Source organism: Sceloporus occidentalis, unplaced genomic scaffold (genome assembly GCF_023333645.1).
Source record: "Sceloporus occidentalis isolate IW3139 unplaced genomic scaffold, rSceOcc1.0.p SCAF_72, whole genome shotgun sequence".
NCBI lineage: Eukaryota > Metazoa > Chordata > Lepidosauria > Squamata > Phrynosomatidae > Sceloporus > Sceloporus occidentalis.
In genome coordinates, this window is record NW_028317052.1 from 398,175 (window position 1) to 467,075 (window position 68,901).

A 68,901-nucleotide genomic window follows, 5' to 3' on the forward strand; every position below is an offset into this window, starting at 1 on the left:
CGTTAGCTCTCAAGGTCACGTGTCTAGGCTCTCCGACATTAGAACGAGTCGATATCGTTTAATTACAATAAAGAGTGTAAAGCAGCTGGTGGCTCTAATATATACATATATTAATTAATATATACATTTAAAGATTCAATGTATATATTAAGGTATATGTGTCTACCACCTTATACCATTCCACGTCCTTTATGGCCAAAGAGCAAATGCGATTTAGGCGTGGCTAGGGGCGGGGTTTACATGACATTTAACTGATGGTTTAAACGTAAATGAGCCAGAGGTGTACACAATTTGCACTATAATAATACTAGTAATAATAATAGTGCGGGGGACACGACAGAGGGGATTTGTTTCCTAAAGTGGGCGTTGGAAGTGCCCCCTCATTCATGTCCCTAACATGCCCGGGAACTCCCCGGGTGAAGCTCCGCTTCTCTGGGCTACTAAGGGGAAGCTCCAGTTCGCGGGGGTGGCTTGCTGCGGCGCCCCACTGCCTGCCGAGTTCCCTATTTGAAATAGTGTGTGTCTCGTGACGTCGGTGGGGCACCTACCCGCTAGGGGGCTCTGGTAGCCAGAATGATCACTAAGCATTATCAAGGGCAAACTAGCTTCTGCAATAAAGGCTAAGTTGGCCTAAAAAAAATGATGCTGTTCAGAAAGTAAAGGGAGGTCACACCAAATATTAGTTCAGATTTGTCTTCTGTTCACTCTCTCTGCGTTTTGGTAAATGATAAAAATAAACTATTAATATGTCTATTTGTTAAAGCATTTTTACTTTACAGCATTTTTTCACGCCAAAACCTTTGCACAGTACTGTATATATATATATATATAGCGCTTGACTACATCAAAGTACATGTGGATTCTGCTGCTGTTCTGTAAATTAAATGTAAATATCATGTAGCTATGTCCCCAGTCTATAAGCACAATCCTAACAGGCATATGATACCTGGGAACTCTCCAGGTTTAACCCGGAGATTGCCGAGTGAAGCACCGCTTCTCCGGGTCAAGATCCGAATCTGGACACGTCCCGCTCCCCGTGGCTGTTTCAGTGGGAACTCACACCGACGACACGGGACGGCCCCCTGACAGAAGTTCCCAGGTATGCTGACAGGTATTTCAGTAGTTACCTGGCAGCCTAGTATTTGGCTTGTCTCACCAGTTAAACATGTTGGCTTACGCATTGACTTGCATTACCCCAAGCTATATCCCCTATGCATCCCTCTTTATGACCCATATTTTACTTACTTTCCCACCTAGACGTCAGAACTTCTAAGTTCCGGCTACCCAAAATTTTCGAGAGGACTGGTGATATTGGTGGGCAGATCCTGATCCGTTGATGGGGTGAAGATAGCCCAAAACTCTTTGTACCTAGACGCTGCTCCCGAGACCCATAGATTTTGCGCTGTGACCTGGAGAAGCGGAGAAAAGGCCCTTCATTAGGAGTCCCAGAAACTTTAGTGTCCTACAGGCCCCTTAATGTTATATAAGCAGCAGGCAATGGATGTTACTTAAAAAAGCATTCTGGTACAAAGTTTGAAAAGTGGTTTTAATATTATAGCAACATATCGAATAGTCCATTGGTTGCTATGGCGATCAGACCACTTTTCAAACTTTGATCTAGAATCCCTTTTTATACATAATACATAATCACCCCACTAACACTGTTTTTCATGAATTACATGATAGAAATAAAATATATTTCCCCCTAAATTTGTTCAAATTATATTTGCCCCAAATTGTCCAAAATGGCAACTGTACGCAGTTTTTCTATACAGTTGTAAACTCGTACAAGTAAGGACCGGTTCTTTTTCAGTGCAGAATGTCTAAAGGTGTGTTAATGCTGCACCAGGATTTTAAAAGTCTGTACGAGCGACTCTATTGGTCGCCAGCAGGGGGCTCGTCTGCCATCAACCAATGACAATACAAAACAATATATAACTTGCGTGTGTAATTTAACCCCTTAATGACAATTGCCGTTCCTGGCACGGCACGGAAAAGCATGTGCTTTACGACAATTGACGTGCCAGGACCGGCACGTCTTTAAACGGGTGCAGAAAGCGATCTACTATCGCTTTCTGCACCCAAAAAGCGTTGCTGAATGCCTCGACCTCGAGGCATTCAGCAACGCCGCGATCGGCACGAAGGGGTCATCTCTGGCCCCTCCACGGGGCGTCAACATCCGCCATACTTTGTATGGCGGCGGACGCCCGTTTTAAAAGCGTTTAGGAGGCGATCGACGATCGCCTCCTAAACTTAAATGGTGTCGCTGGAATGCCTCGATCAGGAGGCATCCAGCGACACCAAACACTAACCTTTTGATGGGCTGTGACCGCTCCGGAGAGCGGTCACAGCCGCAGCTGCCGGCAATCTTCGCCATCAAGGAAGATGGCCGCCGTCCTGTAACAGGAACCACAAATTTTAAAAGTTCGCTAGATGGTCCAGACCATCTAGAGAACTTTGGCTCCACTTGCAGGTTGAATACAGGTACTGCATTCACCATGCAAGTCAATGGAGCCCAGCTTTCTAATCACAGTGTGATTAGTAAAAATAAATTAAAAAATAAAATAAAATTAATAATAATTAGAAAAAAATAGTAAAAAAACAGTAAAATGTAAAAATCATTTCCCACTGATGTCACTATCAGGGGAACCTCCAAGTTGAAAAAAAATGTTAAATTTTTTTTAAAAAAAAATAATAAAAAAAAAATATATATATATATATAAAAAATATATTTTTGTGAGCAAGTCCTAAAATTAGCATATTAGCTTAAAACAATTCTCGCATGGAAAGAGTTAAAATACTGGCATATTAAATGCCCGTGGGGTGTCTACTTTTAAAAAATGTATGATTTGATGGGGTAAATTGAATGGGCCAGGTTCAACAACGTCCCAATTAACACGGGGGGAAGGATGGCCACACATCTAATTTCCAATTAGAAAAATGCACACGTACCAAATGTGGCCTTTTAGTTCCCCCAAAAAATGACACACCCATGCATGTGGGGTATCACTGCACTCAGGAGATGTTGCTGAACACATTATGGGGTGTCGTGTGACAGCGGCATATACCAGGAGCTGTAAATTCATACATAAAGTAGGTGTGTGTGGGAAAAATACACACACAAAAATATTACTGCAATGGATAGATATGGTGCATGGAAAGAGTTAAAATACTAGCATTTGAAATACCCTGGGGTATCTAGTTTTCAAAAATATATGGGTTTATTGGGCACACTGAAATGGCCCGGCTCAAAGATGTACCAAATAGGGCATGTGCAGTGGATCCCCAAATGCCAAAGTTCAACATTGAAAAATGCGCATGCCCCAAATGTGGCCCTTTTGCCCCCAAACAGCCAGGCAAAATCATTCATGTGGGGTATCGCTGCGCTCAGGAGATGTTGCTGAACACATATTGGGGTGTTTTGTGATAGTGACATAAACTAGAACATTTTAATTCATACCTGAAGTAAAATGTGTATGACAAAACAAATGCAAAAAAATGACTACCATAAAGTTTGACAAAGACTGGTGGTAGATATGGTGCATGGAAAGAGTTAAAATACTAGCATTTGGAATACCCTGGGCTGTCTAGTTTTCAAAAATATATGACTTGATGGGGTAAATTGCATTGGCCGGGTTCAAAGATACCCGAAATGGCACATGGGGGGAAGAATTACCAGATTTGGAAAAAATGGCTTTGAAATAGCAAAACGCTACCTGTACTTATTGCCCCATAATGGGTAGAAAAAAGCAAAAAAACATAAAAACATTGGGTATTTCTAAACTCAGGACAAATAGTAGAATCTATTTAGCAGGTTTTTTCATTACCTTTTATAGATGAGTAAAAGATTTTTCAACTAAAAGTTAGAAACAGTCATTTTTTTCTAAATTTTTCACCATATTTTATAATTTTTTTAATAGTAAATAATATGATACAATCAAAACAATGTCATCTAAAGAAAGCCCTTCTTGTCCTGAAAAAAACAATATCTAATGTGTGTGGGTTCAGTAAACGGGAAAGAAGAAAATTACAGCTAAACACAAGCAGCGCAGAAATGTTAAAAAGGCCATTGTCACAAAGGGTACAAAAAGTAAAATCAGCCTTTGTCTCGAAGGGGTTAAAAAAAACCCAGTGATCTTTTGTATTTTTTTTCATAGTTTCTTTATTGGAAGGAGACATAGCCACATGGTTAAATAGTATTCATACAATGCTACATCAGTGATCCACATCCAAGATGGATGTACAGATATAAGGATAAGAGTTTACATAGGTGGTAGTACAATTGGATATAAAAAAAATATTTGATATTGATATAAACCTCAGGGTCCAAGGAATTACAAACCAACATTAGCATAGTTAAGACAAGTCAACAAGAGTCTCCATTGTCAGGACCCCCAGGCCGCTCCAGAACCCCCAGCCCAGAAGTTCTACTGATTAAAAACTGCTTATTGGCTGTATACCTGTATACAGAACCAGTATGTGGTTCTGAAGGTATTAAATAAAGATAACCGGATAGTTCTATCTAGAGTTGCTATATATGGGTCCAACAAGTGAAAAAATGTTTACCTTCTTTATGGACCCTTTTGTTGTTTTTATTATGCACTCACATTTTAGTTGGCGTCCTATAGTCACTTCAAATCAATCCCTTCCAACTCCTCTCCACACTTCCAGATGTATAAAAGCTCATTCTTTTTTTTTTTTTTTAAAGTACTACACAATTTATTTTTATTTTTTTTCTCATTTACTATATTTTTGGAACATCTTACAACAAAGGGATAAAGTCTAAAGATTGTATTTCTATCCATATCAGATATATAAGTAAAGGGCACAACATGAAAAAAAAATCTTTAATTTTATAATTATTATTTTGTGTGATTGAGGGAAACATACAGATATCTGGTGCTGCTGGTATATGGTATAGGCACTGGATAATTTCACATTTTCTTGTATCAATTGACCAAGCCTTTTTTTATTCTTTATGCCAGTGTTTGTGAAGTCCTGCTTGTGTCTTATAGATTGGGTCAAGGTAACAGAGCCAGAACACATACAAATGGCTAATTATGCAGCTGCCTGAAACATTATATTTTGCAAAACCTAGAACTGTATTAAAAAAAGAAACTGCACAATATGTTTTAAAATGTATTTTTAATCTGATACTATGAATAAAAAAAACAGTGAAGCGCTCTCCTTGGCTGTATATACAAATCAGATTAACAAGTATACTACGTTGAATGTTAATAGTACGTGTTTAGACAGCATTAGCTATTTGTTGATGTATTTTATTACATTTCACGAGAAACAGTCCTTGACAATGTGTTACTCTCAGGATTTCATGAAATGTGGTACAGGCACCTTTTGGAGAATCCTGACACAATAAAACCACAAGCAGCACAAAGAAAAAAAGTTTTAATGAATTATATCGGGGATTGTTAAAGTGCGGTCTGCGGCAGCTTGTCTTCCTCCTCATATGCGTCATTTTTTTCTCCATCAGAACTATACGTAGATGATAATATTGCATTATCTGCTAGGTTAATTGCTCCCGCTTCATTGTCTCGAGTGGCTTTCCGTAATCTAAAATGAATAAAAATGCTTTGTGTTAGATTTAAGTACACTATGTGCGAATGTGATCGAGTGAGTACCTGTGAAAGAGGGAAAGTTTGGTTTTCTGGCCTAAGGCCGAGATAGCATGGACCCTCGAGGTCTGCTAAGAGCCCCCTGTGCTATGGCCCAGCCAGGGCGCACGTTCATTGGGATTATGTGGTTAGCTCATCACCTTTTATTTTGAGCACTGCTGGTAAGGCCACTGAGCAGCTTTGGACGCATCCACATCTTTTAATTCTTATGCACACTAGCCCCAACTTTTTAGGCTCTGTGTGCGGTGTACATAACATTTTTATCACACCAGCCAAAATGGCTTGGGATGTCTAAATGAACTACCTTTTTAAAAATAGTTCAACACGATTTGCACAGGTTGTTTTGTGCTGTGCACTTATTTTTTTATTCTTGAGTGTGAAATATGATTATGTACTGAGACACAGAAAGCAGAGAGGCACAGAAACTCGGTACAAAGCACCGGATTTGACCGACACCAAAGATGCCATGGTGGAGCCACCTGATCTAACGTGATTTCAGTGGCCTTTCCCCTTATGAGGAAAAACTATTTTTCACTTTTTTCAGCCTTTTCTTTTTTTGTACTGTTCAAGACTAGACATACCCAGGATCTCTACCCTGGAGGTCTTTCTTGTAACTATAGAACATCCCTTATGATGTCTTGGCTTTTTCCTTTTCTTACTTTTTATGTGTTTTTATTTTAAGAGAGAAAAAACATCTTCCTGTAATCTGCCGTGGGGTCTCATTTTAACCCATGACATACAAGGTATATCATTTGTCATCTAAGGACATTTTGTGATGCACCTGGCATGTCATTGGTCCTCAAGGGATTAAAAAATGCAAACTATATGTATGAGAAAGAAACCAACGTATAGCTAAACCATATGACATCTACCATAACCCCCTGTTCTCATACGCTTACTTACAGTCTTTTTAAATAATTAATAAATACAACGAATACGTTAATTTTTAGATGCTAGACTCTGTGATAGTGACAACCCCCTTATTTTTAATGTCATTTGGCAAATTTAAAAGCCAAACTCTCATGTATCTTCATATTCAGCCAAAGTCTAGAGTAAATCAATGCCAAGTAACCTGCACTTGGGTAGCACTTTCAGCAGTTACAGAGAGAGACACTAAATGTCCTGGCAACAAAACATTAACATTCTGTAACTTACTTTTTCTTATCTCTTTCCCCAATCACAATCAGGACAACCAAAGCAGTAACAATAACTGCTGCCACTACACCAAAGACCACCAGCCACACTTCGAATGATTGTTGGGACGGAGATGCTAACGTGGGAGGAATGTCCAAAAATTCTAAACTGTAATCGTCCAACATGAAGGCACTGTTGATTCTTCCTTTTGACATTCTGTATGAAAAGTACATGGAGAAATGTCTCACAATAATGTAATAAGTATTATCAAACCTTTAAATGTAAGTAGAGAAGATAATCTCCATGTAAAATTACAAATATTAACCATTTTTCGCTTATGAAATATATTGTATATGAATATATTCTCCCAAGCAATTAGTTCTGTATTTTGTTTTTAGACTAAATGCAACCTTACTAAATAAAATCAAGTATAATTTGAGTTTAGCAATGAACATATACAACATTTTGCCATTGAAATATACAAAACAGAACCAAATATGAAAAATTACAAGATATAGTACTTATACAAAAAATGTGAATAATTAAATTAAGTTTCAATTAATAATATAATATACGAATATAGTAATATATTATATGAATAAATAATTGAGGACTTTGGCTAGTTGACACAACCTCTATAGCACTCAGTACCCAGCACCACATGTTCCTAGTAAATGGAGAACTAGGATCATATCCCAGCGCATAGCCTGGGTCAGGCCTAGGCCAGAGCAGAACATACATTTGTTACTCAGTTTTCTGCATTATAAAGAAAAAAGACAACAGACACTATAACATAATAGTAATATAACGCAGTAAAAATGCAATCAGAGTGCTAGGTTGCAGGTGGTTCTTTCACGTTACGGATCACTGGTCCGACTTCTGCTAGAGTACTGGGAGTACTGGAGTCTCCAGAAGGATTTAGATGTTCTTGAGAAAGCTCAAGGAAAAATAGAAAATGGTCTCGTGTGCTGGAGTGCTTTGTCTTATGAGCGTGCAGCTTCTTTAATGAAGTCTATAGAGACTGTGCACAACCTCCATAGCATAAATATTACGGTTTGGGGAGATCATGGATCTGCCTTGTAACCGGCCCATTGTGAAGCAGGATACAGGAGGACATGATCACCCAAGAGGACAATCCCCCCACCCCGTTTTGCCTAGGTCAGGATACATGAAGGTACATTTCATATACTATAATTTACTGAAATTGTCTAAAAATGAAAAAAAAAGCTAAAGCTTTACCGAATGGCATCTACAACTTTCATTTTGGGCACTATTTCAATTCCACTCGTCCCTGGCATTGAAACGTAGAACTTGAATGAGATTCTTGGGGTCTCGTTGCTGATATGTACATTGCTGGTTCTGAGCAGTTGAGAAAGACAATATGTTGTTAATTATAGCTTAACAATATGATGTACACACACACACACACAAAATCTACTGTATATATATATATATATTCCAAAAAAGATTTTTTTTTGCCTCATAAAACAAGACATCATGATGAAATAATAAGTAGGAGAGGGAGAGCTACAGGTGTCTAGCTTTAGCAAGTTCCCAGATATGTGAGTAGCCAGGGGTTCTACTGTTTAAAATCATGAATTTAGCAAAGTCTGATTGGTGTTTGGCCCTACATATTAAACACACTAACTTTGGATATAAACTTTGGATATAAATGCACATTTATGGTGAAGACAATCAACACTAATGTACTGATAAGCAACAAGGAGTGATGAGCGAAGTGGTTTCAAAAATAGGTCGGGTGCCCTTCTAATTTAGCTTCAGTGGCTTTTGGAGTAAAAAAAAAAAGCTAATTGCTGGTGTCTGTGCCTTCTTCTGTATTAACAGATATGAGCATCTGGAGGGGTTGAACTGGATGGACTTTGTGTCTTTTTTTAAACTCAAGTAATTTTATAACTATGTAATAGTATTCCTCCAAGCAAAAGCAAGTCTATACATGACAGACTTGGCACGTTAGCCTCTGTGATCAGGAGGGTTGGTTGGTATTGGCCTTATTGAGCAGGCTAGGGTTGGGCTGGAGGGAGTCCATATGGCTCTAAAAAACTGGGTTTAGCATTGTGTACATTTCTGTATACTCATACATCAAGTATAGTACAAGCTATACTTGATGTATGTATGTTTAGTCACTTGTATTGCCTATTATAAAGAAGACCTTGAAGTCAACCTGAAACGAGTTGCTTTAGCTAATCCTCAAAACAAAAAAACACAAAGCGGCACAGAATTGCATAATATCCTATTAAGTTCATACTCAATGTTTATATTAATATTATTTATATTAATCAATTATTTCAGGTACAAAAGAATGCAAATATATTAAGCTTCCCATTATAGAAATAATACACAGAAATTTGCTATATCAACTCAACCAAAGCAGCAAAACATAAAGGTGATTTTGTTTAGGAAATTTAAGTCTTTTTAAACAAATGTATTTTAGGTACCGATCAGGTACCGAAATTACTTGCCTAAAATCAAGATCCATGTTTTCTTCTACAGCAAAATATTTGGACATGGCATATGCAACAGATGCCTGGAACAAGTATTTTTCACTTTTATCCCATGTGTACTGCAAAAATAAAATGTATAATTAAAATATGGTAGTGAGTATTTTCTGTACACAGAATGCAGGTTGGCCAGATAACTGCACTAAAGGCCACGACTTTGTCTGGAATCCACGTGGCATGTATTATTTGGGTTCTTTATTACTTTACGCCATTGTTGTGGATTATTACTTATTCAAGAGATCTTGGGTTTACTTAAGCCATTAGGCATCTAGTGGCCAAACTGGTTCATTACAATATGTAAACAGTAAGAATAACCAACTGGTAGACTTCTTGGTGTTAAGATAAAACCTATGTCATGGCATTTCTCGTGCTACCCCAAGCCTCAAGTATGTAGCCAGTATCACGACCTCATGCTGACGAGTCCCATTAAGGACGAAACAGCTGTCCATGAGTGCTGATCTGGCTATTGCACCTCTTACCCGAGTTTTGTCAAAGGCTGTCTTGTACAGCGGGCAATTACTTTCAAGGGATCCATGTATAAAGTGGATATAGAGGCAAAAGGTGATCATTGTTGACCTTATTTGCATGCGCCTACCCAGAATCCCTTGTGGTTGTGGCAGCACCATGAGATTTCTGAGTGAAAAACAAACCTTCTGGCTTGTCTGGTGTCTGTAGACGAGTGTTTAATAATGCTTCTACTACCCCCTTAATTTTAAGTGGAAGGTTTTTCCATCACCTTTACCCACCATAACTTATGTAAAGATAACCTCATAATTCTTGGTAACCCTGTGGGTATTCAAGTGCTAGTTACGAACATTCAGAGGTGTAAATTGGCAGCAGCTTTAGGACCTGCCTATTCACTCCTGCTGTCGTTACATTTTCCCTACCACTATATACATAAGCCAAATTGCACATATTAAAAATAACTTCAGGCCAATTTTCTCCATTCTGTTCTAATTGTTTCTTACCGCATCATCTCCAAGGCCAGCTATTAGACTTATTCTCACTTTGATTAAATTATCAGTGTCTAAAAAAAAAAGTTACACATAATATGTAATAAAAATAATAATCATAATAATAATAACAACAATAATATGTCACCAAATCAAATTGTTGAACTAATCACTCTATACACAAACAAAAAAAACATGCAAAAAAATAATTAATAACACATGCAGGCAAAGGTTTGCACTTCGCCTTTAATCTGCTTGCTTTCTAGATTAGCAGTAGACAATATATGTTTGGTGAATTTATTGCATATGGCTTAATCTCCCCTTCACACATGACCTGTAATTAAACATTTGGGTAAGCAAACATATGATTAAAGTTGGTGTGATAGTGCTACCATGGAACTCAAATTAAATTATAAGGTTGTGCAGTTAGAGAAGAGCATAGATTAGATATATAAAGAGAAAAGAAATTGATGAGAGAATTTGAAAGTATATAGAAAGAGCAAGAAAAGAGGTGAATACAGAACCTCACAGCCGATAGGAAACATTTAGTTCATCTAGTCTGCCAGTGTTTTCTGCGATAAAACATCAGTAAAACATATTTGGTCCTTGGTCTTGTCTTATGCCTGTCCCATGGGAAGATATTCCACTTCTCTCCCACCTTCTCAGTAAAGTAAAACTTCCTTACATTACAAATAAACCTCGGACCATCTAGTTTTGAGCTATTTTCCTAACATTCCTCTTTTTCTTTTTTTTTTCTTTTTTTTGATGTTAACTTCCCTGTTACAGTTTGTTGGATCTTTTAGGTATTTAAACGTAGCTTTGTTGCTCTTTAAATTGCATTTGCGCATGTTGTACTTGAGCCACCTCCATGCACTGCTGTATAAAGCACAATTCTAAGGTACAACATAACATAGTACACATTTTTTAGTGCATTGATAAAATGTTGTATATGAAACAATATTAATGATTATCACTTAATTACGTAGTTATAAAACTTTTTTTGCATACATGGATCCCAATCTGTATCCCAGCCAACTATTCTTCTATTTTTGCTGTTTTCTTCCACCAACCAGTCATATAATGTAGCAAAGTAGTTAAGCAGAGGCTGGGCATCCATCTTTATTCCCCCAGTAATGCTCTCCAGTGCTTCAGGCCAGGGTTTAGAGTTTCCAAGTTCAAGCATAGCACTGTAACATAATTATAGAAAGAATGCTGTGACGTTGTTCACACAAAAAAGCATTGTGAATAGTTACAAAGAAACATGATTATAGAAAAACTTTTAGCGTGATTCAATGAATTTATTAAAAGAACCAAGCATGTCCTGTCTTTGTTCTCTAATCAGTATAATGTTTTTGGAGATATTGGGTTAAAAAGAAAGGAATTCACTTTTTCTTAGGGAAGTTCTAACACATGGTGTCAAAACAAGCAAAACGATTGTTTTACTGTCATGATCTCCTTTCTTCTACCCTTACCTTCCGTGTCCAAACCCAGCACTAACTGAAGAATCTAGGAGTGACCTTCTATCCCCTTTAAGTTCTTCAAATGTATTTTATCTTTATTGCAGCAGCTTGTAAACTTTAGCTGAATATACAACTTGGATTAAAATAAATTGATTAAAAAAAGAGTAAGGTTTCACCACAATGCCACTTAAAATGTTTTTTTTGTTTACCATATTTAAACAAAATATCAAAATGATTGAGTTCCCTTATTACCTTCACTTATCTTAGTAGCAACAGTCAGAACACTCCATGTAAGTTTCAATTTTATGGGTAGCTTTTGGTAAATATGAAGGGTCCTGATTCTAGAATGCAGTATAAGCCTTATTATCCAAGCACCATAAGATGAGCCTGAATACTACATTATACGACGTCTGTAGAAATAATGTTACATGAGGCTGGTTCTGGAACATTGTATAAAATACTTGCACTCATTATAGTAACCAGTAAAGTGTTCCTGCTTATCTCTCAAATTTGAAAACTTTGTACCAGACTTACACTCAATATATTGCCTAACAATCTAATTTAAAATAAATAAAGGAATTAGATGCTTCAATATTTATCTTGTGAGCATTTGGGATTAATTTCAGATTAACAGTTTAGCAAATAGCCCCATTAAAAGCCACCCAATAATACCCAAACTATTTAAGCATCATTTTTCTATTTGAGTAATGGTATAGACCAGGGGTAGGCTATCTACATTTCCCTTGATGCTTTGCCAGCATTATGACTATAAGAGCATTATGGGAGATGTAGTCCACAACATCAGGAGAGCCGAAGATTGCCTACCCCTGGTATATAGCAAAGGAGTTCCGGCTCCGTTTTCATTTATCAGGTTGTTTTGGGAAGTTCTCTCTGAGTCCCTTCTTCGAGCGTTTTAGACATCCATACAGCAAGAACACGAATCAAGCAGGAGAAGATAGAAAGGCAGGGAGGTGAGATATAAATGCGTATTTAATATTTAAAAAAGATGCAGCATGCTTACATTTAAAAAAAACAATCTGTAGCGCGTCTGAGTCTCTCTGTTCTTTTTCGGAGACGGCGGCTTGCAGGTGTAGCGCGATGACGATCCAACACGCAAACGCGTTTCGCCCAATCAGGCTTCTTCAGTGACGTCACTGAAGAAGCCTGATTGGGCGAAACGTGTTTGCAAATCAGTGACGTCACTGAAGAAGCCTGATTGGGCGAAACGCGTTTGCGTGTTGGATCGTCATCGCGCTACACCTGCAAGCCGCCGTCTCGGAAAAGAACGGAGAGACTCAGACGCGGTACAGATTGTTTTTTTTTTAAATGTAAGCATGCTGCATCTTTTTTAAATATTAACCCCTTCGAGACAAAGGCTGATTTTACTTTTTGTACCCTTTGTGACAATGGCCTTTTTAACATTTCTGCGCTGCTTGTGTTTAGCTGTAATTTTCTTCTTTCCCGTTTACTGAACCCACACACATTAGATATTGTTTTTTTCAGGACAAGAAGGGCTTTCTTTAGATGACATTGTTTTGATTGTATCATATTATTTACTATTAAAAAAATTATAAAATATGGTGAAAAATTTAGAAAAAAATGACTGTTTCTAACTTTTAGTTGAAAAATCTTTTACTCATCTATAAAAGGTAATGAAAAAACCTGCTAAATAGATTCTACTATTTGTCCTGAGTTTAGAAATACCCAATGTTTTTATGTTTTTTTGCTTTTTTCTACCCATTATGGGGCAATAAGTACAGGTAGCGTTTTGCTATTTCAAAGCCATTTTTTCCAAATCTGGTAATTCTTCCCCCCATGTGCCATTTCGGGTATCTTTGAACCCGGCCAATGCAATTTACCCCATCAAGTCATATATTTTTGAAAACTAGACAGCCCAGGGTATTCCAAATGCTAGTATTTTAACTCTTTCCATGCACCATATCTACCACCAGTCTTTGTCAAACTTTATGGTAGTCATTTTTTTGCATTTGTTTTGTCATACACATTTTACTTCAGGTATGAATTAAAATGTTCTAGTTTATGTCACTATCACAAAACACCCCAATATGTGTTCAGCAACATCTCCTGAGCGCAGCGATACCCCACATGAATGATTTTGCCTGGCTGTTTGGGGGCAAAAGGGCCACATTTGGGGCATGCGCATTTTTCAATGTTGAACTTTGGCATTTGGGGATCCACTGCCCATGCCCTATTTGGTACATCTTTGAGCCGGGCCATTTCAGTGTGCCCAATAAACCCATATATTTTTGAAAACTAGACACCCCAGGGTATTTCAAATGCTAGTATTTTAACTCTTTCCATGCACCATATCTACCACCAGTCTTTGTCAAACTTTGTGGTAGTCATTTTTTTGCATTTGGTTTTCCACACACATTTTAATTCAGGTATGAATTAAAATGTTCTCGTATATGTCACTATCACAAAACACCCCAATATGTGTTCAGCAACATCTCCTGAGTACAGCGATACCTCACATGAATGATTTTGCCTGGCTGTTTTGGGGCAAAAGGGCCACATTTGGGGCATGCGCTTTTTTCAATGTTGAACTTTGGCATTTGGGGATCCACTGCCCATGCCCTATTTGGTACATCTTTGAGCCAGGCCATTTCAGTGTGCCCAACAAAACCATATATTTTTCAAAACTAGACACCACAGGGTATTTTAAATGCTGGTATTTTCACTCTTTGCATGCACATATTTTACCACCAGCATTTTTTCAAAGTTTGCAGTAATATTTTTGTGTGTGTATTTTTCCCACACACACCTACTTTATGTATGAATTTACAGCTCCTGGTATATGCCGCTGTCACACGACACCCCATAATGTGTTCAGCAACATCTCCTGAGTGCAGTGATACCCCACATGCATGGGTGTGTCATTTTTTGGGGGAACTAAAAGGCCACATTTGGTACGTGTGCATTTTTCTAATTGGAAATTAGATGTGTGGCCATCCTTCCCCCCGTGTTAATTGGGACGTTGTTGAACCTGGCCCATTCAATTTACCCCATCAAATCATACATTTTTTAAAAGTAGACACCCCACGGGCATTTAATATGCCAGTATTTTAACTCTTTCCATGCGAGAATTGTTTTAAGCTAATATGCTAATTTTAGGACTTGCTCACAAAAATATATTTTTTATATATATATATATATATTTTTTTTATTATTTTTTTTAAAAAAAAATTTAACATTTTTTTTCAACTTGGAGGTTCCCCTGATAGTGACATCAGTGGGAAATGATTTTTACATTTTACTGTTTTTTTACTATTTTTTTCTAATTATTATTAATTTTATTTTATTTTTTAATTTATTTTTACTAATCACACTGTGATTAGAAAGCTGGGCTCCATTGACTTGCATGGTGAATGCAGTACCTGTATTCAACCTGCAAGTGGAGCCAAAGTTCTCTAGATGGTCTGGACCATCTAGCGAACTTTTAAAATTTGTGGTTCCTGTTACAGGACGGCGGCCATCTTCCTTGATGGCGAAGATTGCCGGCAGCTGCGGCTCTCCGGAGCGGTCACAGCCCATCAAAAGGTTAGTGTTTGGTGTCGCTGGATGCCTCCTGATCGAGGCATTCCAGCGACACCATTTAAGTTTAGGAGGCGATCGTCGATCGCCTCCTAAACGCTTTTAAAACGGGCGTCCGCCGCCATACAAAGTATGGCGGATGTTGACGCCCCGTGGAGGGGCCAGAGATGACCCCTTCGTGCCGATCGCGGCGTTGCTGAATGCCTCGAGGTCGAGGCATTCAGCAACGCTTTTTGGGTGCAGAAAGCGATAGTAGATCGCTTTCTGCACCCGTTTAAAGACGTGCCGGTCCTGGCACGTCAATTGTCGTAAAGCACATGCTTTTCCGTGCCGTGCCAGGACCGGCAATTGTCATTAAGGGGTTAAATACGCATTTATATCTCACCTCCCTGCCTTTCTATCTTCTCCTGCTTGATTCGTGTTCTTGCTGTATGGACGGCTAAAACGCTCGAAGAAGGGACTCAGAGAGAACTTCCCAAAACAACCTGATAAATGAAAACGGAGCCGGAACTCCTTTGCTATATATTTGAATAGGTCAGAGCAAACTCATTGCTCATCTCCGTGTGAGTGAAACACCATATAGAGGATACACCTGATTCACATATATTTGTTGAAAGCACTATGATCTTTTGTTTCTTTTTTGTTTCTACATATTGATTGATTCTGATACAACGAATGGAGATTGGAAAATCAATATAAGCATTATTATTTTTTATTTTTATCTTCACTGCACATTATTTTGGTGTAATTATCAATTGATTGTCACTTTTATAATTATAGGCGCAACACTTTATTATATTTTTTATTATTACTATAGGTATTTTGGGGTCATACTATTAGTGTTTGCAGCATTATTTACAATCACATATATATTACAATTATATATATTTTTCATATTAAAATTTTTTATATTAATTTTTTATATAATTATTTACTAAATAGTACAATATTTAGCGCCTGATCACTATTACTATTACTACCCCTGGTATAGACTTTCAACTGTCAGAGAATAAATGAAGGGACACAGAAAGCTATCTAAGAGAGTGCCCCAGTACATGTAATGTGGTCTCATTGTTTAAACCAAGTTGGGTGTGTGTTGGGGGCTTCTTCTCACCGGAGCTTTCTACCAGCGTCACTAGAATTAGTGATGTCACATGAATGAAGAGGTCCAACGTGATTGGCAGCTTTACAGAGTGCATCTTGGAACTGGAACTGATATATTGTCCTTGTGTAATATCTGTTCAACAACATAAAACCACAAATTAGAACTTTAGTCTTTTCCCCTTTATTCTTGCAAATTGAAATTGGTTTATCTCGAGGACATAATATCATATGGGCTGGGTATAATGCTACAATCATTAGATAAATGAACTGCCTTTCTGTTTGTTTATCTATTTCTATCTATTTCACTCTATTTAATATAAAAGTGGAAAGCAAAGTGGCACCAGTGAAAAATCCTATCTAACATCCCTAGTGTTAATTGTTTTTGACCTTTCCTTTTGGCTTCTTCTGAGTTCAAATTAAGTTCACAATAATTTATTTAATGTAAAAACTGAATCCCCCTAAGCCTCCCTCTTCCATATATCTGAGAGGAAAATACAACAAAGCAGCTAAGAAAAAATAGAACAATGGACAATATTGCTGGATATTAGGGCTGCCACAACTAATCGATAATAATTGTTAATAATTGCTAATAATTGTTAATAATCGATAATGAAAATCGTTTCCAACCGGTGAGACAACCTCCGCTACTGCCGGCACTTCTACTGGGTCTTCTATTATGGAGCACCGGTGTCACATGACCTTCCAGTGCTCAGTCATAGAAGCTCCAGCGAAAGTGCTGGCCAGAAGCAGAGGTTGTCTCACTGGCTGCCTCTACTAGACACCAAGGAATCTGGAGCACGGGGGGCATATCAAGGGCACAGTGGTATATAGGGGTTATAAGGCATATTTGGGGGGCACAGTGGCATTTTTGGGGTATAAGGAATAACAGGGGGGGCACAGTGGCATATCAAGGGGTATCTGGCGGTATAAGGAAAATCTGGAGGGGGCATATCAAGGGCATACTATTATATAGGGGGTTATAAGGCATATTTGGGGGGCAGAGTGGCAGATCAGGTGGGTGGAGTGGCACATCAGGGGGTTATAAGGCATAGGGGGCACAGTGGCATATTTGGGGGACAGATAGGGCATATGTGGGGTATAAGGCATATCTGGGGGGCACAGTAGCATATAGGGGGTTATAAGGCATATCAGAGGGCACTAAGGCATATGGGGGGTATACGGCATATCTTGGGGGGCAGAGTGGCATATCAGGGGGTATAAGGCATATCAGGGGTATAAGGCATATCAGGGGTATAAGGCATTTAGGGTATATAAGGCATATCTGGAGAGGACAGAGTGGCATATCTAGGGTATAAGGCATACAGGGTATAAGGCATATCAGGGGGCACAGTGGCATATCAGGGGCTATAAGGCATATAGGGTATATAAGGCATATGTGGGGAGGGCGGAGTGGCATATCTGGGGGTATAAAGCATATGTGGGGAGGGCAGAGTGGCATGTCTGGGGGTATGTGGCATATCTAGGAGGCGATGTGGCAAGAAATGCATTTTTCTCAAAGTTTATTTATTCTGCTGTTTGTTTTGAACATCCTGTTTTTAAATACATGAAAAATTTACTTTTATTTTTTTATCCGATTAATTGAAAAAACAATCAGCCAAGTACTAATCGATTATGATGCAGCCCTATTAGATATACTTAAAAGTCATACTGATCAGCAAATAACTAATACATCTATCATGCAAAATAATTATTTTAATGTAATGTATGTATGGAGGCCTCAAACACTGATGGCATCTCAGTATATCTTGTTTTTATTCTAGGTATATGATAAAATACACCCCATTTCACTTTGCTAAAACACCAATATATGCCTACTTTTTAAAGAAGTCAAATACTTTATTATGAAAACAGTGAAAAGTCATTACTGATCTATGACAGTTAATACAATGTTCAGCAACCCCACACACTGTACCCTGTACATACCTTATAAAGGAATAATCGTTGGCCACATGAAACAGAGCTGCAGGGTCACAATATGTCTCATCATGAGGAACAGGTTCCACCACACCTACCAACTCCCGTCTACAAAAAAACGATTGAAATTCACTCATACAGAACTTTAATTTCATATTCATCTGTGGGATTCTACTTTTAGGATACTTTCAGAAAAATCAGAAAATCACAATATGGTCAGCCCTTCATAATGCCTATTTGGGGAGCTGAAATATTCAATTCTCCTATAAACAGTATAGCAAATATACCTTCAGACCTGGTTTTTAGGCTTAACTCATTCTACGCTATTACGAAGATTATTGTAGCTGTCAGGGCAATTGGGTCTTAACCTTTGGGTCAGCGATTTTCAATCTGCTTAAACACTTACTTCATTCTCCACCATTCCTTCATCCACTCCTCTCTTGGTATTTCGCCTCTGAAGACCTTCCATCTCCACTGCTCCAGCATGTACGTGAAGGGGATAGTGCCAACTATTGTGAGAGCTTGCCTTAGCAAAAAGTTGATTTCTGTTTCTGTAAGAACAATTTGTAAATATGGTCATTTTCTGGGACTCGTTTACTGAACCAATATAGTATACTGTCCTGATTTTTGTTTTTTCAACTGGATTGGTAGCAGTGGATGTAGCTTGTACACAGCATTATGAAAGTCTGCAGGAGATGATGGATGTGCAGACAATAATTATTTATTTTATGAAAAACCAAGAGATTTCACTGTTCTTTAAGATGTATATAGAAATTGAATGAAAGACTTGCTGTCTCAAGACTCAACAGCATATGGAAAAGGAGTAATATCCAACTACATCAGGGGTAATGCAAAAGTGAACAAAGACTGAATACTGATCTTGCTTTAAAATGACTTTCCCTCCCTAACCTATTGTCCAATCCCCTGCATTCCAAAATATAATACAAATCTGCGGCATCAATCAGGTGTGGGCCACTACAAAGTTCCATGAAGCCATCAAAAACCTCCCTAACCCTTCCTTACACACACATCTGCTTAAACAACGTATGTACATGCTTACCTGTGTCATCCACATATGAGTCAGGTAACAGATTTAGAGCCTTTAAATGCTTTGGTGTAGCAGCTGAAAGCGACATGATTTCACCCACTGCTTCATGAAACCCTTCATTTGCACCATCTCGTAACAGCATAGACAAATTTGAATACGCCATATCATACTGAATGTGTCCCAATTCATGGTGCACGGTTAGAAAGTCTTCCATATTTACCCTTGTGCACATCTTGATCCTATAAGTGAATGGTAAAAACGAAATAAATAATAGAAATAATAAATCCTTGAATCCACATGATGTGGAAAGCAAGACTTTACTTACAATTCAGTTCATCTAAGAGTTATGTGAATTACTTGTATAGTTTATAAATGTAAGAGGGTATTTTTGCTTTCCAGTTATTGTCGATTGTCAGGGGGCCAGGATTCAGCTAATTATGTAAATTAAACTCAGACCCAAGAAACCTCAAAGGTGTCAATGGATCTAGCCAAATCCTCCTGGATTCCAATGGAGTTCCTAGGGACTTCATTTTTATGAGTACTTAAGTTGATATGTTTTGATAAGTTGATTCTTTGTCTTATCCACATTTCATAGAAGATACCTGAAATCATCATTCCCCAAATCCCAGGCTGTAGGGTGGCACACCACTTTTCTTCCATCATTGGGCTCTTCGAGCATTGAGTTTGTCCAGAAGTTTTCATACAGAGTGAAGAGTCCAACTGACTCGAAAAACTTTTCAGCTTCCCTAAACATTCTGTTCACTGTCCATCCCTGAAAGCCATAAACTATTTCATTAAATTCTTACATATATTTTAGAATACTACTGCACAAAATACATGTCATGGCCTAATGTCCTCTTCACTGCATACAAACTGTTCATACATTTAAATATAATTGGAATGGAATGGAATACTTAAATAAAATTATCCTTTACATAAGCAAATGGCCATTTTTAAATTAGCTTGATTTGAATTGAGCTGATATCAAAAGTTCTTCAAAAGGTATGTTTTTTTAGATGAAGGACTTGTGACCCACCTGAGACACCATAGTAGGAGTAACATCAATACTTTCTTTGTCTGGGTAAGGAACTGCTAGAGGGTATAAATTAGTCCAAAATCTACCCCACATATCACCTAAAAATAGGACAATAATATATACAAAAAAATGTAAAGTTCATTGAAAACAATAATGCAGAGCCAAAGTATTATTTAATATTCTGTATTTTTCATGAAATATTCCCACATTAGTTATACATTATAAAGGGCCAGCTAACCCATCTTTCAGGAGAAGCTCAGTGGGTTTGGGCTTTCATAATGTATGATTAAATCAGTAAAATCTCCTAGCTTAGTGAATAGACCCCTACATCTCCTGGCAGTGTAATATATATATATATATATATATATATATATATATATATATATTTATTTATTTATTTTACCCAAGATATTTAATACACAGCACCCTATTATACAAGACCTCCCTTGTACCAAATAACTTTGTATACATAACCCATTGGGATTCAATATTAAACTTTTTTGTTTTTGCCTTCTACTTGTTCCAAATATCTGCGGGAGCTATATGTATTTTCACCATTCTGTATATTGTTTCGCTTAGACAAGACAAAATACTTACCTAATAAATGAGCAGGAAGGCCCCCAGAGGGGCTTATATATTCAGCACCGTATGTTTTTTGTAAATGTGCTCTCACATATGCATGTAGTTCTTTATAAAGTGGGAGTATCTGAAATACACAGAAATATTGAGCGACGGTGATCACATGATCATAACGTCAAGATACAACAAAAATGTTCCTTTGAATTTAGAATCCCAACTGATTCTTGTATTTGGTCCTAATCTTTTCTTATTTACTCTTTGATATCTGTTATTTTTTAATATCTAATAAAATCCCTTATTTTAAGGTATCTAGATGAGGACATGGTAGGTGTTGCTATATAAGAATCCATGGGAAGGGGTTGGACTAGATGTCTCCAGGTAAGTCCCTGCTTCCCCAGGTCTCTGGGCCACATTCCTTGTTCTTCTATATATATATATATATATATATATATATATATATATATATATATATATATATATATATCCCCAGGTTGAAACGTTGAACCTGTTTGTTATTGTTAATATTTGTGTTAAAGATGGGTGCCTCATAAATCTTTTTAATTAAGCCCCCAAATCATGGGAACCACTCATCATTTCATGGATTTCAAATACAATATATTGCCTATTTTCATTTGTAAACTCTATTGCATGGATCAATTTAGCAGTAAATGTATATTTTTTCCTAAATATAGATTTGTAAAATAGTTATTAAATCACTGGAATAGTAAAAAATACCTCTTGAAATGTTCTTTCCACGTCTACTATTAGGTCATCCCGACTGTAGGCATATTTCCCAGTATCCAGAGTTTCGTAGTTTCCTCTCCAGTAATCTCCATAGTCCTTATATCCTTGCAAGGAAAATCAGACATTTTAAAAGGCAGATTTTAACTAATTTACAAGTTCAGGATATGTACTATTGTAAAGGAATACGCTATTAAAAGTCTAATTTAATGATAACATTTTCACTGGCGCTCACCATTAAGACGTGCAGCTTCATTTTCCAGTTCTACATATTCTTCATAAAGGGGTCTCATTTTCCTGCCGGCTTCTGCTCTCCAGCCTTCCCAGGCCCACAACCTTTCATGATAATTAGTACTTTCGAGCATTATCCGATCCAGCCCTGTGTGTACAAAATACAAATACATTATATCGCAGATGGTTTTTCTAAAATAATATTACCATTACGTTTTACATTTTAAGGGAGATACATTACACATCTGTAGCTTTGTTGTCAACACCCTAAGTTTATTTACACTGATCTACAAGCTATGAATTGCATGTACTAGTGTTATGGAACACGGTGTGTACACTTTGCGCTAGAAAAGCTCTTTGGCTGCTATTCAAATCCCTATGGGCTGCACAGATCTCTACGGTGGATACAATAATCCGATGTTTACAGTGACCTTTAAATAAAACCAGCCATTAACTTTCTCCTAAATATTATACATTATTGAATATGTCATTGATGTTTTTCTTAACAGTTCTAGGCATAGCTACTGTATCTTAAGCAAATGACCCCTTCATGTTCATGTTCCACAGCTGCAGAATATTATATTTTATTGATTTATATAGCACCATCATATTCTGCAGTGCTGTATAAGGGGTACACAGGACACAATAAGTGATGTATCACATATCAATTTGGACTTACAGAAACAAATGTCGAGGAAGACTCTGCTCAAAGAGTATACACTACAGGAGGTGGGAGATCACAGTTTCTACCAGAGAAAAACTATAATTATTGTACTACAGAAGCACGATGCGACCAAGAGGCGTAAATATTAAATGCATCGCATATGAGGAATAGAGGAAACCATCTGGTATTATGTCTGCATACCTGGCTCAAATGGCAAACACTCGTTCGATCCATCCGGTTTACATATGGTTTCTGTACTGTAGATTGAACTCATTTCATTTAAAATTTGATTCAGCTGTGAAAAAATAAAAATAACTTATCTATAACGCATACAAAGTTTTTTTTTTTGTTTTATTTTAATAAATGTGGATTATTTTTTGGTGAAACATTACTTATTTAGCTCGCAAAAGGGCATCTATATTTCTCTACAATGTGTGCTTTATTGACATACCCGAGAACTTCCCATGATGGGCCACCTGGAGCTCTCCTTATCTTTGTGGAGTGGCTTCATGTGGGGGTAGAGGAAAATGTCTGGCGGAAAGTGACAGAGCTTCAACTGGAGTCTACAATTCCAAAATAATGCCCCAGCGGGAGTCTCTGGGCAAACCCAGAGAGTTCTCATTCATGATCACCAAAGAAAAAAAAATGGGCATGAATGCTAACTTATTGACATCATAGTTTGGGGATCTTGGTACTTAGTTTTCTTATTAGACTTGGGCACCAGGGGGCTCTTCGTCTTCGTCTTCGTGCTCGTCTTCGTCAAAAAAAAAATCTTCGTATTCCGCGAATATTCGCCCGTTCCTGTCTTCTCTTCGGGCGAATATTCGTTTTTTCTTCGTTTTTTCCGGTTAAGGGGTTAATACGGGGTTAACGCGTACCGCAGCAGCTCTGCTGCAACTCTATTGGTCGCCAGCAGGGGGCCTCCTGCTGGGGACCAATGAGCTCACTACCATATATAGCTAATATATTCTCGGGCAGAATATTATGCTACTCAGAGTAAAACCAACAGAGGGCAGCATTCTGTCCGAAGATATATTAGCCAAATAACTTTGGATTTCAAGCATATGCTACTTAATGTAAAACCAACAGAGGGCAGCATTGTGTCCGAAGTTATAGTAAGTTATTTATGCTAAGTTAAATGTCCGTACTGGCGACTTTGTTGGTCACTGGCACTGACATTTAACTGACACAGCGGGGAGACCACTGGTGTCCCTGCTGTGTCAGTTAAATGTCCGTACCGGCGACTTTGTTGGTAGCTGGCACGGACTTTTAACTGTTGCATCAGGGTCCCAGGTTGATTTTTTTTTTCTGCCTAGCAACTAGTGGTAAAGGGCCGTGCGAGTGAGCCTATTGGTCGCTTGCACAGCCCTTTACCCTACGGATTTCTGCTCCCGTTATCCAACGCAGCATCGCAGGGGTTAACGGGAGCGGAAATCAGGAGTTAAAAAGGCCGTGCGAGTGAGCCCTATTGGTCACCTGCAGGGTCTTCCTCTGGCATCAACCAATTGGTTGATGCCAGAGGAAGACCCTGCAGGTGACCAATAGGCTCACTCACACTGCCCTGTAACCCCTGACGACGAACCTGCGGATTTCCACTTCAGTCAACTCCCGCGATGCTGTGAAGATAAGGTAAGTTAGATGGGGAAAGGACCGGGGAGAATAGTAGACGAAGGCGAAGATTCTTCGTGTGTGAGTCTTCGTCTTCGCCTACGTTTTACCGGCACTGTCTTCTCTTCTTCATGTCTTTGGAACGAACACGAAAACGCACTCTTCGTGTTCGTTTTCATGTTCGCCCGAAGACGAATGCACAAGTCTATTTCTTATATCTCAGCCCAAAGTACCTGTACTTACTCGTGTGTATTTGTCAGATGGTAATACCGCAGATCCCTTTCCACCAAGGAAAATGAGCTGCAGTTTGACATCAGGATCAGTCACTTGATCAAGTGGATATCTTGATGAATTGTCACTTGCTTCCTTGTAAAATGCAGACCACTTGGCACTTGCTTGATTCTGAAATTAGAGACATTGTTTTTACTTAGATACTTAGATACAATGAATAGCCTGATACTTATGGCAGGAATAAGAAATAAAGATCTTTCTAGCTACCATAACAGATCTTTCTGTAGGATAGGATATATATACATTTATAGATCTAATTTATCTTTCTGCCACACAAGAACATTGTTTATTAAGACTTTTAAATAACCCACAAAGAGTATTTGTGGTATTTTGTGTTTTTTGTTATTTTCTTTGAACTATTTTGTAGATAACTCATACATTGGGGTATATTTATTTTTTCTTTTATTGTGATTGGCTGTAGCACAGGGAAACAGCCCAGGATTCTTTGGCCCAAATTGGTCCGAGAGTATGGATTAATATTGATTAATCTAAACTCAGCACTAATCATACAATCTTTTCATGAGGTCTGGCTCAGATTCAAACACCACAATCAAATTTAAATTTAGTAGCAAGCGTAGGATTCAATCTGCTGATGTAAAAGTAGGGCCAGAGTTTCATTGCATCAATGTGATTGTACCTGATAAAGACAGAGACAATAAACTGACTCAAAAGATAAGAAAACACCTTACAAAACTAGTTGAGTCCAGGCTAAAGTTCTAGCTTTTCCCAGGAAGAAATAATTAAACAAGGGTAATACTACTAAAACCGAATACTGAAAATGAGTTTCTGGCCCCGTGATAAAAATGAGCAGTGTATGTGAATAATGCAACAACATTATGTGATGGAGAACTAACTGTCTTATCTTATTGTCAGAGTATAGTACATAGTTGCTTTAGATGTACTTTCCATCATGTTAACAATTTTAGAAAGTAATTAAATTAGAAATAAAGCTGTAATACATTTTTTGCACTTCATCCCCCATCTCTCACTTTTATACCCCATCCAGGTTCATCTCTACTACATTCATTTTACTTTCGCTTGGCCTATCCATGGTCTTCCTTCCCCCCCACCTGCCATTTTCCCCCAGAATCCCCACCTTTCCTCTTTCTATAGTCTGGCTTATTTTCTACTAACTATACATCAATATACTGTTTACCCCCAGATTCTGCCATTTTTCCAGCCCCTCTGTATCCTTCACTCATTCAGCCACTTAGCCTTTTTATCCTCTCTCCCCCGCCTTAGCCTTTCTTTTTGCTTTCCTGTAAACCTCCATAGTGTCCATAGTGGGCTCCAGACAGTTGGGAAGACCATGAATTAATACAAGTTTGGTGCCTCATCCAAGACAAAAACTGCTCGTACATGATTTGATATCCCCATGCTGTCTGAGCTTAAGCTTCTTGGGAGGAGTGCACTGAAGGGGGCCTGTGTGACGCTGAAGAAGGAACGGACCTCTTTGTTCATCATGACCATAATCCCGACAACTTGCCTATAACCACAATCATGGAGACTTTGCCCTATTACTAAGGTCTTTGACCCTCAGTTATGTATTTACATTCAGCGTTGCCATAAGCTTAACCCAGGGCAGCATCACCTGCTACCCCCTCCGTGCTCCAATCTTTAGTTTTGGGTGTCGGGATATGACATCATACCCCAGCACACCACTTTGTAAAGGAAGCGCAGCATGGAAGAAAACTGTGGAGGACTGTGCGGACTCTACGCAGCCCTCCATAATGGGCTGGTTGGAGAGATCAGTGATCTCCTTTAAACTGGCCAATTGAGAAATAACATTGCAGGGAGCCTGGGTCTACCTTTTATGCCGAAGAGGGGCTACCGTCCCCTGGACTGGCCGCCATAAGACTAAGCCAGAACTCAGAAATACACTTATTTCCCCTGCCATTACTTCCAGGGTTTTTGAAAGTTTTATACAATATCTCATATTTTTACCACAGTAAATGACCCTTGTTTCATACAAATTTGTTGTAATAAGAAATCTCAACAACGAGGAGTGTTTAAAAATTGTCGTAACATTACTCTGATGTACAACTTCACACTTTATGCTGATGTGTATACATGCTGTGAATCATCAATGACAAATTTGTTCTAAGCACTCTAAAAACTTGTGCTAGATACCTAATTTAAGTTAATATTTTCCAGAGTCTCTTCTTAGTTAAGTAACATTGTGTAAAAAATTATGCTGACTATTTTTCAAGGAAAGTACAAGCAATTTATTTTACTGCAATAACATGTATGCATGAAGTAAACGATTAATTTCCAATTATGTAGTAAATCAATCATGTGTATTGTGAGCCAGGAATATGATTGCAGTAGTTTGGAAGCTTCCTAACTGTTTGGGATCATTGTCAAGCAGATCTGTGTAAGTGACGGATCAAAGATCCCATGTCAATGTATTTGCTATTTAAAGAACAAGCAACTTGGTCTGTTCTGTGTCGCTAAATTGCTAGGAAAAGCAAAATTTTAATAATGTTATAACGGTTTATCCATAGGCATTGATGTGTAAACATCTGGATGACTGTATTGTGTTGTGGGACCAGGTATGCTTTATTATAAGGTAGATTTGCAAACTGATTTCTCATCGGTATGCATTAAAAAACATATTTAATACCATTGAAAGTATAAAATGTTGTGATCATTTTTAATCTGGTCAAAGTGGACCCATGATTTTCTCATGTTAATTTTATGCTCTGTATTAAAATAATGTTATCTGCTGATAGATGTTGCATCAAATATTTAAAAAGGAACTAGAGAAAAGGTTTGAAAATGGTTAATCTTATTTAAAACTCTCTTTGGTACTGCTTGTTTCACTTTGTGTAACATGGCTCGTCCTATAACTGGTGTCCCTTCTTCTAAACAGCCAGTCTCACTTTTTATGGTTTAAAAGCTGTTAAGACTTTTTACAGGTCAGTGGGTTATTCGCTTGCTTAGCACCTATAATAATATTCACACCTTGTGTATCTACACTAAAAAAAAACAAATTCTCTATAAACTGATTTTTAGCTTAAGTAAAATGTGGGTATATATATATATATATATATATATTAGAGCAATATAACATTATTGTCATTATTATTATTATATTTTATTTACATCGCGCCAATAATCTACGCAGTGCTTCATCTAAGACAAACCCATAAATTAAGTAAAGAGGGCCATGCTGGCAAGCTTACAAAAGGGAATTTTGTAAATGAGCTTACCCGAGACTCTTCTCATATTAACTCAAGTTCATAACTTAAGTTCATAAACAATATTACATTATAGCGACTCACTTTTGATGGCAACCAAATAGTTCTATTTATGGCCAATGCTCTGTAGTCTTTTGCTAGTCTGTAGTCAAACTAGCAAATGTTTCAATATTAATATTCCCTGGCCCAACCACCCCATTCTCAAGATCTTATTGTGTCTGTATATATGATATTTTTTATAACTGGTAGAAAATATGAAATAAACATCAAAAGTGTTATTCAGTCAATTTTGTATAAGCTATCAAGTTATCAGACAATCTGGGATATGTTCATTCCTAATCGGTTTGCCACAAAATGTTGTCATATATACAGTATACTGTACATAATATTGCAGTATTGGTTACAGTGTAACCTAACACTTTTATTCTTAGAAACCATCACAGCATTTTACAAGATCTTCCATGAACATTTATGGCTTTAACTACATTCATGCGAGATTAGTGCAAAATATATATTTTCTATGAAAGAGAATCATTGCACTCAATACACTTGACATATGCTTGGCTGGTGTCTTGGTTATAAAAAGGTAGAAAATATTTTCTTTATCATTGGTTGAATTGCTCAGTGGTCAAACTGTTCTAGACTTAAGCCATCCTTAAACCAGATATTGTATTACCTATAGATCAACATGAATGCTGCAATCACCAATACACCTAAACAACATGTGGCCAAGGTGTGTAATCAGCTTTACAGTTACAGTTTAATTATGTGATAGGCTACACATTTTTCATAATAGACATATGGACTAATGAGACATAGCGCAATAACAAAGTAAAGAAATAATCCAAGTCAATAAACAGGCAAAAAGTCAGCATCACAGGCATCACAAGCAAGTTGAGGAAAATCCACAAAATTAGAAATGATTGGTCTGTAACACAAAGTATGCAGAGGTGAGTACTAGCTACTGAGTTTTATGTTAAAGCTGGTGTTCTGCTCTCCTGTGGCCTGGTGGTTGTTCCAACACAGCAAATGTCTGTTTGGCCTTTCTGTGGCATCCCTTCGTTATCCATCCTTCTGATTTTGTAAGCCTTGGCTGGATCCTTATCTCCCTATACGATCCTTACCCCAACCATTTGCCCATCTGACCCAAGCTTTGGCCTGTCTGACCTAACTTTTAGTCTTGCTTCTTGGATTTTTTCCCTGGTGGGTATTGGGCCTGTGTGACCTCATCCCTGCTCTTCCCTTTAATGTCTGACCTAGTACCTACCTGCCATTGCATTCCCTACTAGTATTATTCATGGAAAAAATACCAGTAAGAATTAAAAACCTTGAGACAAAATGATAAACAGTCCAATAAATGAACAGTCCATGTATGACTGAAACGGTTCTAAAACATACTGTAAACCTGTGGGTATGACAAGCACCAGGAGGTAATGCCATGTCATACTTTTTTATACATTTATTATACATTAAATCTGACAGTACCTTAACATCTCCTCTATATTATAAGTCCTTTCACACAGTCTCATTCTGAGCTCTGTTAACATGTATCCATTGGTTTTACTCATTCATGCAATGTTATATATATATATAAATATACATATATATATATATATATATTAGGTCAAGTTTTAAATAATATAACAAAATAGTGGCATACAATAAAACTTCATCCACAAATCACACAGATCTAGAACATCCCTACATACCATTTTTTCAGCATTCTCATCTGTGATGTTGGTATTATACTCCCACTGTGCCAGTGCAGATTCATGATACAGAGGTTCAGCTAAGTCATCGAACCGTTGTAGGAAATCTCTGGCTTCGCTGGTAACATCTTGACTAGTACAAATGCCCAAAATAACCGACGCACAAAACAGCCAAATGGCACCTGGCATCTTTCTCCCTGAGCTGAAAATCCCACAACTGAATGAGGTCCTTTCCAGTAATCTTGGATATCAGCACCTATATCTTTAGCCTTTGCACTCCTCTGCAAAGGTTGGCCAGGGCAATTCAGGAAGTGATTGTCTTGTTTGTTTAAAAGGTTTTATTAGCATGATACTACTCACTGTCCTTTTTTTATCATGGTAGTAACAGAAAGGATGGCAGATTTCTGTACCCCTGAGGAAATCACATAATAATGAGGTCAAATCGCAGTTCACAAACAATAACTCTCCTGTTTATCTCCAAACAGTTGCGCTTGATAACAGTCGAATACTGGTTAATACCATGTACAACATCTGACTGACTTGACTACTTAGTGCATTAGACAACTAGAATCTCTAATGCTGACACACAAGTTCAACAAATATTTATTATTCTCGCTGTCCCTTTTTAGCCAGTGGAGGTTCCTGATATTTCTTTATCAGGAACAGAGGAAAGAGAATCTGACACACATTCCAGCATCAAGAATTTAAATGATTCCCAGATTTTGCAAGACCTCTGCAACATAAAAATAGAAATTGTTTTTCTTCCCAAAATTCTTGAATCAAGGAAATGATGTACGCTGTCCTTATTTACTACTGATCTCTGAAAATCAAACAATATAATGTGTATCACTTCTGGTTTCTTATGCAACTTCAATATGTAATGTAATGGGGCTATCACATAAGACACCACATATCAAGAAAGAGCATTTAACTAGATCGATGTTCCAATACTAGAAATAGCCGTTTGTGTGATTCTTAGCACATTTAAAGATTATCTTAATCTTGACTTGTTATTATTTTTGTAAAGCAGCTCTATCTTTAATTTTGGCATTGTAAAACTGGCATCTTGGAAAACAACCACTATGTGCCATGGCAAACACCTCCTCAGATATTTATTTTTAACATAATGCTATTTTGTGAGTTTATGATCAATACAAAATGGTCTTTTCTAATATCTTCTTTGTCTCTTTCCTTGGTTTCCAGGTGTACTCTTACAAATACAACAGTAGGGGTGAGTAGGGGCTTCCTCTTGATTAACAATGGTTAAGGGTTCTTGGTCAAACTTTGAGCTTGTTCTTTACATAAGAACTTTAATTGGGCTTGGAGATTTTTTCACACTAGAACATTGGGCTGTTTGATATCCCATCTCAAAGTTAATTAGTCTGCCTGATGTGGTTTCCTCAGTCCTTTTTAAGATGGACAACAGGTTATATAAACCACAAGGGAGGTACAAAATCAAAACTTCTTTGCCAGGAAGCTCTCTTGCTTTGGCATTGGGCCCTTTGTTTGGCTTAACAGCATTGCCTCTTTTTGTGTAAAGAACGTGGTTCGTGGGAAGTTAGGATATGAATGTCTTTCCGTTCAGTGCTCATCCGTCTCACCAGTATGCTTACAAAACAGAACAAGAAATCAACTTATACCCAGTGAATACCATTCAAAAAAACACTATCTAAGGCATAAATATTGGGGATTCAGTCACACTATATGGCCATATAATGCTTAGCCCGCCACTACGTCAAAGTACTTCAAGTTTGGCCAATCCTATCTAATTTTACATTGCTTACCAAGGAGCTTTTAACCCACTGGAACTCTCAAGCAATGTAATGCCTTCTTTGGACACCATTAATGAGGGACCTGTATGGCAGTAGGGGCTGATCATCCCTAAGGTTTGGTCAGAAACTGCAAATATGCACAGCAGAAAAATATACAAAATAGGGGAACACACAACCTAAAAAGTATAAAAGACATACACATTCAGATTTCTGAGTTGCTGCTAGAAAATAATGGCCAATAGGTATTTTAAAACAAAGCAAGATTTCAGCAAACACCATTACAAAAACCTATCTAAAGCATAAATATTGGGATTCTGTCACACTATATGCCTTAGCCTGCACTTAAAAGATGGATGTCTTTCAATTCTGGACCAATTGTCATACCCTAGATGTTGATCTTGGAGGTGTTTATAGCCCTGGCCCTCATCTAACCAGTTTGGCTACCCTGTGTTTGGTAAGTAGCCTTGCAAAAATTAACCAGAGAACAAGACATTGTTGTTATGCACTCATATACTCCATGAAGTATAATGTAACATCAGACATAGAGTAGAACTCAAAGCACATGCGGACACGGGGTGCTCCAAGTGCAGCCCCTTAATGGAAGTGAGGAAGTGGAAATATTTAATTCAATGTTTATTTAATGAGCTGTGTGTTCGCTGCTAGGATAGAGTTAAAGTTGTTGAAAATACCCCAAGGGGGAAAAAGTTGGCCAGATCTTTAGCGTGTGTTAAACTTACATGGTGTTCCCCTTTCAAATGCTTGGGGAATACTGTTTTAAGTGCAAGACTTGTGCACCTGAACATATCTCATGACCAGGGCCGGCCCGACAATGGAGCCGAGTGGGGCAGCCCCAAGCCCTTTTTTTTTTTTTTTAAAGCGAAAGAGAGAGAAAGGGGCCGAGTGGTTTTCGCTTACCAAGCTGTCAGTACCTGCTCGGCGCCCCTCTCTCTCTCTCCTCTGCAGCGAGTCTCCCTGTTCGGTCTCGGTGCCGGCTTGTAATGCTGAGTGCCGGAAGATTACCTCACAGGGAGACTCGCCGCAGGACTGCTGAAAGGTAAGGGGGGGAGGGTAAGGGTAGATAATAAGGAGGGAGGGAGAGGAAGGGTAGATAATGGGGGGGGCAGGGACGGAGGGAGAGGAAGGGTAGATAAGGGGGGGGGCAGCATTTTAAAATTCGCCCCAGGTGGCATTTTGTCTTGGGCTGGCCCTGCTCATGACACATAGTTTAATGGAAATGGCTCGGTGAATGTTACTGGGTAGAGTAAGGAGACGTGGGATGAAGGGAGAGCTGCACAAGCTACAGAGGGAGAGCGCAGGGGAGCAAAAGAGAGGGAGAGAGAAATAAAGCAGGAGGGGAGAGTGAAAGAGCGAGGAGAAGAAAGAAGACTGAAGAAGTATAGGGAGACAGGGACACCTAAGCAGAGAGTCTTCAGGCCTTTTCTTGTCTTTTTTTGCATTCATCCAAATACAATACCGTAAAACCCTCCTAAAAGAGGCAATGATGATGGCAATCATTAAGGTGACGTATGAACTATGGGTAAACTAAACTAAGACAATCAATAATATTAAAGTGAACAATATATAACTACAGATAATTAGCTAACTGAGAAGAATTTGAAACAATAGAGATGTGCTACTATGAATTATAATTAAAGAGAGATTTACTGTAAAAGTACAAAAAAGCTGATGACTTTTAAAAAATAATAATAACAACATTTTTGTTACCTGTTGATTGATGTCATGTTTAGATATGCTGGTCATTTTTTGTTATTTTTCAGATACCTGAATCCTGCCAACAGTCTTATAAGAAAAGACTGAAGGACATGGCTAGGCCAGCTCGAATAAATTGCTTCTTATCAGCTGCCAACAATTGTTTTCACTTGAATTTCTAATTGTACCATTTTTAGCAAGAATAATTAACACATTATATGAACAAATCTTATTGACTTTTTTAAATAACAGTGTGGGTGGCACACTCCATGCAGTATGTCACAGAAAATCCAATAAAAAATGTTTATCCTTATATACAATTATGTTGCTAGGAGCTTTGACAATCTCCACTGACTGGAACAAGATACATATTAACTAACTGTCAGGTGATACCCCACAGTAAGTCACTACTAACACAAACTGTGCGGCAGTGATCAGGAGAAAATATACGCACTTCCTTCCACTTGCTCGCTTTAAAATGGTGGTGGGGGGCAAACTAAAACAAGAAAGAAAAACACGCTTGTCTTCCTTGCGCTTCATGCATAAAATAGGTCATTATTATTAATTATTTTAGGTATAGGTGGAAGTTCCCATTTTTTGGAACTTTCTCATCTATACATCAAATGTTCTGTAGAGTACTTGATGTACATGGTGATTAGTGGTACAGAGGTCCACAAGAGAACATTAAAGGACTCACAGGGAGAATGCCCATTGAGCCCAACAGTCCACCACTACTGGAGTTTCAGTAACATAATTGTTCATGATTATGTTTTTGCACGACTCATTTCGAAAAAAATAGTACGATTTGTACTTTGCTCTGTATCTTGATTCTCCCTTTTGTCTTTAAAGGTGTGACAGTAAAAATCTTACTTAGACCAACAAACTCCGAATGAAATGAAAAGTCAAACATGCCTTATAATTCAGATAAGGCCATGGCAATAAACAATGCTGTTCCTGATGCAGGTTTAAAAATAAAATTATTTTGCCACTGAATTAAAGGGCAAATTCATTTAAAGAAAGTGGATACACTATATATATAGAAAACCTATAAAAACTGCAACAACAGTAACAGTTTTTTTCTATTTAAGTTCAAAAATATTTTACTCATCTACAAAAGCTAATGAAGAAAACCTCCCAATGTTTTTGTTATTTTGCAAATTATGGGGCAATAAGTACAAGTAGGGTAAGGCTATTTAAAAAACATTTTTTTTTCAAATCTAGTCATACTGTGCCCATGTCCTTTTTGGGACATCCTTGAAGCCGGACAATACAATTTATCACATCAAATCATATATTTTTGAAAAGTAGACACCCAGGGTATTTCAAATGATGACATTTTAACTCTTTACATACACTAATTCTACCACCAGCCTTTGTCAAAGTTTATGGTAGTAATGTTTACATGGGATATCTTGCAATGTCATCTGGAAGGGAATGCCTGATCTTGCTACATGGCTTTCCTTATGTAACAGCTTACTGGTGCTAACACCAGCAGCCATTTGAAACGGTCGGTCAGCAGGAAGTGATGCTGGCTTCTGCTAACAGGGGAGAGTCCAGGCTTTTTTTTAGGACATTCGTGTAGTGCCATAGACTGAAGAGGTTAAAGGTTGTCTAGTACAACGGATATTTGACCCAAAGGAATCCATGTATCAAGTGGATATAGAGGCAAAAAAGTTGATCATTGTTGAACTTTGTTTGCATAGGCCTACCCAGAATTCCTTGCAGTGGTGGTAGCTCTACTAGGTTTCTCTTGGAAAAGCAAGCCTTCTGGCTTGCCTGGTGGATGAGTATTTAACAATGCTTCTGCTATTTCTAAAAACAGAAACTTCAACTACAAGGTGCAAACCATACTGAATAAAAAAGAAAAAGTTGTGTTAGGTGGTAAAGAATCATATGAATGTCCATGCATAAAACATCTTGGATATACATGTTTTCTTAAGACACATGAAGAAGAGAACACAGATCTAGTGTAGTAAAATCATGTTTTTTTAGATATATATAAACGTACACTTCCATACAGTTCTCCAAACAGCCTCCGTTGAGTCATTTAAAAGAGAACCAAAGGCTGTACAACTCAAGTTTACTTTCTTACAATACTGAGAGGGTGGTAGATAAGGGGAACAGCCTCCCAAGTGGTAGATGCTAATACAGTGAGCGATTTAAAATATGCACAGGATACGCATATGTTTATCCTGAAGACAAGATCAAGGACTGATTAAGGTCTGAGTCTTTGCTTCAGGAAAAATGGGGCGACCAAAGGGTTCTTATTTGCCGTCATATTCTATGTTTCCAAGTCATTTCAGTTGGCGATAACAGGCAGATTCTCCAGGAGAATAACTGGGAAATCTCATCCTTATGACCTTCTGCTACCTTAATCAGTCCTTGGTCTTCTGTAGCTACATTTGGGGAGTCATTGCACAGCTCTGTAGTCAATTAATTTAATGTCATCTAATGTTGACTAACATGAAATAACAAACAAAGAAAATGAAAAGAAAAGTTGAGTAAACATCTCTCCTCTGGGGCTAGATCTATGATCTGCAAGCTAGTTGCTAGATAATTTATGAACCAGAGTTTTTTTGTACTTTTTATTATTTGCATTAAATTATTCTTTAACAGAGGTTCAGTGGATTTAAAAAAAAAAAATGTATGGGCATGGCATAAGGCATTCCTGAATAAACCACAAGACCAAGAACCAAATAATGTTTGTGTTGCATGAATACCTACCCATATTCCATCAATGTAAAACAGATGATTTTATCTGATCAGTTGGACATATATTTTACTTTGTCTTTTTTTCCTATCCATGACTACCTTTTCAGTTATCCATATAAAATGAAAACATGGATCTCTTTAATAAATAAAACGCATATTGTATATGCCTTTTTTTGGGCTGTAAAGTGGAAAGTTAAGAGAATTAACATAAGAACATATTGGACATATTTCTGGAGGTTCTGTGCAAAAACAAAATATTTTCTTCCAGCCAGTTAAAAAAAACTCAAGTTCTCATAATCAGGTCCATTTTCGTTCGTCTTTACGGCAGATGCCCTGTCTTGAAATTCATGTTCCTGCTCTCCTTCTGTTTTCCTTTTTCTGTTGAAACGATATTAGATGTTAGATAGCTAGCACTAAAACACACATAGTAATGATTCTGGACAAACAAAATGGGAAACATGACTATTTCTAAAATGTACAATTAAAAAAAAAAAAAAAAGGAAATGAAGCAGTAGTTAAGGTAAGTTGCCTTAGCTATATGCCCTGGCTTTACGCACCGGGATGGAAAAGTAATAATGTGTATTATACTTGAGATGTATGGTTATACATTATTTTGTTTTATGTTTCTACACACACAGAAGTGTGTGTTTATGATGTTTTACTATATATCATTATGTTTTGTTTGTATTTTATTATTTAAAGGTGTGAGTTTATTATGTCCTATAATATACAATTTTTTTTGTATAGAGATAAAGTTCAGTACATTAATTGTAGTCTTTTTTACATATACCATTTTAGCTTGTATGTCTATACTCCTATAAATATGATATAAATGTCAGTTATTTCAACCTTCTCTGTTATAAAAGTTATTAAACTAAAAATATGAAATAGAAAATAAGAAAAAAGCGTACATTTTCAATTTAATGTAAAGATTTGTATACATTTTTTTTTTCAAATCTCAGCAAGTAGGACAATGAAAAGACAAAGTGAGTTAAGCAAAGAACAATAGTAAATAATGCATACAAAGTAGATAGCAACTGTAAATTTAAGAAGTGATAGGCATGATACCATTTAAGAGAGAATAGCTGGTTCAGAGGTTTTTACAGAAAAATAAAGAATATTCATTTAGATATGATGAAACTATTAGATTTAGCAATGTGGGCATCTAATATCAATATAATGTTGAAAGAAGGGTTATTGAACATTTAGTGACACTGGGAACATCACAGTTATTGTCAAATACAATACAGTATAAAGTATGATATAGTGTTAATGTATTATTTATTGTTGCTTTTGATTTATCCTTATATGCATGTGGTGGAGATTAGTTTAATCGAGAACAGGAAAAGCTTAACTATTGTAATGCTGAGATATTTGGCATAGCAATTTAGTACACCCAGCAGATGACTGCAGTTTTGAGTATTACTTAGTTTTTTTAATTCCTACCAGGTATATTGTGCTAAGTAGGAATTTTTCTTGCAACATTTTCAGCCACTCAGCTTTAAATAAACTCTAGAAATAAACTAGAAATGTCATAAACTGATACAAATAAGTACGGTAATTTCATGGTTTTTTTATCCTAATGAAAATAAATAAACCAAGTCCTTAAACATAATGGGGGCACGGGACAAGCAGCCTCGGTGCCCCCCCAGCTACCGGCACAGATCACTCCACTAATGCTTTCTCTGTAGCCTGTGTGATGCCTGCTGCCCCAGGATATGATGTTATATGATGTGATATTCTGGCACAGCAGACAATGGAGAAAGTGGCAGCTACACAGATCTCCACTCAAGGGTGTAACTAAAACCACAAGGCCCCGGTGCGAAAATTGCCATGGGGCCACTCAACTTCACTAAGCAACATGTTCCACAGTGCCAACCTTTGCCCCAAACAGTTTAGCAGGTCCATCTTGGCACCCATACAGCCAGCATCTACCAAGCAGCTTGTCTATGCGATATTTGCCACTAAACAGCCTGTCTGTCCCTTCTTTCACACCAAACAGCTTATCACACTCATGCTAACACACACTCCCTCTTACACCACTTACGCATACATGGTCATGCACAAACACTTAGATACTCATACACATCCATTCTAACACAAACACATACACATACATACACACACTTACACATATACACCAATGCTAACTCACAAACACACATCATGCTCACACATACACACACACACTAAAACATTTACACATTCATGTTCACATACATTTATACAGACATTCCTGTTAACACACACACTTATACATACATTCTCATTCTAACATACATACATACTCTTGCACCCCCTTACCTCAACTACAGCTTTTCCCTGGGAAGCACGGGCAAGCCCTGAGACCACTTGTCTCTGGGTCTCCCATACTGTGCTCACAGCCTTATTTCTACTGTAATGTGACCCATTACATTACCACATGGTAGAAACAAGGCTGTTTGCACAGTGTGCGAGCACAAGAGACAAGCTGTTGCGGGCCCTGTCAGAGTTACGACCCTGGTTGTTAGGCCACTGCCTCCAGACTATATCAGCTGTTGAGGGGGCCCAGAGGACAGCTATCATGGGCCCTAATGTAAGCCTGGTCCAAGGATATCTGCTTCTTTTGGCTTGTTTTAAAGATGGCATTGACAAAATAAAAGGGCATCAACTGGGTTTCATGGAACGTCCAACACTTTAATGTTTATAATGAATTGTTATCTGACAGATGCTATAAAATCTAGAAATATTTCTAAAACTGTTGGATGTGCCACGTTATTTAAAAAAACAACAAACTTGAACCACAAACACCCTCTCTCTCTCTCTCAGCCTTAAACCTAAAACTGTCAGAAAACATTGAGTTAATGGATTTGGCAAACGTGGGACAGTTTGATAACTCTGTACATTGTACACACCACGTTAAAATGGTTATAAGCTTTCCCTCTGGTTAAGACCAGAATCAGGAATGCTTCAAATGTTTATTGTGCTGTTCTGTAAGAGGTTTGCTTCTTAAGTAACATCAGACTGGTCTTGCCCAAAAGACAGCTCCAGACCCTGTCTCCTATGTATGAGAGAACCAACAACCCTAGAAGTATGCTTTGATGTCGGAGGAGTATGGTTCGCCCCTCCTTAGGCACAGCCCAAATCTAGACTACACAGGTTACTCCTAGGGCATGGGTCTCAGAGTAATCATGAAACAAACCTGTTTAGTGATTTCCACACCTGGACCTCAAAGCCATCCAGCAATGTTAATAATATTCTGTCCTTTAATTACCTCTGATAGACCTACTGGCAAGACAGAGGGACTAATGCCACGGGGGCTTACTGGTATCGTCTTGAGTGGTAAAATCTGCCCTGACACTTTATAGCTAGCAACGGATTAATAACAGGTGTGTGGTCACGTGTTAAAGGAAGGTGGGAGTTGCTGACGGCATTTGTCTAGTGTGGCCGACAGCCAGTCTGGAATGGGCTCTGACATGGAAATATATTTAAAAAAACAAACAATCTGTTGGTACAGATATGATTCTTTAGATGCGTTGTTTTTCCCCATTTAACTGGAACACAGTTTATCATAATGACACTATTCCCTGACACATGCATAGTAAAATGAAGGTTTTTCCTCTAACAGTTAGTTAATGTGTTAACAGAAAATAAAGCAAGTCTGAAAAAACAGAATTATACATAAAAAAAAAAAAATCAGCAGACCCTCCTGAGCAGGTTATACATTAATTTTACCTTGATCCTTGGTCGAAGTGTGACAGAGAAGGCAATTTTTATATCAGCTGCATGCCTTTCATTATGAAATCATAAGATAAGAAACTGAAAGATCATGAACAATGCCTATCTCAGGCATTTATAACACATGATTTGTGTCCTTACAAATCATTAACTGTAATAACATTTTATTGTATTTTGTGAACTTGGAAATGGTTGGAGTTTTGAGTCGTATCAATGCAATAACAGTGTTCCATTAGCCTTTAATTGCAGGCATCCAGCATCAGTATTTTGTGTCTTATGCAAAATGATTTGCAATTCAATTATTCTCGTGATAAGAGTGCAAAGGGGCTTTTTAGCTATACAAGCAATCAGTATTGCTATGTAAGACAGTTTCCCCATCTGATGACATTATGAATAAAGCATATCTGTTTTCTATAAGGCTTGTAGATTTATTATTTTGAATTTTGCCACTTAATGAGGAAAATTCCTTCTTGACTCCAATAGGCAATCAGATTTCTCCTTGGATCAAGAAGCTCTAAAATACTAATCTTTGTAATTATACCACAGCATAGTCAAACCTTTTCTGGTTTGAAAACTGTGAATAATACAGATCCTAGGTCTAATCAATCATAATATCTAATAATTTGCGTGCAGGACCACCTACTGACCACTGTGGAAAATCTCTGCGAAAGCTTAACCGCAAACTAATTTCAAACTTATAGCAAGCAAATGTAAAGTGAACATTATGCAACACAGCAAAGAAATTAAACAAAAAGATACATATAAACATCATTTTTTTCTTCATGATAATAGAAGACAATAGAAGTTTGTACATAAAGTGATTATTCTATAGTTTAAAATGTAACTTACTTAATTTGCCGTCTGATTCCAGACACTACAAGGTACATGGCTCCCACCGAGGTTAAACCAACTATTACTCCAAACACAATAAGCCAAGACGATCTGCGAGACTCAGAAACAGAAGCCATCGTAGGGGGGATTTCTAAAAACTCCAGTGTTTTGTCATTTAAAAGAAAGGCGCTGTTGATCCTGTTTCTTTCATGTCTGCAAGCAAATATGAATTATGTACGGCATAAACACGTTGACACTACAGAAATGAATGCTGCTCGTTCTTTAAGAACTGTACTTACACAAGAGTTATAGAAATAATGTCAGTGTGTATCTGCTTAATGTACATAACGCAGCCCCCCTATAAGGCATTGCTGATTTAGGAAAATGCATATTGTTTTATTGATAAGTCTTTAGTTGAGGGTGATAACTGTTACAGGGTTAACATAGAAAAAGGTGTAGTCACTTAAGCTTTTGGGACCTTAGATATCTCCTCTTCAGATCAAATAAGGAACCTCAGAACCTTTGAGGTTCTGAATGTTTACCTGACTCTACATCTTTTTCTATGTTGTCCCTAAGGTCCCTACCTAAAAGGTATTATCTTTGACTAAAGACTCCACTTATTTGGAGATCTTCTTGCAGGAGAAGCTCACTGGGGTTTTTGCTCCATGCAGCAAAGTGATATCAAGGAGTGGAAATGGCCAACTCTCCTGTAACTCCCTCATAAGTGAATAGAACACAGAGTCCCTTAAAAAGAGGTGTATGTGTCTGTCTGTCCATCTGTTCATGGACAGACTCAGAGGCCGCTGTTATGGAAAAAGAAAAGTATGCCCTGACCAACACCAAGTGAACCAACTAGATACCAGTCAGTGGTATATCGGTCAATCATCACCTCCATGATATTAGACATCTGCTTTATAGAACTTTAATACCATTACCTGATCGCTGCTTCTACCTTGGCGCCGGGGAAAGGAACGGAGTCGTTCAAAGGAGACGTAACTAAAAACCAGAAAGAGACTCTCTTTGTAACGTTGCACAGCAAAATATTGGAAATCCTAAAAATAAAAATAAAGATGATAACTGATAAAAGATCTGTTTTGCTTTACTGCAGTCGTGCGTGCATGGCTGATGGCTGAAACCAAGGTAATAGCATTCGTTTCACCGAAAACTATGTTTATGTTAGTAATGACTCTTAGTGTAGCTTAATGAGGTTGTACTCAGGCAATACAAATACATTTCCTATAATTCATGGGCAATGAGCACATATTTCTCGGCACTTTGGCAATTTATGTTATTTACATTGAAACATGTTATTAACGTGTGAACTCACGTGGCCTGATTTGTGAGTGAGTTTGCCTGCGTTTACAAGCATGATTGTAGTTGTGTAATTATTGTCCACTTACTGAAATGTTTCGTCGTTTGTGTAACTGCGCATGGTGAAGGCCATGACAGCTTTAAAGAGATATTCTTCTGCAGAGTTCCAGGTATACTAGGAAAAAGAGGATAATTAGAAATGTAATGATGCGACATTCAAATAAAAAGAACCACAATCCCATGAGGTCCTCCTACAAACTTTCTTTGTTCAATTTTAAATCAGCCTAGGCATTGTCGTTTGATGACAAATTAGATGGTAACATGATTGAAATATGAGAACAATATTCCCTGGTGGTCTAAGGGGAAGCCATTGAATATAGTCGTGCAAAAAACTATTTTGATAAATAATCACATTTAAGAGATGTTCATTGTTGTCTCTTACAAGAAATATTGTACTTACTAAAGTTGCAACAGTCCTAGGTCTTTTGAGGATATGCCTAGCTGCATTAATCCATATTCAATGAAATACCCTTTCAAGCTAATGGCAGTTTTGCCCAGGAATAGGAAAAATCCATGGCCCTTTGGGCAGCTAGAGTAAAACCAGAACAGCCCTTGCTGCGAAGAATTGCCTTTTCTGTTTAAAGCTTCTTTTCTGTATTCATGAAACTCTCATGTATGTTAAGCAAATAAACCTTAGCAAATTGGTCAAATTGGACAATGAAACGTTTAAAAAGCCTCCTCAGAACATGATGAGGAGATGGCACGGTTAGGCTAGGTTTCCACTTGTTTTTTTTTGCTAAAAACACCCATAAAAACGCCAATTCAGCCACACGGCGTTTTTTTTAGTGAAAAAACGCTGCAGCCAGATGTTAGCTGTTCTTCAATAGGAAATCGCACAATGCCATATCCACTTGGCGTTTTTCTGTTTGGCGTTTTTTCAGTCCTCTTTGGCGTTTTTCTGCTTTTTTTGGGCTCTGTGGCAGTTTTTCAAAATCGCAGCATGTTAACAGCATGAAATCTTGGCGTTTTTCTCCAATAGAAGTCTATGGGAGAGAAAAAACGCCATGAAAAAGCCATGTGGGTTTATTGCCTTGGCGTTTTTTCCACAGTTACAATGCAGAGGATGGACCCAGTATCTGTGTGTCCTACGGGAAATAGGCTGGAAACAAACAGTTTCACACAAAACAAAGTTCATATTGAATTTTACACCATTTGGAACAAACATGCCATTACAAACAAACATACGCGACGCATCAACTGGATCCTGCGTGCCAAAAGCAACAGCAAACAATCTGCACCATCATTTGGGGCCAATCTTCCTAGAGGAGCAGACATTCGGAATAAAGCATGCCTTACAAACCACAGAAAAGAGACAAAAGGGTCTGCCAGGGCATAGAACTCTACCAAGGAAATGACACCAGGAGGGGGCAGATACTTGCCATTTATCCTAATCCCTTTTAGCTGGGTGAAAATTCCAACGTGTAAAGGCTGGAAAAACTGCCTTAGGTCAAAAAAGCAATTTCCACAGAAAGGCTAAAACGCCAGAAAAAACTCCAGAAAAAAACGCCAAAACGCAGGTAAATGCAGTGGCAGTTTTCTTGGCGTTTTTCCTGGCGTTTTTCATCAAGAAAAAAAACGCAGGACAAAAACCCAAGTGGAAACCTAGCCTCAAGCTGTTAGCAGGAACTGACAAGTTGCTTGGGGAAAAAAGATGCCATAGTCAAGCTCTTTGGGACACTGATAAGCTGTTTTGGGACAAATATAGCACTGACAAGCTGTTTAGGGATTACGATGATACAGACAAGCTGTTTGGGGGCACTGAATTTGTTTTGCAGCAAAGATCACACAGACAAGCTGTTCGTAGGCACTGACAAGCTGTTTGGGGATAAAGATGGCACAGGTAAGCTGGTTGGAGGCACTGACAAGCTGCTTGGAAAAACGATGGCACAGACAAGCTGTTTGGGGGCAATGATAAGCTGTTTGGGGACAAAGATTGTCACAGTATATTTTTCTCAAGATACATTAAATATATTGCCCAGTTCTACATTTCAAAATATCAAATGCACTTTATAGAGGAGATATAATCTGTCTACAGCTCTTTCCCATGTCTATTCCACTCTGAAACCTGCAGTCTACCTGATTGATCAGTTGAAAGATGCCAGGTACCTTCAGTATTGATGCTCCCGCTACCAGCATCAATAAAGAAAAAAAGACTGTAAACTGTCAAAGGCTTCAATAAGGTGTTTTAATGTGCAATAAGGTACCAAAAGTAACACTTATATAGGAATAATAACAAATACAGGGATAATTTTAATACAGGTTAATGTGTTTCTCGCCTTTACTGGCATTTAATCATAAGCTTTAGTGCTAGTCAGGGAGTGAAACACACTAAGCCTTTTTGCTATTTGAATTATCCCTATGTAAAAGTTACTGATGACATCTTATTACATATTAAAAAAAATATGTTTTTTCCCCCCTACTATCTAAGGTTGAAATGAAGAATATAAAACTCAATGTATCTACTAAAACTTTTGCATCCTAGAAGGTTCAGTTCTAAATGTCACTTTGAAGCTTGTTCACCATCCTATGGCTTGAGTAATTTTATACATAAAGCAGTTGAAGGCGATTTAGAAATTGTTCAAATATTAAAGGCTATATTCCTTTTTTAACATCATACTTAGTTTACCATGTTCCTTATGTCAAATTATCTTATGCCCTTTTTAGAAGAATGACTTTGTTCTAAATACCATTAGGGAACATCTATTCAGTATAGCAATGTCACTCTAGGAGTCTTGCATTAAAAGGTTAGCAGAAGAAAGCATTGTCCAGCCAAACAATGGAACCCAATTAGCAAGAATGATGGTGATAATCAGCAAAAACCAACACAAATTTGTCTTCTTTAAAGGCGTGTTAAATATTAATTTATTGGCAAGTGGTGCGAGACAGAAGTCTCTTGCGAATGTAGCTTGTGTTAGTAAAACGGATTATACATCCTGCTTGGAATTTTAGGCAAATAAGTGATACATTTCAATTATTAATCTCAAATTTGAGACAGAAAATTCATAAACTATTACAAAATTTTGGATACAATCCAAAACAATGCATTACATAACTGATAATTACATATCACCCTGAGAGCCCTTAAAATGTACACTGAATTGCCCCGTCGAAAAATAAATATTCTTCTCTTCATTTACACCAACAGGGCTAAATGAAAGAGTCTTACTAACCTTATACATCTCTGGAAGACCTCGTTACAATGCACTGCTGCTTTTGGTTTGCCATTATATTCGGTATATTATATAAATATATATATATATATATATATATATATATATAGCGTATTGGCTCGGATATAGGCCGCACCCGAATATAGGCCGAAAAATTTCTTAGGAAAAAAAACCCCACAGATATGCTGCCACTCTGCCCCCGCGACATATGCTGCCACTCTGCCCTCCCCAGACATGCTGCCACTCTATCCCCCCCTGAGATATGCACTCTGCTCCCGAGATGTGCCCCCCCCTGAGATATGCTGCCACTCTGCCCCCAAGAGGTCCCCCCCCCAGACTTACCGGTGCAGACTCCCCGGGGTCTTGCTGGGCCGGCGGGGGACAGCTACGCAGTACGCGTATTAAACTTCCGGTGCTGGCACTTCCGCCGTGGGAAGTGCCGGCAAGGAAGATTGTTAGCGTACATCGCGCAGACGTTCACCGGCAGCGGCGATGCAAGCGTTAAAAACCTCTCGCTGCTGGCACGTCTGCACGATGTGCTTTAACAATCTCCCTTGCCGGGACTCCCCCCGTGGGAATTCCCGGCAAGGGAGATTGTTAAAGCACATCGTGCAGACGTGCCGGCAGCGGAGGCTGTTTACGCTCACATCGCCGCTGCCGGTGAACGTCTGCACGATGCGCTTAGACAACCTCCAGTGCCGGCCCTCCCCCCATTGAAAGTGCTGGCAGGGGAGGCTGTCTGAGCGTATCAGAGAGTAGGATGCAGGTCCCCTGCACCGCTGCAGGGGATCTGTATCCTAACCACGCTACCTGCCCGGCGCCCGGGACTGCATGTCCCGGGCGTTGGGCGCTAGACCCCGAATATAGGCCGCACCCCCACTTTAAAGACTTGAAGTGGGGAAAAAAGTGCGGCCTACATTCGAGCCAATACGGTGTATATATATATATATATATATATTCTTGGCTCCAAACATTTATAAAAAATATTGTCTTTAGGAGCCCACGTGTAATCCTACCATGAAGCATTAATCCCCTTAAGCAAACCCTGTTTCCTAGAGCAGCAGAAAAGTGAAAGACCAATGTCAGTAACCAAAAGCTGCAACTGGGTGCAGCAGATAGAATCGGGCATTCAATGCATTCGATTTCTGCGCGGTTCCCAAATTCTGCAGGATCCCACTATATGCATTTGCCTCTTTCCCTGATATATGCCACGCAGGAGATGTGTTCTCCATGAGAATTTCGGAGGGCATCCATGTATGCCCATAGTCTAGTGTTAGATGTTACATTGCTCTGAACTTTAATAGCTCTTGGAATCATCTCAGATCCCACCAAACCATTGACATTTTCTTATAATCTGACCTGCTAATACATACAGATAACACAACATGTGTTTGCCTTGAGATAAATATTACTAGTAGTAGTTGCCTGGGCATGATAGGTCTTATGTTTGAGATTTTATTGAAAACTCAGTTTAATTTACTTAAATCATTGCAATGATATATCACAAGGTTCACTAACATGTCTCCCACAAAACAACAATTAACTTCGTGCCTACGTTAGAATAGCTTCATGGATATGATTAGAGTGTGTGCTTTGCACCAAACTACTCCTGTTGATATGAGACTGCTGATATGTGACTTTAACACCCGGTTACTGCTCTTGGACTCGGAGGAGGGGGTGGCGATCATACTTTAGTTTGGATTAATCTTTATTACCATTTAACAACTAGATCTCAACTGGTGGAAATCACTCTGCTTGTATCACATTTCTACCACTTATAAAATAATATATAAATGGGATACCGCTTTACCAAAAGGGTGGAACAGCCTTCCAGCAGCAGTGGTAGAGGGCAATATAGTGAGGAAATTTAAACTTGCATGGGATAGGCATATGGCCATACCTGAGAAGATATCTTGAATCTAGATGGGTCAAATGGTTCATATCTACCATCAAATTCAGTGTTTCTATGTAAGCACACAGTGTGAGCACTGCCAGATTTAGAAAAATAGAAAGTGCCCAACCTCTGAATATTTCCCATAGTCCCTGGCCTTATCTTATAAATAGCTTAACCATATGCCTATCCCATGCTTGCTTAAAAACCTTCACTGTATTAACATCTACCACTTCTGCTAGAAGGCTATCCCGTGCATCCACTACCCTTTCATTAAAGTAATATTTCCTGAAGTTACTTTTAAATCTGATAACTTTTTCAGTAGGCCAACATTCAAAAAGTAAAATGTAGAATCATAATGATTAGCATGATTAGTTTTTCTACACACAGTACTTAGGAACTCTCTAGGTTTGACCAGGAGTCTCTGGGTCAATTTCTTCTTTCTCTAAACAGGAGAATGGTGTGTGGCCATTCCTACATTTTGCCTATTCCTGCCTGCTCTCCGCTTCTTCTTGCCAGTTCTCACCCATTCAATTAACTCTCTGGGGTTTCACCAGGAGACTCCGGGTGAAAAGCTGCTTCTCTGGGTCACGACGCTCAATCTCCAGGTCATCAGAGCGGCGTATAGACATGCCCATTATTTTTCTTTGACCGCCATACAAATGTAAGGAGTTTGGGGCTAACCCTGCCCTTATACACCGCTAGCAATTTTATTATTATCTTTAATTTATTAAGCACAAACAGATCATGCAGCGCTGTACAATTTAAGTGGGGCAGTTAACAGTTTACTCATTACTCAGCTAGCCTTTCCCCTCGTGAAGCCAATCCACCCGAAGAGGGAAGGCTCCAGGTTAGCTGGAGTCTGGATGGCGTTTTTCCCTGAAATTTGCCTAACCGAAAATGTGTCACGGACTGGGTCCAAACAGATGACTGAAAGGACCCAGCGCGCCCAAAGATTGTGTGCAGGAGTCACAGTGCAGTAGTGGAGTTGGACAGGGCCTGGTTGCAGGGCGACCACACTCACCCAGGTGTTGAGCACCTAGGGTTGTGCAGCCAAACACCAGCGCACTGATATAGCAGCGGATGAAGTCCAGAATGAAACAAAGTGATATCCTGCAGGCACCCTGGAGCAGGCATGAAACATATCACTGGAATCACGTGCAGGATGCTGCAGGCTGGGAGTATGGAAGCTAAGCAAAGGATATAGCAGAAACATAACAAGCAAGGGAGAGGGAGACCAGGCACAAAACGTAACCAGACAAGATATACATGATACAGGGCACTACAGTGAACCAGACAAGGAATAAACATTACTAGACAAGATATACATGATACAGGGCACAACAAAGGACATCCTCGGACGCTTCTCCTTTAAGCAAGGATAGGCCATATTGACTAGGACATGGGGAGAGGAACCAGAATCCTCAGATGATACAAGGAAGAAGGGCAAAGGTACATAAGAGACAGACAAACATGAATACAGGAACTAGCCTAGGACTGGTTGATAACAATTGGAGATTCCATCACATCATATGGCCATAGTATGCTTAGCCCACCACTACGCCAAAGTACTCCAATGACGGTGGGTCCTAACGCTAATCCCTGCTGACAGTGGTACGAAACAAACTAAACATGTAAACCAAACACATAGCACTGAGACATACCTTAGACTGCAGACTGAGACAAACAGAACACACGGGTGGAGCGCACCTTATAAAGGAAACAGAGCTGAAGCAGAAGCAAGGAATGGAAGATCAGAACAGAGCAAAAGGAAATCCAGGAATAGATCGAAGCAAAACAGGGAAACTGAAGCAAGACAGATATGCAGCTCCGCAGCCTGGGCAGAACGTGACAAGATGGCAACAAGTCGCATTCATTGTCTTTTGCCCGTGTCCAAGACGTGGCAGTGACCTTCTGCATAGGACAATTTGCAGAATTTAAATGCATTCTTACCAATCTCTGCAACATCATAACCACAATATATATAAAAAAATACAAAACAAAGTGCAAAATGCTAAGCATGTTGAACCTAACATATAGCTGTATATCGACATCACTCATACCAGAGCAGCGCCCATGAAACAAAAAATCCCCCAGTGCTCCAATCAGACTGGATCTGGTCCAATAATGCCATGTGAAAAATAACAGCAGAATAAAGGCGTATCATAGATTCTGTTATAGGAAATTTACAAATATGTTTAAGAAATAATTATCATATTCTAAGACAGCTCTGTGAATAGTTATAACTAACTGGCTTAACATTTCTGATAACTAATAAACCAACTCTCTGTGATGTGCCATTAAATATTTACCCAACTGGTGCTGTAAGCACTTTGCTGGTATGAGGTGTCAAACATTTTTAAAAAGGTCATTGTACTCCCTATTATCCTTTAATCAGACCATCCTATGATGGGGTAATATCTCACTCTTAATAGCAAACCCGTATTGGGAAAAATGACAGCTATCGTAATGCATATAAGAGCTGAGTGTCCGCATTAGTTGCAAATGCATGGAGGGATTCATCTGAATTCCCTGCCCCTAACTATTTTGGCTTTCAAGAGACATGTTTGGCCGACTGCATCTCATGCTCACCAGTGTGCATGCACTGTATACTAACAGCCAACTGGCTTGCAAGAGATTTTCAAGTGAGTCTAATAAGAGCCCCAAATGCTTTCCTGCCAGCGACTGACAAAGTATTAGTATTCTTCATTGCTGTAGCTGTATTGGACACTGGAGTGTCCCTTTAAACAATTAATACACCACCGGAGTTGTGCTACAAACGCAAATATGTGCTGAGTGAGCAACAGAATCATTGCTGCACTAACTTGACCTCCAGAACTTCATATGTTTCCTAGGGGCAAGAATTAAGAAAATATGTCTCCATTACTGCTGTAAGGAACAAAATTTGCAACCTGAGGTCTCATGAAAAACTTGACAGTAACTAAATCACAAAGGTGGAACAGCCTTCATCGCACAATGTTCCTAAAGCCATGTATCCTTTTGCCCAGTGTCATGGTTATGACATCATATACGGAGTTACATGTTGGCCTACCAGTCAGATGACATAAAATCCATTAGTTGATGACCATACCTGGGATCTCTCCAGGTTTCGACCCCAGAGAATCTGGGTTAAGCGCTGCTTCTACGGGTCACGGGAACAGCATTTCGGCACGCTTCACACCCCACCAGAATGTTCCCAGGTATGTTGAGGATCATTACACCTGCCTTAAAGGCGCAGTTCCACTAGTATGCATTATTGCATTATTTCCCTGGAGATGTAGCCACATAACACAACCCGGAAAAGACGGGGGGGGGGGGGGTGTTCTAAGGTAACAACAACAGTGCCTGCATTTGTGTCACATGACAGGTTTTCCCAGCAAAACTTTCACTAAGATAACATTTTTCATAAATAAAGAGCCAGTTATGAGAATAGTTAGGGGATTCAACAGTATTAGAATGATGTTCTGAAACTGTTACATTTAGTAGAGTAGGTAGAACAGTTCTTTGATGCCAGCCTTGGCTAGCAATATTAATTCTAATGCATCTCATTATAAGGTCATTTGGAGTTTTTTGCTTTGATTTCATCTACTTCGTGTGTGTGGTGGTCTGGCCTTGTTTTCGTGCCTTTGTGTGAATCGCTAAGTTTCCAAAAATTCGGTAAATTTGCAATTTGTATGATTTTGAATGCACATGTCTACTGGTTATGTATGTAAATCCCTCACTGTGGACTGTTTTCTAAGACTTTAGTATGATATTTGCGCAAAGAAAATTCCCTTTGTGAGATCCCACCATATGCCCCAATAACATGATGAATAAATGGAGCCTATTCTGTGGTTACAGGAAATGTGCAATAAAGAGTTATTAAAGGGAATAACTGGAACAGTTGGGTTGGATGCAGTCTGGGTTTTTCAACTTCTCGTGAACAAGAAACTGCCTCCGAAGCTAGGAAATGGAGCGTCACACCGTGATCTTCTATGGCAGGGGCGCTAGTTAAAGCTTTAATAAAGGTTTTAAAAAGATTTGTAATTCTACTAATAGGATGGCTATATACGGTAATTGTTTTTATGTTTTATATTCCTGTTACAAACACTTTTTAGAATTGATATGACAATGTAACCTTTTTCTTTTGGTGTCCCTCAGGATCTGTTTGGATTAGTTTTATGTTTTTGACTATAATTTTGCAATGCATTCTCCCAGTCATTCATTAAGGATAATCTGTATATTTTTGCATGTGTTTTTTGCAGCGTGCTCCTAGGCACCGTAATACAAGCAGGCAGCGGCATTGGGTCTACTTTGATCCATGGAACTCTATCATAAATGGAGAAGAACACAGCTGCAAACCTTTGATACATTTAATCATGTTATGGCTCTGTATTTTATGTTTATTTAAATATGTATAAAACATTATTTCTGTACAATTAAACTCTTGTGTGAGAGCAGCCCCTAGATAATTTTTCTTTGGGGTCATAAAAAACTGTCCCAGTACATTTGCTAATCTGTTGGTCTAATCTCTTATATGCAAGTTTTGTTAAAAAGATCTGTTCATATAAAAGCATGTGTTCTTTGACCTAATAAATGCAATGAAGTCATGTGCCCAACTACTAATAGAAATGACATCACATTCATTGTAAATAAGTGACAAAAGCAAATTTCACTGTGCAAAGGTGGGTATGAAGGGTGTTGATTGAATCAAGGGATTTGTTTTGTACCATATGGGTGCCAAAGTTTTTTGAGCACATTATAAGTCGTCTGGCTTGCAAAGTCCTTGCATCAGGAAAACAATTTGCTTCCTAGTGAAACGCACAGCTTCACAAACTCTGATGGTAACTGACAGCTCATGATAAGCAAAATAAGGAGACTAATCTATCATGGCTTAATATCTTTTTACTCCAGATAAAGGTATACTAAAAACTGTAATTTGAGCCACCTGGGAGAACTTTGTCTCTGAATACAACAGTCATAAACATATAATGGTACACAACCTATATGGAACATAATATTACCCCAGCATTATATTATATAAAACTGCTTTGATTATAATTAATGAAAAATGTGATAAATGCCTTTACAACATTATTTTATGGATCTAGAGTGATTATACAGAGGCCTTATAGCGATGCATTATTTTGCAGTAAAATATTAGTATGTGTTATATATAGTACATTCCGATTTGTTCAATTATAAAGCATTTAAGTACAGTCGTGTACTATGGTTTTACATATCAGGACATACTGTATATATATATATATATATACCTCAGATGAACATATGACATATTACACCATGTCATGGTTTATTCAACAAAAATAAAGCCAAAATGGAGAAGCCATGTACTAAGTACACCTTATGATTCAGCAGCCTGTAGAACCACCTTTAGCAGCAATGACTAGAAGTAATCGTTTTCTGTATGACTTAATCAGTCGCTCACATTGTTGTAGAGGAAGTTTGGCCTACTCTTCTTTACAACGTTGCTTCAGTTCATTGAGGTTTATGGGTATTTTTTTATGCACAGCTCTCTTTCGTTTCCGCCACAGCATTTCAATCAGGTTAAGGTCTGGACTTTGACTGGGCCATTGCAACACCTTGACTCTTTTCGTTTGTAACCATTCTTTTGCAAATGTGCTGGCGTACTTGGGATCATTGTCCTGTTGCTTGACCCAATTTTGCCCAAGCTTTAGCTGTCAGACAGATGACCTCACATTTAACTTTAAAATACTTTGGTATAGAGAGGAGTTCCTGGTCAACACTTTGTATGAGTTGTTTGTGCTGATATGCTGTGTTTGGTTTTCACCAGACGTGGCACTGTGCACTATGGCTAAACATCTCCACTTTGTTCTTGTCTTTCCAAAGGACATTGTTTGAGAAGTCTTACAGCTTTGTTCAGATGCAACTTTGCAAACCTAAGCCGTGCTTAGGTTTTTAGAGGGAAGAGGTTTTCTTCTGGCAACCCTTCCAAACAAACCCTACTTGTTCAGTCTTTTCCTAATTATGAACTTTAACATTTAACATTCTAACTGAGGCCTGTAGAGTCTGAGATGTAACTCTTGTGTTTTCTGCAATGGTTTGAACTTGGGCTGGATTTGCTGGGTTGTCCATTCCTGGGAACGATGGCAACTGTCTTGGATGTTTTTTACTTTTGAATACATTTCTTTAATGTAGAATGATGGACTTTAAATTGTTTGGAAATGGCCTTTTAACCCTTCCCAGATTGATAGACAGCAACAATTGCTTCTCCAAGATCATTGCTGATGTCATTCATCCCTGGCATTGTGTTAAGACACACCTGAATTCTCCAGAACAGCAAACTGCTAGAACTTTGGCTTTTATAGAGACTTGACGATGAACAATTATTTGATTAGCGGCACCTGTCTGCTAGTTAGCATCTTAATTCCTATGAAAGCAGTAAGGGTGTACTTATTTTTTCACACATGGCTTCTCCATTTATTTTTGTTGACTGAATCATGACACTTTGTAATATGTCATGTGTTGTTGTATTTACCTAATTTTTAGACCTGCTAAGGAACAGATAATTGTGATTAAGTCCTGATATGTAAAATCATAGAATTCAAAGACAATGTAGTTTCTTTTTCACATAACTGTCTATTTGGACACAACAGTGACATCTAGTGCAAGAAGTGGAGACCTGTAAACCTCTTATCGTTTGAAATTACAATACATTTGTACATTTGCCCACTGACAAAGACATGACCAGTCTATAATTTTAATGGTAGGTTTATTTGAACAGTGAGAGACAGAAAATCAAAAACAAAATCAGAATAATGCATTTCAAATAAGTTATAAAATTGATTTGCATGTCTTAGTACTTGTTGGCAATCACAGAGGTCAGACGTTTCTTGTAGTTGGCCACCAGGTTTGTGCACATCTCAGGAGGGATTTTTCCCACACCCTTTTGCAGATCCTCATTAAGGTTTCGAAGCTGATGTTTGGTGACTCAAACCTTCAGCTCCCTCCACAGATTTTCTATGGGATTAAGGTCTGGACACTGGCTAGGCCACTACAGAACCTTAATGCGCTTCTTCTTCAGCCACTCCTTTGTTGCCTTGGCCGTGTGTTTTGGGTCATTGTCATGCTGGAATACCCATCCATGACCCATTTTCAACGCCCTGGCAGAAGGAAAAAGGTTCTCACCTAAGATTTGATGGTCATAGGCAGCATTCCTCCTCCTCCAAACACGGCGTGTTGAGTTGATGCCAAATAGCTTGATTTTGGTATCATCTGACCACAACACTTTCACCCAGTTCTCCTGTGAATCATTCAGATGTTCATTAGCAAACTTCAGACGGGCTGTACATGTGGTTTCTTGAACAGGGGGACCTTGCGGGCACTGCAGGATTTCAGTCCTTCACAGCGTGGTGTGTTACCGATTGTTTTCTTGCTGACTATGGTCCCAGCTGCCTTGAGATCATTGACAAGATCCTCCCGTCTAGTTCTGGGCTGATTCCTCACCGTTCTCATGATCATTGAAACTCCACGTGGTGTGATCTTGCATGGAGCCCCAGACCGAGCAAGATTAATGGTTATTTTGTGTTTCAACCAACTGTTGTCACCTTCTCACCAAGCTGCTTGGAGATGGTCTTGTAGCCCATTCCAGCCTTGTGTAGGTCTACAATCTTGTCCCTGAGATCCTTGGACAGCTCTTTGGTCTTGGCCATGGTGGAAAATTTGGAATCTGATGGGTTGCTTCTGTGGACAGGTGTCTTTTATACAGGTAACAAACTGAGATTAGGAGCACTCCCTTTAAGAGAATGCTCCTAATCTCAGCTCATTATCTGTATAAAAGACACCTGGGAGCCAGGCATCTTGAAATACTTATTTCACGGAGTAAAATGCAAATCAATTTATAATTTAATTTAAATGCATTATTCTGGATTTTTTTGTTGTTATTCTGTTTTGCCAAATAAACCTACCAGATTATAGACTGATCACGTATTTGTCAGTGGGCAAACGTACAAAATCAGCAGGGGATCAAATAATTTTTTCCTTCACTGTATTGTCCCTGGACCAGAAGTTGCCAGCCCATCTCTAAGCCCATGGATAGAATATTTGCCACATGGCACATATAATGAAAATTTGCCCTGGTAATCTATGGGCAGTGGCTGAAAAATATCTTGTGTGGCCTTCTGCTGGAGATACGCTGCTGCACAGTACAGCCTTATAGTTTTGGAGCATATGAATCCACATACAAGAGAACTTGACACACAAACAGCAATAAAGATAACTGGGAGTCCCTATAGGGCACTGGCCAAAGGGCCATTTGTCTGATTTGCCAGGTGACCAGTACGAGAATAATCTTATATTGTAAATGTAGGGAGTATCTATTGCTTATCCTAGATTTTTCAACATACCTTTATCTCCCTGTTCAGCGCTACATCTCTAACAAATCTGCTTATTGCAAACATAGCACAATACACTCTTTTAAAGGTGTGGTTCCACTTAGAGAAAACATTAATTAAATCTACATTATGTAATGCAAACAAACCTTAGCAGAATCACCATCTTATTTTGTCCTCTAGAGGTTTAATCGCAAGAAAAACAACACAGAAGCTTTTAAGGTTTTTCAGTTTCTATGGCAATAGTCCATCAGCACCTGCTTTTTATGGCTGTGGACAACTAAGTGTTTCTGGCTAATATTACGACTGAGACAAAATGTTATGGTTGAAGATTTTACTTCTGGGAAGGGGTTGGGTATTTCACAGTACTAGAAATTATGCTTCTAATGCTACATTTAGCTACAAAATGTTGATCAACTTTATATTAGTAAGTATAACTCCAGAAAAATCCAGTTACTTACTGTAAAAGAAACTGGGCAGCGAAACCTATAAAAGTCACAGATAACAACATAACAAGTTGTTTTTCTAGAGTAACATAGCAGTAGATCATTCATATTTAAGGCATCTTGGCAGACAGGCGGTATTAAATAAGGTTAAAGTATTTTAAATGATTTGGTTTGCGGAAAGGCTTCATCATACATATAGTTGCAGAGTGAGAACCCCTGCTACAGACACTCTAAACTAGACAATGCTAATACATTAGATATTATGAGAACCCAGCAGCCACTGAAATACACCAGCTGCTATAGGGACTAGTGTGAAATTTCCCACAACACACTAAAAGTACAAAATAGCAATATAATATAAATAGTTATAATGACCTGGCTTAGGCCATGATACTATGAACTCGTACTGTACCTAGAACCCTTACTAGGAGAGTGGCCCAGTGAAGGGGCAGGGACAGATCCGGACAGCCGTTAGTGGGTGGGGAGTGGGAGGAAAGTGGGTTGGGATGTAGTGTGGCCAAAACCACCCCCTGTATGGGGAAAGAGGATACTGACCTGGAGGCCTTGGAAGCAGGGCTTCCTCCGGATAGTCCAGATAAAACCCAGAAAGTTTGCAAGTAAGAATACAGCGCACAGACTGGTTACATAGTGTTTATTATCTTTACAAATTTCAGATTGAAATAGAAAAAAAAATCAGATAGAGAACAATGTATTCTGTGACTTGGCAAATTATTAAAACCAGATGAATCAGGGCTGTACATTAGTGTAGAGTGCAGCTAAAGATTATTTTTTCAACATTAATGATCTTTAGCACAAACTGTCCCATTACGATTTAAATACATAAAAACAACACATAGACTGTAAGAAACTGTCACCTATGCCTGCTTTTTGTTTCACAAGACAGTTAAGCCTTCCATATACAAATATATAAATACGGCAGTAGGTGGAACAGTGCCTTTAAGCAACAGGTAGCTCCCCAACTGCTGTACAAAATATACCTACCATGATATTAAGCAAGGAAATAATATTTCCTTTTACATAATGCACATATGCACACAAACACATAGTAACACAAACTTACATTCACATCCAGACACTCACACTAACATAACCAGGCGCTCAACACTAAAGCACCCACTGACACACACATTCAGATAAGCACATTAACATACCCAAACACACACAGACACTCACACTAACATGCAGGGGTGTAGCTAGAAACCACAGGGCCTGGGGCAAAAGTTGCTGCTTGTCCCAAAGTGCCACCTTTGCCCCCAAACAGCTTGTGAGTACCTCCTTTGCCCTCAAACTGCTTGTAAGTGCCACCTTTGCCTACTAGCAGCTTATCAGTTCCCCAATACAGCCTGACTGTGCCATTTTTGCTCCAGCTTATCAGTGCCTCCAAGCAGCTTACCCGTGCCATCTTTTCCCCCAATAAGCTTGTCTGTGATATCTAACACATCATGCTAACACACATTCTCACTGCACTTACACATCCATGCTCACACACCCTTAAACATAGACATCCATGCTCACATACATTTATACCAAGACATTCATGCTTACCTACATACAAACATATATATTTTGATATATATACAAAGTATATATACAATATTTACAAATAATACAAAGCTTTGCAGTGAATAATAATTTAAATAAAATACAAAGAAACAAACTGTTTGTTCCATTAATTGCTATTCATCCACTTACTGCTTTATCTCCCAGTGCGGCTTTGACACTGATACGAACTTTAAAGGCTTCCGGTGCCCCTAAAAATAATAAAAATGCTAAATATTCTAATAAAGAGTAGTGTTTCTAATCTTATTAACATTCTGTTATGATTAGTTCACACAGCAAGACAATCAAAGCAAAGCCAGATTCCCTAATGTTGTGTATATATATAGAGAGAGAACTAAGAGTTAAAAAAAATGGGTTATAGAATATAGTCAGTTGTAATAGAATGAATACCTAAATACCAGGCAGTTAGTAACTATGTACATACACATATGTGCATCTATATGTCATAGAATCATATTGCAAGTGTTGGGCACTGAACGACACAAACAGCATTCGTCAGTTCCAACCTAGCAAGGGATGTAGTTAAAGAACATCACTGACGTTTTCTTTACATTTAAACTATGTATTGACATGTACTCTGTATAATTCATCAGACTTAAGGAGATTTTAAAAAAAAATAAAAAAATTTAAGGACATACTCTTTTGGCTAACTGAATTGCATTAGATTACAAGCTTCCAAGACTTCTTAGGTTTCTTTTTCAGAGTTATTATATCATTGAAAATTAAATTACTCATAGCCCTTTTTATACATATACACATCCCTGAACATTTATTAATATTACTAGAAGGGTACACATGTGTTGAAAACCAGATTAGCTTTTCTCAGTCTACAGACCGAACTGGCAGAAACTTTACCGAATTTACTAAGTAAGCTCCTTTAAAACCGCAAACAATGAAGATATTTGTCTCACTGGAGGGAACATTCTACAGGCTTAATGTATGTCTCACAGTGTTGAGTCTGTCATGCTAATTCCCACACACACATAAAATGTTTTTACCTGGTTCACAGAGATCTGCAACCACGACAGGTGCCAGGGCACAAGTTAAGAGGAGAATTCTTCCAAGCATCCTTACAAATGAACATTCCCCAAGAAAAAGAAACTACTGACTAGGACAAAGCTGGCTTAAAAACTCAGTGTGAAATTGAAATGGTTTAATGATTAACCTTAAGTCATTCGGACAGACTGGTCACCTTTTGCTAATTATTTGCAATTCAAAAGTAGAGACATATAAAAGCTATTTTTTAATGCTTAGCCATAGCCTGATAACCCCATGGGAACTAATGCTGATCATTTATTGCAACTGATTTCATAAAGCAAACAACATCACAATTTAAATCCCTACTACAGGCAGAAATGCAAAATGATGTAAGCATGTTCACAAGCACTCACACTGGTGATCTAGACATCCCTGTTTAAGAATGTTGAACATGTGTGCCCCTTAGAAACAATTTTAAGCATTGACAATATTGTTCCATAAGAGCCTCAGGTAGCTACCGTTGCCTCTTTTTTACCCCTTCTTTTGTCCCAATTACGCATATACTTCCTTTTGGAGAACCCATAAACCCACCAATATTGCTTGGTGTCATAAGGCTATATTCCAAGCTGGCCTAGGGCTTGGCAGTGATGGTTACATGTTTAGAATAGCAGCCATGGGCTGGGGGATTGCACTTTTTAATCCCCCAAACAATTTTTGGCTCCCACATCTCCTGGGAGACTTCGGTCAAGAGAGGATCAAGAAGATCTGGTCTAGTCAGTGTTACTGGGTAGAGAAGGAGCTACATATCTCCTTGGGGATCCAGTGTGCATCTGCGGCCTTACAACGGCACAAGCACCATTCTCGGTCTGGGCAAACGTAGCTGAAGCATGACACTTATTGCTTTAAAAAAATCTGTATGTCTGTCTTTTTGTACATCGTACCGGGCAGCAGAACATGTTATTTACACCGATTAACCAAGTGAACCAACTAGCCCACAGGTGGTTAGTCAGGCATACAGCCTTATAGATTAACAGCACATAAGCCTCCAACGTCATGTCCAAACTTACTTACTATATTGCTTAGACTGTGTAAATTTCAAAAAATTTTTTCAAAATGTCCTAGCTATAGGTTGTGTTTATAAATGGAGTCATCAAGACATTTCTTTTAATCTTCTTGATGAACATCATTAGCTACAAAAGGCGTAGACAATTGTATCACACGAACATGAGTTCTCAAAAAGATTGCAACATAATGCATTGGGAGCAAATGAACATGTGTTTCCAGTGCCTGTGCAAATAGACACATGCTCACGGACCCAGATTTACTATCAGTTTTCTTCCCTGATCCATAAAAAATGATGAAAAAAGAAAAAAAAATTTATTGCCAATAAGTTACACAGCGCTAAAGGTTTTACTTTTATTATTTAACAAAAGTATGGAAACAAATACATACGGTATTTTAATCTGTCTCATGTCCAGGTCAGCTGACTTCCAGTCACAAGAGAGGATTGTTGCTCATATGCTTTAGGAAAACAGACACACCAGCTCGCTTTGATAGCTGATTAAATCTGGCTGCTTGGAATAGTAAGGACTGACGTTATGGTGGGAACTAGGGATTCTACTCGTTGTCCTATATCTAGAAACTCACTCCATTTTCAAAAGACTAGTAATGGCGGGTCATCAAAGAAAATATAATGTACTATACTGCAGTGCTTTGTATCTACCAATAAAATCAAGCTTAAAACAAGTATCTTTCTTAAGACCAGTTCCAATAATAATCATAAATAGGACTGGAAAAAAAGAGCCTTAAACCATGGCTTGGGGTTTATTACATCTGACCTGTAACATGTCGGGCAATTTTATATCTGCATGGATGCCTCCTACTACCGACTCAAATCAAGCTAGAAGTTACCAACCTCATATAATGCTCTCACTTAACTAAGAATAAATAATGTGTAAGGCCATAGGTTGCACCCATTTTTTTGGGTTAAGCTTTTCTTATCAAAGACATATACTGGGTCTGAAAGGCCAACCATTTTAGTTAAGTTTATTTATGACATCCCACCCACAGGTGCCATGAGGTGTCAAAGAGCTTGAGTGCTTTGGCCACACTACAGTATTGAAGTTTCATGTTTATAAGCGTATATTACACTTGTGCAAGTGGAACAAAAACAGATTATTTTTTTGGTTTTATATTTGGTCCAACCATTTTTGGACAATTAATTTCATTTCTTGCCTTTTTAGTTGGGAAGAAATTTGGAGTGCTTTTACCATTCGGAAAGTAAGTTTGTAGTCACTCACCCTCATTCACTTTCTCATGCTCTTTCACTCACGCTTTCTCATTCATTCTCTCTGAACGTCTCCCTACATTCTCTACCAACCACTTTCATATCCCTGTCTCCTTGCCCCACATCTTCTCTTGCCAATTAAAAAATAAACATGTTTCCAAGAGGTTCTCTCCAGACCCCTTCTGAGAACTCTGGCTCCCCCTGCAGGGTGAATACACCATTCAACCATGCAAGTCAACGGAGCCCCGCTTTCTAATCACAATATGATAAGTAAAGAATAGAAAAAATGCAGTGACATTTAAAAATAATTATGTAGCGATGTTAGAAGAAAAAAGTCCAATGTATATATATATATATATATATATTTATTTTTTTTTGGTTTAAAATTATTGCTGTATCCCCACATTAAGTCTTTTTCTTCCCCTTCACTCCTCTACAAAGTATGCCCGAACCAATCAACAGATCTGTAACTTAAAATGAGGTTTGCAGGAACTTAATAGGGGACTGGCTGTATATACTGGTACACTTATACAAATAGGTTTCTACTAATTTTTTATTTCCTTTTTCAATCCATTACAAAGATTTATTACACTGAACAATAAAATGTAACATTTTACTTAAGAGTTAAAATAGGCAAAGACTTTATGCAAGCCAGAAAAAGAGTGGTTTTTTTTTTTTGCTTTTTCTTGGCCTAAGATCACACCTAAAACAGAGCTATTCCAGGCATTATTTAACAATAAGTTAATCATAAGCCATAAATATGCTTAGGATTGTTTTTTTCCCCCCTGAAGTGATAAATTAACTATAGGTACCGTGGTCAGCATACACCATGTTAATAAATATTAACTATTGTGAGAGAATGCATCATTTGACTATTTATTAATAACGCTGAGATAGTAGTGTAATAATAATGTGCGTAATATTTTACATCCCAAAGTTTGGCCAAGACAGTGGTATGTTACGTAGGATGAAGTGGATGTCAGATGAAAAGCATGTTCACAAAATGACTGGCTGCTTCTGCAGGGCCATCGGACAACAAAACCATCTCCACTGGCTTGTGTTAAAAATATCTGTATTGTCTCAAATATTTGTTATTTAGTTATATGTATTCAAAGTCCAAATACTGAATAAAGTTGACTAATGTGTGTTTATTTCATGGTGTCATTAATGCTCACATATAAATTTACTCCAGCATGTGGGGGACATGGTACAGGGAGGCTGCTGGCAGCATCAATACACAAGGGGGGCAGCTAGCCAGGTTTCAGCATGTACTGGCTGACTTGGCATGATAGGAGTATGATTGCTAACAGCAATCACAGTCCCATCATGCCTAGGTTCCAGCATTTACTGGTTGCCTAGGTATGATAGGAGTGTGATTGCTGTTAGCAATCACACTCCTATCATGCCAAGTCATATTGTTGAATTTGCTGTCCAATTTTGGTGTGTTACTTACTTTTAATAAAATTGTGGTTAACACACCAAAATTGGACAAAGAAATACAATGACAATATTAATTTATATATGATTGTTGACAGCAATCACACTCCTATCATGCCCAGCCAACCAGTACATGCTGGAATCTGGGTATGCCTGAGATTGCTGTTAACAATCATAATATATCTATCTATCTATCTATCTATATTAAAACATTATTAAATTTTTTGTACAATTTTGGTGTATAACTTACTTTTATTAAAAGTGTGGGATTTTTTTATTATTTTTAAAGGTAGGGGGGTCATTTTTGGTTTTGGCTAAGTGAACCCTGAATTTTCGGTTTTGGTCCAGAATTTTCATTTTGGTGCATCCCTAGAATAAATAGCTATATACCGTATTGGCCCGAATATAGGCCGCACTTTTCCCCCCAACTTTAAGTCTTTAACGTGGGGGTGCCTATATTCGGGGTCTACCGCCCGATGCCCGGGACATGTAGTCCCGGGCACCGGGCAGGCAGCGGGGTTAGGATAGAGATCCCCCGCAGCGGTGCAGGGGACCTGCATCCTACTCTCTGATACGCTCTGACAGCCTCCCCTGCCAGCACTTCCCACAGGGGGGAGTGCCGGCACGGGTGATTGTCTAAGCGCATCGCGCAGACGTTCACCGGCAGCGGCGATGAGCGTGAACAGCCTCCGCTGCCGGCACGTCTGCTCGATGTGCTTTAACAATCTCCCTTGCCAGGAATTCCCATGGGGAGAGTCCCGGCAATGGAGATTTTAAAGCACATCTTCCAGACGTGCCGGAAGCGGAGGTTGTTTATGCTCGCATCGCCGCTGCCGGTGAACGTCTGCGTGAACAATCTTCCTTGCCGGTACTTCCCACGGCAGAAGTGCTGGCACCGGAAGTTGAATACGCTTTACGTCTCCCCCGCTAGCCCCGTGGAGTCTGCACCGGTAAGTCTGGTGTGTGTGGGGGGCCTATATCCGAGCCAATACGGTAACTATTTCATTTTTACTTATCCAGAATCCTGAATTTGTAGTCACAAAACTTTCTAGGCCCAGAAATCAGTGAGAGGAAAAGTAAAGGTTTTGTGTCATTTACTTTATTTTAATCTGCATACCTTATTAAAGACTACAGTGAAAAATGAGTGCGGCCCTTGCACATATACAATTCTGATGAAGTGGCCCACCGCGGAAAAAACTTGGACACCCCTGTTCTAACCTGTATTATATAGCTATTTGTAAGTAAACTCCTTTCTTTTGACAAGTTGTTTATGCTTTAAACCAATGCTTGCATCTTGTCCATTGAGGAGTTTAGCACATGGAGTCATAAGATTATTATGTTTTAGATAACGCCACCATATTCCACAGTATTGTACAATGGGCGTGCATACGGAACATAATATGCTCTACGTAAACGGCTCGCAATTTCTTGAACACATTTTAGCCCATTGTACAGCACTGCGGAGTACGATGATTCTATTTAAGTCAATAAATAGGATATTTATTATTATTATTTGCCATTGAATGCTGCACAAATGTAGAAGCAGCCTTCAAAGTTTGTGCATCCAATTGTTGTCAGAATAGGTAACCTCAGTGCAGACAAAACAGCTAAACCATGTAAAAAAATGCTTAACAAGTATCATGATCTGTTTGTTTTATATTTAATGGGCATCTTTCTAATACCCTGCTGATGGATTTGTTGGAATGGGAATGTAGTGGTTTGCACATTACGTTCAGAGTAAAAAAGTAATAAGGTAGCTGAGATAATGAAGCTGTACCATTCATGACACTAAATTATAGTGCTGTTTTTCCTTTAAACAGATGAATGGAAGTTAATATTCGGAGACCCAACTAAGTTTGGTTTGGGAATATTCTCGATTTTCTTCGACATTGTCTTCATCACCCAACATTACTGCTTGTACAAAAAGAGACAAGGGTATGAAAATGTTTAACTGGACATGAAGACGTTGATACAGCAAACCAGTTTCCAGTACTAACGATCAAGTGGGAAAAATAAGAATACAAGTATGGAGAAATAAGAATCTGCGGACTCCATTATTGTGCCTGTAATGAAAACTTGAATTCTTTCCCACCATTTATGCAACATCGCTATGCAACATCCTACAGAGTAGAAATGGTTGGAGTACTGAAAAAAGCCTGAAAATTGTAAAAGGGGAATTTAAATTGAATGAGTAGCAAAAAAAATGCACTTTTGGAAATATGCATTAGGAACCATTTTTTCAATCCTGTTCAGCATTATCTGCTGTATCATTACTTAAAGACATACCTTAGTGATTTATATTCTTGAACTACCCTCTTGAATTAAGAGGTGATCAACTGCGAGAGATTTTGCTCGCCCTTTAAAAAATAAACGTTTCCAAGTGGTTCTTTCCAGACCCCTTCTGAGAACTCTGGCTCCCCCTGCAGGTTGAATACACCATTCAGCCATGCAAGTCAATGGAGCCCCGCTTTCTAATCATAACATGATTAGTAGAGAATAGAAAAATAAAATGTGGTGGCATTTAAAAATAATTATGCAGCGATGTTACCATCAGGGAATCCATCCAATTCCAACACAACATAAAAGAAAAAAGTAAAAAATATATATATATATACACATTTGTTTAAAATTACTGCTGTATCTTCCAAAAGATCTGGATTTAAAAACAGGTTTTGAAATAGCAAAATGCTACTTGTATTACCCTATAACTTGTAAAAAAGACAAAACATAAAAACATTGAGGATGGGTTCAGTAAGAGAGAAGGAAATTATAGCTAAACACAAGAACCTCAAAAATAAAAAACACAGCCTAGTCTCATAGTTTTACATTGGCTCTGTAGTTTTAAGATTTGTGTCTCAGTTGAATTTTAGGGAATTTTCACAGCGTGGTGGCATTAGGAGTAAAACAATAATGCTTCCCAGAATACATACTTTATAAAATCTATAATGTTTTGCTTGACTGTTCCTTAAGCACGTGACCAAAAAATGTTTAAGTCTCGAGTCTGTTTTCTTAAAGTTTTCTTTTATCAGCAAAACCACAGATGGATTGTTATTTATAATTATCTGATAAATATCACTGTATTGTACGGGATCTTTTCTGTTACAGCAGGACGGGGACTCGATTGTTCCATTTAGTTTTGTATGCGGCCCATCTGGAATGCCATACATTTGATTAACACAGTGCAAATTGCGGATAAGAACTTTTATAAATTAATTAAAAAAAAAAAACACATTTAAGATTTTGTAAACTGCAATGTGTACTCTGGTCAGTAGTGGAAAGTTAAAGGATTTTTACGGATCTGCAAAATAAATGAATGATGTTGTTTAATACCGTATTTGCTCGATTATAAGACAAGGTTTTTCACACCTGTCTACAACTTTTGCATAGAACTGTATGTATATTATTTATTGTTTTATGTAGTGCTATCATATTCTGCAATGGGTGGTATCACTACTGAGGAGATGATGCTGAACACAATATTGGGTATTTCTAAGCTTACCTAAAGAAAGGCCTAACCCCCACAAAAATAAACAACAATAAATGAGAGAGGAAAAAAGTTACAGCAAAAGACAAGGACCACACAAATGTTAAAATTGCCTTGGTCCAGGAGCGTACAACAAGGTAAAAGCAGCCCTTAAGGGGTTAAACAGTGGAAATCAATATTACAAAGAACTTTGCGTGGGTTACAAAAGTTTTAAAAACATTTGGCATCCATGACAGGAGAAAGTTAATTGTAGCGTCTGTTGCACTGCATATTTTACAGACAGTACTCTCACAATGATCTTAAGTTATTTAGAATTTATTGACGGTTATGATATAAATATTTGTATATACATATACATACATTTAAAGGGTACAACAAAAAGTAATGACAGCAATTAAGATGAAACAGTAAAAAATAGAAATGCCAGAACACATCACTAACATGTCCGTGTCAGGTAAGAATTAACAGATCATTTTGGTGAATATTAATAGTAATGTAACGTGTTTAACCCAAACCCATTACACACTAGCCTGCTGAACAGACTATAAATGAAGAAGAAGGTAATATTTAGCAGCAGGTGTGGGAGGGAAAATGACAGTTATGCGTTAAAACAATGACTATTACTTTAAAACCCCACAGGATCGAATGAGGCTCACACAGATAAGGTGCTAACATAAGGTTATTTACTAACCTTCGGAGAAGCCGGGGCTGCCTGTCAGTTACAGCTCATCCCTCCTGCTGCATTACAGTTCTAACCGCGTTTGAATGTGCGAGTGAAACTTCAGTTACACACAGAAACTGACTCGGATAATGGAGGGAAACCGCTGCTAATCAGTGACTGATAACAACCCCTGTATAATTATACAAAATCTGATCCCCGCCAGCACACAGAGATCAGCGAATGGATCAGAATGATAAGGGGGGAGATGGGGTGGTCTTTTTGCATATTGTTGATGTATAGCTGTATCAGCTAAGCAGTCCACATATATCACTCAAATAAAATAGGATTAAAATAAGCAAACTGTACAAATAACAGACAAACTAGATTAAAAAAAACCTCTAGGCATATGTAAGTAAGAATGATATTACAGAGGCATATTAAAAACATAAAAATTGCTTTTGTCCTGTAGTGTAAAAAGAGTTTTTTTTAGTCAAAAAAACAAACAGTTTATATATATATATAGATATGAGGGAAACTTAGATCATAATTCAAAAGTGTTTATTTTAAAGATACAGAAATAAACAATTTGACATAACACAAAATATGGGACTATCCCTTTAAAATCATCTAGGACATTTAGCATCAGTAGTGATATCATGAAGAGAAAATACTGTGACATCACAATAACAAGCACCGATAACTGCTGCAACATTTCATCATCTACAGACACATCTGAGGCTTTGACGGTGCTTCACCTGCATGAAGGGTTTGTCTGCAGACATGGAGCGTGAATACAGAACCAGCCTTACAATCTTCCAAGAGGCAGGACAATCCTTCAAGGCATGGACCCAGAGGTTTCGTGAGCCCAGAGGTAGCCTTTATTTTGGGTATATTTATAGCATTACTAACATAATGATTTTAATGGCAGATTAACCTGTAAAGGGATTAAGGGAAAAGGAAATGGAAAGTAGGGGTAGGAGTGGGATATGCAAACATCCACATCTATGCGGAACAGAACCTTTAAAGTACTTGGCTGTACGGGACAGGAAACTTCCTTTAACTGTAGAATGACAATAAAATCAATGCAACTCTGGTACACAAAAATATTACAAAATTGCTTTTTATTTGTAACTTTTTAAAAGAGCTACATTTTTGTAATAGAGCGTCAGTCTATTACCTGATTTTTTAGTTTCCAGTCTAAAGTCCAGCAACCTCTGCTGGTCCTCCTTCTGTTACTCTCGCAAGATAAACATCCTGTAACAAAAATTGAAGGTTGTGTTCAGATGCATGTACAGATCAAATAATAACGAACAATAATTCAACATAAAAAGGCTTCCCTAATCTCCACACACCCTGCACAAAAATAATCTTAGCTGCTATACCCCTCCTGCTCTCTGGTCCTCGCACTTAAATACGTCTAGAATTCTACCAAGTAGATAACACTGCAGGGCACAGTACGGTTCAACCCTGAATAATGTAGACAAAATAGATTAAAAAATCTAGGCATATGGGAGTAAGAATGACAAGGTTATTTTAGTCAGTTGAAACAAAAACAAATGGTTTATATATATATAGATATAAGGGTAATTTATATCATAAATCATAAGTGTTTCTTTTAAAGAAACATAAATAAACAATTTATGACATAAAACAAAATATACTATCCCTTTAAAATCATCTAAGACACTTAGCATCAGTAGTGATATCATGAAGAGAAAATACTGTGACATCACAATGACAAGCACCGATAACTGCTGCAACATTTCATCATCTACAGACACATCTGAGGCTGTGACGGTGCTTCACCTGCATGAAGGGTTTGTCTGCAGACATGGAGTTTGAATACAGAACCAGCCTTACAATCTCCCAAGAGGCAGGACAATCCTTCAAGGCATGGACCCAGAGGTTTCGTGAGCCCAGAGGTAGCCTTTATTTTGGGTATATTTATAGCATTATTAACATAATGATTTTAATGGCAGATTAACTCGTAAAAGGGATTAAGGTAAAAGGAAATGGAAAGTAGGGGTAGAAATGGGATATGCAAACATCTACATCTATGCGGAACAGAACCTTTAAAGTACTTGGCTGCACGGGACAGTAAACATTCCCTTTCACTGTAGAATCCCAATAAAATCAATCAATTCTGGTACACAAAAATATTACAAAATTGCTTTTTATTTGTAACTTTCTTTAAAAGGGACATTTTTGTCATTGAGCGTCAGTCTATTAGCTGCTTATTTTGTTTCCGGCAACCTCTGCAGGTCCACTTTTTCTTACTCTCGTGACATAAATACCCTGAAACAAAAATTGAAGGTTGTGTTCAGATGCATCTACAGATAAAATAATAACAAACAATAATTCAATATAAAAAGGCTTTCCTAATCTCCATACACCCTGCGCAAAAATAATCTCCATATCTGCTATACCCCTCCTGCTCTCTGGTCCTCGCACTTAAACACGTCTAGGATTTTACCAAGTAGATTACACTGCAGGGCTCAGTACGGTTCAGCCCTGAATAATGTACATGTTACTGACATTATGATGAACAAGGAAGGGATTACACAAAGGATGGGGGGACGCTGTTACCAGTAAATGTTGTTGTAAAAATATATGCTAGTTACAGTGAAACTGAATACTGATAATGTGCAAGCACTCATTCTCTTTGATTTATTCACTATAAGGAGAGTTTACTTCAATATACATCAAGAAGGGCCAACACTAGCAGTATTTCCCATTAAAAAAGGCTGAGCTGGTCAGGTGTAATGCACAAGTAAATGAGTGAGCAGAATGATAAACTCTCAGTGATGTAATATATATCTGATCTGCGCTGCTACATAATAAAGAAAGAGCAGGGTTACATATTTTATAGTACAGTTAAAATAGTCTTAATAAAACGAATAGTTTACAAACACTATTAAAAATAGCTTCAAAAGCAGCTCTGTGTTCCACCTTTTGACAAGCCGTTAATGGGCAGATTGTCAGGGTCACACAGTTCAGCCGTGACCAGTACACTTTTGTAGCAGGCGCAGCTCACCAATGGCGTGGACTTGGTATGGATATTTGGTCCAAAAGATTTGCCAAAAGCATAGATCCAGTACTGGC

The 68,901-nt window shown here is 38.2% G+C and overlaps 1 protein-coding gene across 1 annotated transcript; it reads right to left on the reverse strand.

The window, feature by feature from the left end:
• Positions 1-6,784: 6,784 nt before the first annotated feature.
• LOC149286048 (angiotensin-converting enzyme 2-like) lies at positions 6,785-29,589 on the reverse strand. Its single transcript, XM_089494374.1, has 17 exons — positions 29,401-29,589; positions 24,444-24,602; positions 22,794-22,887; positions 21,933-22,076; positions 21,692-21,804; positions 20,975-21,083; positions 20,378-20,475; positions 19,944-20,113; positions 19,354-19,580; positions 18,700-18,844; positions 18,303-18,401; positions 16,369-16,491; positions 11,248-11,426; positions 10,255-10,313; positions 9,248-9,348; positions 8,007-8,126; positions 6,785-6,983 (listed from the first exon to the last, which is right to left on the reverse strand). Exons 1-17 carry the CDS (start codon positions 29,587-29,589, stop codon positions 6,785-6,787), a joined length of 2,328 nt encoding a protein of 775 aa, XP_089350500.1.
• Positions 29,590-68,901: the final 39,312 nt, after the last annotated feature.

Bases quoted from the DNA above. Each gene is read 5' to 3' on its own strand.
- LOC149286048 (XM_089494374.1), bottom strand. From the start codon at position 29,589: ATGCCAGGTGCCATTTGGCTGTTTTGTGCGTCGGTTATTTTGGGCATT. The intron at 21,084-21,691 runs GTATTTTTTACT...TGTGTATTTCAG, and splicing joins TGGAAAGAACATTTCAAGAG to ATACTCCCACTTTATAAAGA. The intron at 11,427-16,368 runs GTGAGAAGAAGC...ATTATGTTACAG, and splicing joins GACGCTGGTAGAAAGCTCCG to TGCTATGCTTGAACTTGGAA.